The sequence below is a fragment of the Chelon labrosus genome, assembly GCF_963514085.1.
Source record: "Chelon labrosus genome assembly, chromosome: 17".
Classification (NCBI taxonomy): Eukaryota; Metazoa; Chordata; class Actinopteri; order Mugiliformes; family Mugilidae; genus Chelon; species Chelon labrosus.
This window is the reverse complement of record NC_140350.1, coordinates 5550513-5622601: the sequence shown is the minus strand read 5'-3', so window position 1 is coordinate 5622601 and position 72089 is coordinate 5550513. Positions and strand designations below refer to the sequence as shown.

At 39.9% G+C, this 72089-nt stretch overlaps 4 protein-coding genes across 5 annotated transcripts; 1 reads left to right on the top strand and 3 right to left on the bottom strand.

Annotated features, from left to right (window-relative positions):
* Positions 1-12265: 12265 nt before the first annotated feature.
* cldn7b (claudin 7b) lies at positions 12266-16349 on the top strand. Its single transcript, XM_084564407.1, has 4 exons — positions 12266-12774; positions 14741-14905; positions 15000-15084; positions 15314-16349. The coding sequence occupies exons 1-4, from the start codon at positions 12552-12554 to the stop codon at positions 15468-15470; spliced, it is 630 nt and encodes a 209-aa protein (XP_084420533.1). The 5' UTR covers positions 12266-12551; the 3' UTR covers positions 15471-16349.
* Positions 16350-19611: 3262 nt separating this feature from the next.
* Positions 19612-26124, bottom strand: npm1a (nucleophosmin 1a). The gene is made up of 11 exons (XM_084564775.1): positions 25969-26124; positions 24547-24626; positions 23666-23785; positions 23325-23418; positions 23064-23179; positions 22925-22980; positions 21833-21890; positions 21659-21739; positions 21443-21547; positions 21249-21323; positions 19612-20682 (listed from the first exon to the last, which is right to left on the bottom strand). The coding sequence occupies exons 1-11, from the start codon at positions 26015-26017 to the stop codon at positions 20632-20634; spliced, it is 885 nt and encodes a 294-aa protein (XP_084420901.1). The 5' UTR covers positions 26018-26124; the 3' UTR covers positions 19612-20631.
* A 2717-nt stretch (positions 26125-28841) lies between these two features.
* kcnip1b (Kv channel interacting protein 1 b) lies at positions 28842-47833 on the bottom strand (the record flags this gene model as incomplete). Of its 2 annotated transcripts, none has more annotated exons than XM_084564066.1 (8): positions 47647-47833; positions 32112-32236; positions 31262-31331; positions 31099-31169; positions 30892-30999; positions 30698-30802; positions 29171-29233; positions 28842-28889 (listed from the first exon to the last, which is right to left on the bottom strand). In XM_084564066.1, exons 1-8 carry the CDS (start codon positions 47732-47734, stop codon positions 28842-28844), a joined length of 678 nt encoding a protein of 225 aa, XP_084420192.1. In that variant the 5' UTR covers positions 47735-47833. The 2 variants fall into 2 exon arrangements, with proteins under 2 accessions (XP_084420192.1, XP_084420193.1); XM_084564067.1 differs by lacking the exon at positions 47647-47833 and adding an exon at positions 37481-37565.
* A 13127-nt stretch (positions 47834-60960) lies between these two features.
* hrh2b (histamine receptor H2b) lies at positions 60961-62351 on the bottom strand (the record flags this gene model as incomplete). The annotated part of the gene is made up of 2 exons (XM_084564267.1): positions 61632-62351; positions 60961-61434 (listed from the first exon to the last, which is right to left on the bottom strand). The coding sequence occupies exons 1-2, from the start codon at positions 62250-62252 to the stop codon at positions 60961-60963; spliced, it is 1095 nt and encodes a 364-aa protein (XP_084420393.1). The 5' UTR covers positions 62253-62351.
* Positions 62352-72089: the final 9738 nt, after the last annotated feature.

Here is a 72089-nt window from a genome sequence, read left to right as displayed (position 1 = left end):
GAGGCAAATGCAGTCAAGCTGGTCATGCTTTTGAATGTAAAAGTTAAGTAACAAAAAGGAGCTAGAGCTCCGCAGAGAATGTTAGCTGTAGAGTAGAAAAGGTTTTAAGAGGATCTTTGTTATTGTAGTTTGAAGAAGTGGGAAAGTGCTTGGTTTTGCCAGTGTGAGATTATATTCACGATATGTAGGGTCTTGCAAAGCTAAAAGCGTGATGGCAACAATGAAAGTTAAAACAATGACAGAGTTTGCACGCCCACGCATGAGAGCTTCAAAGCCCTAATCCCTGTCCTACAAAGATCACCTTAACCACAGTGTCCACAGCCCATTAACTTTCTTTTTAACATTATGCTGCCTGCGCAGGAGTACACTTGCAGTGTCTTTATAAGGTCTGTGAGTGTGTGTGTGTGTGTGTGTGTGTGTGTGTGTGTGTGCATCTATGACTAAGAGAAAGGTAAGACAAGACGGAGGAGAAGAAGAAAGGGCATGAGATTGAAACAATGATCGATACACTCAATAAAACACAAACGAGAGAACCGCCACCCTGCCATGGGTGCAGAAATTTCCCCAAGGTTAGCCAAAGACAGCAAAATCCATTTGTTCATGATGAACTCAGAACTTTGATTTCTGCCTGTAAACTTGACAAAGAGGCCAAATGGACAATGCCTCCGGGCCTCAAAATAGTTGTGTAAAACAGCGTAAGCATCAGCAGCCATAGTGTCCTCTAAGACACATATCTGATAAAAGTTCAGGAGCATAACATACACTAAACCACCTCTCTACACCTAAAACTATATAAATGGAAGCACGCTGCGCCTTAAAAAGCTTTGGGCATTGCCTAAAACGTCTGAAAATGAACAAGCTGTGCTGGAAGGCTCTTGAAAGATTATGACAAACAGGGAATCCCCATACTTTTTCAGAGCTACCGGGTCTCACAGGCAATAAAGGATATTACACAGCGGCTAGTTCATCACAAACGTTTCAGAATCAAAAGTTTTATTGCACTGTACAACAACTACCCACATCCAGGGAAAACTTTGGGACAAAGCCAGGTAAACCTTTATGTGAAGTGTATTTCAAGGCATTTTTATCACACTGAACTGTGTATAGCATTGGAATAGATGGGTGCATTTAACATTTTACTAAATCTGCATGTACGCCTATGTTGTCTTTCCCATTTGTGAATTATCCCCAAAAAATGAATAAATAAATCCAACTGCAGCTCATATCAGTCCAGAAACAGTATGTATTGTGTACCATGCAGGTTGTCAGATTATAGGGAACAGCTACGTATAACTAGCACCCTCTAATGGAAGCAGTTGGTTGCTAAAAGGCAGGAATGTCAACAAGAGGGCATGAAGACACACCGTTTGGTTTGAAGCCACGGCTTCTAATTGTAATTCCAGTTCATCCACTGCAGTGAAATATTCCAGTGTTCACGTTTTTACACCAGATTTTAAGAAAACAGTGCTTTATTCCTGATTTTCTACAATCTGTGATGAGATTTTGCCATTTACACCGCGCTGTAATGTGATGATATCGAGCTGAGCTTGCTTTTGATTTGTTTACTTATTGCAACTCATACTACTTTTTTATTGCTAAACCTATGTGGGCTTAAAATCCAAGGAGCTAATTGTTTGGGGCATGTTTGTGAAAACTGAGCAACTGAAGACCCGTGAAAAATAAATATAAATCAGCCCTTGAATTACAATAGATGTCTGCCACTGTTAGTTATACTAACAATATTCAAAACAAGACAGACGTTGGCTGCAGCGCTGAATATTTGTAATTAAGTCAACATCCATTTAAAGTGCAGAATACGGAATTTTGTTGCTGATTGGACCCCTACACAACATAGCAGTATGTTTCCAGTCAACAAAACCTGCCTGGAGACCTAAATGTATGGAATGCTTCCAGTTTACATGTATGTTTTGTCAGTGCTACAGTTATTGTGTATCTGATGAACTATATCAGGTCTTGTTTCCTCAGAAATGTACTGAAGTGATCTGTGTTGATGTATTTTATTTACCTTTGCTCGTAGTTGTTCTGCCTTGTCATGTTTCCTTTCTAATGCACACCCATCAGGCGGAGGCACAAAAGTTATTCCTATTTGTTGTGGTTTTGTCAGCACTGTTGTATCCGCATTGATATGCACCCTGAGTGAAATTCGCCCACGATGAATCCTCCGTCCGGAATGTTTTTGTAAAAAAAAAAAAGAAACGCATTCAAGTGAAAACAGCAGGAGAAAAACTCCTCAGGCAGGGTTACAACAGACTGGGCGGTCACAGAGTTAGGTTCACGCCTTCCAGAAAGTCTTCCAGAGAGCCCCCATGATCGCTTTCTCCTACTCTTACAGACTCCTGACTTCTCTCTCCCAAACAAATCCCCTTGTCTTCCTATGAACTGTCACTTAAAAATTTAAAAAGGACAAAAAAAAAGCCATAAATAAAAACGGGCCTTGGCACTGATTAGTCACAGAGAGCAGGCCTGACTCCTCAGGCACCTCCTGAGTGTTACCAGGGATTTAGACTCATGTTGGACTCCTTACAATAAGAGCCAAAAGCAGCAGCAGGAACATACTGGCTTTTCTGAACACTCAGAGAAGCAGCGGAGCAGCAGCGAAGACCAGCAATATGCAACGAGAACTACCAGCCTGCACTCAAGGAGGGGAAGCAAATCAAACAGGCTAACTGGATTCAGGATTTGCAGGCTACAATGGCTGTGATCTGCAAAAATAACTACTAATTGCCCTGACTAAGATGGGATTTTTTTTTTCTTTCAAAGCATGTATACATCTGTGTTCTTTGGCTCTCTAGGGATGACTCCCTCTCAGTATCTACAGACACAAGCCCTCGATTCACCCTCTCTCCATGTTCGCCATCAGACCTGTGTACATTTCTACAATTACTCCTACATGAATTGAAAGGAGATGTCTTATTCTGGAATATTACTCAATAAAATAACATATATTTGTATGATTGTAAGTGGTGCCGATTGATGTTTTGTCTTTTTCCCAATTTCCTTTTAAGTCCTTCTAAAATTCCACTCAAGAGGCTGTAGGACATCTGCATTTTTGTCTTCCCTCTAATTGTCCTTGCACTCACGTACTGGGCTGCACACTTTTATAATTCAATAATCCAGTCCATGTAACATCACTAAAATATATATATTCAAGCAGAGAAAGATATTCTGACTATAAAGTTATGATAGCAGTGGGGAACTACGTAAAAATAAGTGACCGAGTGTCTCAGGAGAGCCAAGAGAGCCGGGTGACAGAGGTTGGCGGCTCAGGCTGAGTCAGCTGACCTGCCCCGATACTCTCTTTTCTTCCTCTGTCTTTAAAGGCAGAGCAGAGTTGTACTTTGCCCCTGATTTCCCTGAGTCAAACAAAATGAACCTTTTCATGTCTGCGTGAGCAATTTTAAAGAAGGTTAAATGGTAATGTTAGCAGCGCTGGTTTCAGGACGTACTGACTGCAGCAGCTGTGAGACAGCTTATTTGAAGGAATGTCTTGAAGGATGAGGTTATAATTTACCATTTTACATCTGTATAATGTACTTCAACTAAATACAACAGTTCCGCCATGAATTCAACTTGTATGAAGTTTACACACAGTAAGACACACATTATTCCAGAGATGTAAGAGGTGGACTGCAGTGCATCAGTTTACATCTCAGCACAAGGTGTTGACCTGGCCTCCAAATTCACTAGATCCCAAACTGATCAAGTATCTGTGGGATGATCCACAGAGGCCCCTTCCCTCAACCCATAGGACCCAAAGACCCCCAATAACAACATTCTGTTGCCAGACACCACAGGACACCCTCAGATGACCCATGTCCATTCTCTGATGAGTCACAACCAATTTGGAGGCCCAAGGGAGCCCTACACAATACTAGGAAGGTGGTCTTAATGATATGCCTGATCGGTGTAAAAGTGATGCCAGTGGTTAAAAAAAAAAAAAAAAAAAAGCTAGTGAGTGTAGATGTTTCGATTATGAAAAAGGCTCAGTAATTCCCTAAAACAGCTGGGCACTGCAAATTCCAGCAAACATCACTTAAACATGAGTAAACAGTGCATTTGTCTGAGATTATTTCAGCTCTAGTGAATATTCCCGGCGGCAGAGGATATATTTGAGATTTACTCCGAGCTGCTGTCTTTGATTCCACCAGGCTAAACGTGGGTGTTTTCACTCACAGCTATAAACAGAAGCACACAAACTTCAGCTTCTCTAATATCCACTATAAGAGATTGCGATTAGCAACAGATTGACGCTACATAGGCCTGCTTGGTTTAGTAGATGCCCTACAGTACTTGGCACTAGAAGCCTCCATGACAGTCATGCTATTTTCCTACAAAAACACACTTTATGTATCTATGTCTAATCAAATAAAGCAGTGTTAGATGATTAACTTGCACGTGATTAATCAGTATACATTCTCACGTAACTTTTAAGATTTGGTATTTATCATCCAAATCAAACCACATCTTTTAAAATAAATTACACTTACTAGCCTTATACTTGCAAATCACTATTAAACAATTAATTTGACAAAGCACCAGCTACGGATTCTTGTTGCACTGCTAATAAACCCGCTCTAGCCTGCAGTAGTGTTAAAAGATAGTTCATGTTAGCAGAACATGTGTCTTACCTTATTACAGGTGCTTTTGTATTTTACTCTGCAGAGGCATTCGCCACCTTGATACAACATGTCCAAAATAAATGCTTAAAAGGGGTGTAAGCTACTTGTTAAAGTCAAGTTAGCTTGTTAGCTAGCCCGTCACTGGAAATCCGTTTTACACGGTACAAGTGGAGTCGAGTTTTGACTGTATGTAAACGTGGTCGTATTGTACATAATGGCACCCTCCTGAAAAGTGGTTCGGAAGCTCAGTGTGTCGGCACAAGACGTCGCCATCTTGCCGGTGCCTGACCCTCCTAACTCTGGGCGAAATCAAAAAGGGGCAAACGGGTTTAGCGCTTTATTTTTTTCAACAAACTTTATTGAAACAAAATAACATACACATGAAAGATGCAAAATAAATAAAAACGAAAAAGTGGAGAGAAAAAATGCAACATGTCAAGTATAATAAGACATAACAAACAATAACTATACAAAATGAGTGGCTAAATATATCGGCTTCAAAAAGTAGTTTAATATAATATAAATTTTTCATTAAAACTAACATATTAAATTGTAGGAAAAATAGTAATAATTATCACAAATGAGTTAAATCAAAAGTCATTCCGGTACAGTTGTCATGAATGGAGAAATTACTATAAAGACTAAAACTGTTTTATTACTGTGTTTGTTTGTTTTTATCGAGCTGGAAACATTTTAACATAGAGGTCTATGGGAATTGACTTCATTTTGGGGGCAGCCCTAGTGGCCATTTAGGGAACAGCACTTACAAGTTGGCTTACTTTTTCAGCCCCGGGGTTTTCCATTTGCGGTTTGCACAGGCAGACAGGACAGCTGATGGTATACCACAGATCTCTTTATAGTAGGTTTCTGGGAAGCATTAGTAGATGACTCAAGAAGCCTCATTATGAAATAGGCCCCAGCACATGCAAAGAAGCATTTATTCCATTTATCCAAGGTTGAATGACTGGCAGTCATGATGCCAATACAGCTGTCATTCAAAATGAGCACAACTGTTCTCAGTTCGCCCATGAAGCAGGAAAAAACATCTGTCAAGACAGACTGAGGGAGAATTATCTAACCCTGATTTTAATTGCTCCTCACTGCCCATTCATGCTCTGGCTGGTGGAAGTGCGTGTGAGTGATATTTTCCCCTTGTGCATCCTGATTGTACACGATTAATCCATGCTCAGTTGTTTGGCATTTTTACCGACGATGTAGAGGGAACAGGAAAGGAGAGGAGCTACAAAGTTTCCAAGGCTTGCCATAACCGAGCTGAGGATATTGCAGTCAGAGGACAGACCTTGACCTTCAGCTTTCAAGGTGCCACTATACCTTGCAACTTTAGAGTCTCAGACATTCAGAACAGAAATTGTTGCATATGTTGTGCCTTCTTCACCCTTTGCATGCATATATGGTAAGAACCACTTGTTTGTATTGAAACATATTGAGAGAACAAGAGCCTGACAGAATCTGCCCATAAACCAATGGGGAACTTGGAGGCAAAGTATGAGGCCTCGACCATATAGTTGACAACTATATGGACACACAGGCCTGTTCACATCATGTGGGATGAAAGATACTAATGGTTAAGATTTTCAAATTTGCAATTTGCAAATAAGAAAAGGAAAGGAGACAAGAAAAGGAAACAAGAAAAATACTGACAGAAAACAAACAGAAATACAACAATGTTAGCGACATTTATATGTACTTCCTAGTGAGCACATAGTTTGTTAAAAGCAATTTCTACTATCCAGGAGGTTAATTTAACTAAAGTGGTAGTTAAGTGAGGCTTGTTTTACTGCAGCACTTGGAAAATGGAAAAAAGTCTGGCTAATGAAACAATATGCAACTGCCATTCCACATTTCACTCCTTTTTGCCGGCAGTCAAACCTGACATTAAATATTTAAAATTAGTAATAAAAGTCCCAGAACATAAATCATATCTGATGAGATAACTCCAGGATTAGCAGACAGAGTGAAAGTGAAAGCTCCACTTGTATGTTTTATATTTGGCAACACACTGTACACAGTATATACACAATTTAGTTTTCCTGATGTTCTACATATACATTTGTATTTGTCTGTAAAACTGAACAAACAAAAACCTAAATGTCCATCCTCCCAAAAAAAAAAATTTTATATTGTGTGAGAATAAAACTACAAACTATGTCTGATTTGCTGAAGAGTCATCTGCCTTTTAATCAAATGTATCAGATGGATGAATAGCTGCAATTACATCTCTAGTTCACAACTCAGCAGTCAATTATACATTTCATTCTCTCTGTGCTGACTGTGTTAAACGGATGTCTCACAGACTTTGATCATTAAGCTACGAGTCGAACTCCAGAACAAGCTCAAGTTGAGCAGCATCTGATCTGTTAGATTATTGTGTGCTCTGGGCTGTCACTGGCTTTCACAACAAGTTCCCCTTTGAGACGTGACCTCAGTCAGGGTCAGACAGCCCTCTTTCCTCTTCTGATCCTCCTACTGCTTTACTGGGGCATCTCAAATCTCATGGAAGCATGACTTCTGCATTTATAAAAGATTATTCTCAGTAAACCCACACAGAGTGGAGCAGTCTGCACTCAGACAGAATGGAGCTTTATATTTCTTAATGCAGCAAATAAGGATTAAGGCATTAAACCAAATATAGTTCTCATGATTGCTGGAGGAACCAATTACCCTCAGCATGCGCATGTTTCCATTACAGGAATCTGCATGCTAAATTTGAACAAACGTGGGAAAATCGCAACCTTGTGTTGCATTTAATCATGTTTTTCCAAGCACCGAATGCCAATGTTCTTCTGACTACTCACAGTTCAGCTCTCATTGATATTAATAACAACAATATAGCATCAAATGGATGGAAAGCAATCATGGGATGATTAACAAAGTCACCAGAAGTGCATGTAGACGAGGGAAACAAACATCCCAAACATAAATTCTCTTTATGCGTCAATGATTACTGTCAAGAAGAACATGTAATTAGAACATTTGGTATTTCAGTGATAAGAGAAATTACAGGAGCAAAGGTTCACTGGAGATGTCACATATATATTGTACAGTCTGACACATTTTCTTTTATTTTAGCCATTAACCAAAACATACTGGAGTTAAAGTTATATAATGAATATGGGCTTCAAGTGCCAACACTCAGCTTCAGCTTAAAAGTATTCACATCTAAACTGGAGGAAAGGATCAGTGATTACAATAATTTTTATAGACAGGCACCATTTTGGGGGTGGGTATTTGGACATTTGACTTGAGGGGTACACCCTCATTATTTCGTCAACAATAAAGCAGGCTGAACATTTGGAGCTGTCTCCAAGTTTGGCACTGGCATTTTGAAACCATTGCCGTGGACCCACAACATGTGTTCAACAATCTCTCAGTGTAAATGGAATATTTTGCAATGGTAAATTGAGCAACCAGATTTTGACAACAATCAAAAAGGAAAGTGAAAATAACAATACTGAATACTGTCAGTATTCAAACATATGTGAACCTAACACTGTTTATAGACTATACTGTGTGCGGTCTTCTTTGTCTTCCTTTTCAGTCGGGCAGTTGACAATACTTACCCACATTTGCTTTGATTTTAACTTTTGAACAATTGAACCGTGCCTTTTTAAATATTATTTTGGAAGGTGAGGAATGAGATCTGCGCCATCACAGCCGTCTTAGCCACATTAAGAGGAAATCCATTTAATTTAGCAGTTTAAAAAAAAACTATTCATCAAATTCATAACTATGTTAAACACATGCTTGTTTGAATTTCATAGGATATGACACTAACAGTATGATCACTGCTGATAATGTCAGCTATTATAGTATGTGACAGTTGCCACTGCCGTGTGAAATGTGGGTGTGCGATGAGAACGAATGCTCATTAGAGGGAAGTATTTAGTTGGCAAACAAGATCGTAATGGCACAAGAAAGAACATGAATGCGCAGTTAAACTGAAGGAAGAAGCTCCATTAATTTGTATGAGGTCCTTTTGTTTGTTTTGAAAAGACGCACATATGCCGCTTTATTTGCATAGCTGGAGTAAATGGCTGTTTATGGCTTGGTTTTATATGCATGACAGCCAATAGATGGCAACATTGAGCTAGTTGTGTTTGTGATATCAAGTCTTGCCTAACCATACGTCCACTTTCCTGAGCCTTAAAATGAATGCAACATTCACACTCGGAGTTAAAGGATTACAGAGAGTCACAAATCAGTGCCAGGTGCAATCCCACCAGCCACCTGGGATCAGAGTATAAGAAGCAATTAACTAGACAAAATTCACGACTCAAAATATCAAAGGTGTGTCATAGGAAAGCATTTCAGGTAATTGCTATTTTGTTCCATAAAATTAATGTTAAAAGTAACTTTTAGAGAGGAAACTTGTTAATATGTTAAAGGTATGAATCATTTTATGAAGTTTCACTGCAGTTAAAGTAGCTGCAGTGCCCTAAAACGAAAGAGGAATATTAATAATAAAAGATGTAACTTCCCCTTTGTTTTGGTGGTTAGATCCGTATCAGAGTCACTAACATAGTAGAAAACGTATGAAATCCATCTTCAGTTAACGCTGTTAAACTGCTTGGAGTTACCTTTAAGATCAGTGTAAATAAAAATGTTGACACAGATAGAACGGACACGCCCTGTAAGGCAGAACAAACACCTTTAAATAGTTCCTTTTGATGTTGTCTATTTCTCTTCAGATGACTCATTGGACTGGTCAAGAAACTTGTGACAAATCAAAAGTATTTACTAGAGACTTGCATGTCTCATCTCTGTGATGACTCAGAGAGCGACGGTTGGTATCAATCTGAAATGTCCCAGTATTGCACAAGTATCATAGCACTTTTCAAACATACTTTACATGTGGTTAAAGTGCAATCTAGTAACAGTGAAAATTAGATATTCACACGCTTGTGCCTGTTAGAGCTGATTCTACGTGTCAGTGTTTTATTTGGGCATATCTGATGTTTTCTAAGAACTACTTTGACACCAGGAGGTGCATAAAAAAAACCTGTCGGACCGGTAGGTGACAGAAGCAACTCCCACTGTAACTTTGAAGTTGCATTGTTATTTACCATGGTATAAATTCAAAATAGAAACAGACTGTTTTTACACTAACTACTCACCCAGATAAATTCTCCAGCAAAACAAACAGAGCCAATCTGCTGTGAAGTTAAAGACTTTATGCCTGTGAATTCATATCCTACTCTCATGTCGTCATAATAAATTGGGCAGAGCAAAGTGTCATCTAAAAACAGTCTTTCCCTTGGAGCGAATAACACTCTCAAGTCTCAGCTTCCTGGATTACCTCTTGGATCTTTAGCCGTTTGCCAGTGTGTCAGGAGGAAGGCGGATTCTGATATGAAATTCTCAGAACTGTTATGTTGCATTGGGAGTGGACGTTGTGGTTATGCCTTTACACGCTCACACATGAAAACAGAATAGATACACACACAAAAGACAGTCTATTAAACTGATAAACAACACATAAAATATATCTCTACAATATATCTCTCTCTGTATATATATATCAATAAAAACATTGTTATTTACAGAAAGGGAAGCTCTGTTTTCTTTCCATTTGTTTTCCGTAACACTCCAGAAGAACAGCGCAAAGGGAAGTGACATTAAACACGGTATTAAGTGGAAAGAGAGCGTTAAAAGACTTTTATTGATCAGTGAGTCTAATACGATGTAGTATCAGGCATCATCCAACTCACAACAAACGGCAAAACCAGACGCTGCTGAGTTCAGGAAACCCTGACTCATATCTGATTTCCCAGAAGATAACAAGTAACAGTTTTGCTGAAAGTAGTACTGTATATGCTTATTATTAAATGGATGCGTGGCATGCTATAAAAACATACTAAATCATTACACAATACTCATATCTACGACTGCTGATTTAACTGATTCATCTGGGATTAGATTCATTCAGTAAAACTATCTGTCAGAGGCCACGAGCCACTCCTGCTGCCACTTGTTGACCTTCCTGGTTTTAAATCCTCAACTGCAGTCAGTTACGTGTTCCTGCCAGTAGATTAAAGCACATGCAGTGTCCACAGACCCATTTAATGTGTCCTATACCTCATCTCGAATGATAATTCGTTTTTTTGTGTGTGTTTTTTGCAAACCTACGAGTACACTGTGTGATTTTAGCTTTAAATAGCAATAAGACAAAACTAACGTGGCAGGAGCTTCCTGGATTACTTATTAGACCTTCGCCGTGTGTCAAAAGGAAGGCGTGAACTGATAAGAGATTCTTGGAAATTATATTATGGTTAAGGATATGTCCATATATGTACACATAAATATGAATAAACAAGGACAGAGTACAAACTAACACTAAAGGCTGGCTACAAAACAAACAAGCCTCAGCCCAGAAGCTCAAAGGGAAGTGACAGTTTGACAGTAAGAAGTGGGAACAGACTGTTGAACGTTATCTGTTGACCAGTGAGGCTAACACTCAGGCATCATCTGACTTAAACAACAACTGAACCAAACCCTTCAGAATTTCAGGAAACCCTGACGCATACACTCTAAAACTGTGTGTGGAATGTGTTCAGTCTTAAGACATACAATAACATTTGAGCAAAACATGACCTAATATATGTAAGTTCCAACAAGACAGTAACGTGTACATTTGTTAAGGTTAATTGATTACCTTATTGTTATTATTGACATTTTAGGCTTCCACTTTAATATAAAAAACCTTATTACATCACAGTGCCAGATTGCAAATCACTGCAACTTCACAAAACACTCTAATTTTTTATAGAGTGTATGCGTCAGGGTTTCCTGAAATTCTGAAGGGTTTGGTTCATCTGTCGACCCCCCACATGTCATGACAAGTTTTGTTTTAGGAAATTCAACATCATTATCACGAATCCCAAAATAGATTCATCTGTTTCCGAGATATCTGACTCTGTTGGGTTTAAAATTCTGTTTGCTATACGCACCTTTTGACAAATAAGTAAAACACCTGGGGACCCAAATATAGTGTGTGTTTTTGGGCCACATTACATAAATAGCCAAAAAAAGGAAATGGTCAAGCCAGAGGGAACTGAAAGTCTCTTTTTCTTTTATTCAATAGTTTATTTATTATTAAGCCTATATATACAATGTATTATGAGGCTGACATTTCGATTCCAGCTGATCATATGCATTAGCGTAATCCATGTATCATGGGAGCCATATTTCTGCAAGGTACATTATTCACATATTAATTGTAAAATATTATCACATCATTGCAAAATACTGACCAAGCAGTCTGTGTAGAATGATTATGACTAGTTCTGCTTCCTCAAAAATGAGAAATCGCTCTAAATCAAAAGTGTTGGTAATCACGCAGGTTGGTGGTGTTATCATTTTTGTTTTGTTTTACCGATTTCCCTACTCTAACATATGAGAAGCAGAAAGTTGTTGTGGTTTCTATCAATGTAAATACAAATATTTCCACCGCGTCTGACCCGCAGCAAATTATCTGTTACAGGAAGTACTGACATCATGAAACTTCACGCGTACGCCGCGACGGCAGATGAGTCGAAACTGCGTGCGCGTCCCCGCCCACCTGCCACAGAAACCGCCTAAAAAAGCTCGCTCCCGCTATCCCCTCCCCATTCAAGGTGCGGCAGAGGAACAGGTGCGCGAGAAGTCCCCCAGAGACTGCATAAATTCAAACGGAACCACTGTCGGCTTAGTTATCAGCAGAAAGCTAAGGAATACCTATAGCTATAGTTAATAAAAGAGGAACTAACTTTTGTAAAGCAAACTTTTTTTTAAAGACAAATCAGCTTGTAAGGTGAGTGGGGGATCCGTACCTTCACAGCAGGTGGACGTCGTCTTTTGTTGATTCGAAGTCAGCTCGTCGAAGAAGAAGAAGAAGAAGGACAAGAAATAGAAATGGCCAACTCGGGTCTTCAGATTTTGGGGTTCGCCCTGGCTCTTCTGGGCGTAATTGGATTGGTAGTTGGTACCATTTTGCCCCAGTGGAAGATGTCTGCTTATGTTGGGGACAACATCATCACAGCGGTGGCCATGTATGAAGGACTGTGGATGTCCTGTGCGTTCCAGAGCACAGGCCAGATCCAGTGCAAGGTGTACGACTCAATCCTGCAGCTCAACAGTAAGTGGCAGTTAATTTGTGTGCAGTTTAAGTAACTGTTATTTTGAACACAAGAGTATACATTTTTAAAAGCTTAATATTGGCATGTTGGCTTGAAAGTCCTTGAATGTTACCTTTAATTTTCTCGCCAAAAGGGTTAAACTCGGACCTATTATTTATTTTAACGCTACCTTTAATATCAATACTTGTCTTAAAGTCAATCTATATAATTTCGATGAATATAAATAAAGTATACAGTTATGTGTGGCCGGAAATTATGTAACACTACCATGGCATCTGTTAGAATACAAAAGCTTGTCCTTCGGCCATTTTTTACAGGTAGATTTGAGCCAACGTCTCTTAGATTCCTGTGACCTGGGCTAACCGGTTTTTATCAACTCCCATTTTGCCATCTCCAGTTTGAAGCACACTGTGTGGCCTCATACACTCTTTGCAGCTTAAGATAACTGTTTGAAATTCAAATGTTTGAAATTCTTACACTTTTGCCTCTCTATAGACGGGTGTGTGTGTGTTTAACTCCCACATCTAGGCAATGATTAGCCTTCAGCCATTGTCCAGTAAAGCTTCCTCCCCCTCCTCCCCGTCCTCCATGAGTGGAAATCTCCATAGTGTTGGACTTGCTTTACACAGCAGGTGTAGTTACAGGATAAACAACACCTGTATCAGCGACTGTTTAGTCAACAGATCCAAATACCAACCCCACAAACCCCCATTCCTTTCTATGGTTTGGGCCCAAAAATGCATTTAACTAACACTCTAAACAATACTGCTTTACACTTTTTCACTTCTTTACTGCAGAATAGTAGAGGAAGTTCAGCAAAATAATAAAATTGGTATAATAATAAAATTGTCATCCTTTATCAAGAAAAAAACAAATTGAGGAACCTGGGTCATCGGTCTAAAATCATATCGACCAAGGTGCTTTTACTCTTCTGTGTTTATGAGTCTTATCTGTTGTCATAAATCAGTGGCTAAATGGGTCAATGGTAGCATTGCCGTTCCAAATTCAACTCGCTGATCCAGCGCCCTCAAACGTAATCCGCCTGAATATCAAAATGAGGGAACCTTTCTGCACATAAGTTCCTTTTTGTGCGTTAATCTCGATTTACATCCACTAACGCGCACTTTACAGCCTTAGGTTACTCGCTGACTAGTTTGCCTAAAAGTTCAGGAGCCGGCTCTTATTTTCAGTTTTGAAAACTTTTTTTTTTGTGTGTTTGTTTTACTTATCAAAACTTGATCAAATATCTGTAGCACAATGGGCTTTATCGCCTCTTCAAACACGAACACGAACCAACTTCGATAAACACTGTGTGATTAAAGCTGTGGTTAGATACGGAGCAAGTGAATAAATAAATGCTCATTATTCAGAAATACCTCCTCAAAAAAAAAAAAAAGTCTGACAACTAGACTCGGGGGTGGTGCTTTTATTTTTAGCCGCATTTCTTCAGTCTGATTTTTCAGTCAGCCGTTTCAAACGATTAGATATCCACCTGTTGAAAAGCGGACTGAGAGTGCCTGGGATTGGGAGTGTCTTGTGCATAATGAAACCTGAAACCTGGTTAGACCTGTTTGAGGCTTGCATGCATGCACACCCACTCACTTACTCCCCCAACCCCCTCCAGAGTTTCTTTGGTCTTCCGGTTAGAGCCAGTTTCTGTAGAACGTTGTTACAGGGAGCGGCAGTGACACACAAGAGACAGAGGCCGCTCTGTTGCTCATGAACAGTTTTTATTGTTTTCTTTCCCCTCTGTATCCTAGCTTGTAAACATGTAAAAGCAACTCTGCAAAAATGAGTTCAATCTTTAATAGAAGTGAACTACTTTTTAGATGTTTCTGTCCTTTCGTTTTACGCCCTGTAAAGCCTGTACTTTCTTGCCACACCTTATTCGTATATTCCGACCGTTGATAAATAACACTTGTCACAATGACTGATAGATTAACCCTGTCCTTTTCTCTTATCCAGGTGCTCTCCAGGCAACTCGCGCCCTCATGATTGTCAGCATCATCGTAACGTTGGCTGGCCTGGGTGTAGCCTGCATGGGAATGAAGTGCACCAACTGTGGAGGAGATGACAAAGTGCGCAAAAGCCGCATTGCTATGACTGGTGGAATTATCATCTTGATTGGAGGTAAGAGGCCAATTAATCATATAATTTTTGTATTAGTAATAGTTTTCTCATTTTCATAACAGTTTAAGTGATGGTGGTGTTTACTCTCCCACAGCTTTGTGTTCCGTTGTTGCCTGCTCTTGGTACGCTCACGACATCATCCAGGCCTTCTACAACCCCTTCACCCCTGTCAACACCAAGTAAGTACAAGAGAACTGAAGCTCAAAACTATAAGCACTGTTTTTCTTGTCAGCAGAGGCAGAAAGCCAAGTGAAAATGTAAAAAAGTTTCTGCTACTTAAAGTGTGCAGGTTGTAGTGCTTTTGACATTGCATGAAATTTGCATTGTCAACCAGTACGGGGGTTATTAATATGCTTTTCCCTTGATAACATTTACTCTTTTGACTGACTGTACCATCTCTTTCTAAAGGTATGAGTTCGGTTCTGCCATCTTCATTGCCTGGGCTGGAGCGTTCCTGGCTGTAGTCGGAGGTGCCATGCTGGCAGCATCTTGCCCAAGAGGCAAACCATCACCAAAGTATCCCATCTCCAACAGACCCCCAAGCAGCACCAAGGAATACGTTTGAACAGGGCAGCATTCGGTTTGAGGCTGAAGGAACACTTTGACATTGTGCTAGTCCATCTCAGAGATTGAAACATTGGAGAGAAAAAAAAAATGTATCCCAGGAGATGATCAGTACCTGTGTATTTTTATTTTTTGTTTCTATGGGGATACCCAGTCATGTTACTGTAATATTATTTTAACAAACTCATTAAAGTTTTAAATAACAGTTGTTTACTTCTAAGAAAGACCTAACTGACCCTGCCATATCTATAACTGAAGCCAGTGCTTGCTTATGCAATGTATAATATTCTATCCACATAGCTGACACCTGTAAAGCACTAAGTTAAATTAAGGTGACGTTTCGTGTGTTTCAACATGGTACATGGTACATGGTACAGTCCATTCGAATGTACAGTGTGTTTTGGAGCATTATTTGAATGCACTGAATAGAACTAAGATATGGCAATGGGTAAGTCTTGAACCATTTTACAACTGTGTAGGCGGAACACTGAACAGTTAACTTCAGAAGCAGTTTGCTACCATTGTGTCCACGTATTCATGCCTTTATATATGATTTTTTTTGTGTTCTAAACAAACACAAAAAAAAATCATTCAGTAGCCCTGCAGAATTTTTTTCAGTTGCCAGAGTTAAACTGTAACTGCAAATGAAAATATACTGATTTCTTTAACTTGGATTGCCAATATTTTTTTTGCTAACAGACATATGTTGTGACCCGTTTGTTGGCTTGTTCTGTAATGGCTGTTTGTGTGAATGGGCCTGGCTTATACATGTTGTTTTTCTAGTCACAATAGCTGTTGCACTCATCAAATATTCAGTTTTTTTAAACTTTTTAAATTGTGATTTGTTTGTGTTGTACATAACATAAATGTGGAAAATCTACTGCGTCTGGCTTGTGGAAGTACTATGAATAAAAATGATTCACATCGCACCTTTTTCACACAAAGTACAGCTTAAAGTGCCTTATGAAGTGTAAAATAAACAGTATTTTAATGTTTAAACAGGGAAGTAAATAAGATAATCCTTTAAAGAGACTTTTATATTTTTCTTTAGGTAAGTGCAGGGCATTATAGAGAATCCTTTAGATTTAAGTCATGCTTTCTGTCCTTCAAGTGGTGCACAAATGTATCAGCAACATGTAGATAAATATAATTATGAAGCCTTTAATATACACTATATCCTGTTCACAGTTAGAGATGTTGCTGCACAAACATGACAGACTCAGGCTGCAGATTATTTTCATACTGAGCCTGGAATTGAAAATCACCAGCGCCACACTCCTCTCTCTCTCTCTGGCTAGAAGCCATCTTCCTTCAGGTGAAGGAGTACACACATCATAATGGCCAACAAAATGAAAGTTGCTTTGCTTTTATTGCCACCTTGTGGTGTATGCAGAACCCTACTTTGAGGCTGAATATCTGCACACACTATTTGCTATAAAAAAAATAATCTAAGCTGCCGTGGCTGTGCTTTCTGCATATATTTTAAGCAGTTACACTATATGTGAAAATAGCATTTTCACCTGAATTCCCTTTAATTCTCCTCTCTCTTTTTATAATGTCTCACCTCCCTTCACTTTGTCATGATGTCCTCTGAGCTTATGATTCTTGTAATTTATAAAAGCCTGCAGTGTCTTGCTCTAGTTCTCTTTTTTCATCTGTTCTCATTCTGCCTGCCATTCTCTGATCCTTTCTCTTTCCTCCCTGCAGGCCAAATCATAAAACTAACAATCATTTCACTTCCACAGTGAGTGGCCAAACCTTCTGACTCCAGCCTGCTCCTGTCCTATAAACTCACTGAGGGGAAATCTGACAGAATGACAATTATCTTCTACCTCAAGATTTCATATACACATTAATGTTCAATGAATATAGATCGTAAAACTCTTTCCCTCTTTGTCTGTGCTGGGGTTTTTTGGGGTAAAACATTTGCCACCCAGCAGAAATTCTGGCCACAACACAATGCTGGGTTCTAATCCTAATCAGCAGGATAAGGCTGTTTATAACCACGTCAGCTGATCACAATATACACCTCTGAGCTACTGAAATATGATAATGCTTCATAATGCTTTATCACCTTGACTGCATGCACTGCTCTGATTAAACTCATTTAATAGATTTTAAAAGAAAAATGAGCAAAGCAGGATTTATGTACCCAGATAGTTGTTGCATAGACGTGCACCTACACTGGTTCTTGAATGACTGTGATTCCTAAGCAAAAGACTTTGGTCTTCTTGCGCTAAAGTTGCTCACAAAGTACACACAGCACATATCACAAAGCATGGTTGCAATGGGAAACTATGCCGTCTTACAATAGCTGAACCTCTTGAGGCTACATCGTCACAAAATTGTTCAAATAAATGATTCATTCAAGAACGTTCATGTGAATGAAAAACACACAGGCTCACCCTGAATGTTGAGTCTGAAAACTTATTCGAGAGAACGAGAGCAAGGGGAGCTCGATGAAGCAAAATGCAACAGAGCCTGCTTACAAACATGGCTAAAAAAAAAAAAAAAATTCCATACAAGAGAACAAAAGTGGCCTCACCAGTGGCTAGAGTTAAAAAGACAACTCATGATTATTTCGTCAGATGACTTCCTAAGAAAAAATGCATTTGATCAAGGGTCACAAAATATGACCCTTGCTCTACTCAAGTAATTCTGCAGTAAACCGGCATCACTAAAGTCTCTGTGTAACATTCAGAAACGCAAAGTAGTAGCAGAGATCACAGTGGTGATTTCTTTTGGTGGCAAAGCACATCATGTGTATGCTGATAATTGTAATAGAATGTTATAGAGAGATGAGCACAACACCTGAAGAAACAGATGTGCCTACAGCAAAAGGGAGCCAGGGCTGACCCACGTAGTACGATCCAACAAGTTGATGATGGTTCTAATACACTGCCTGAGAAAAAAAAAAAAAAGGCAGACACTTGGATTTAACTAAGCAAATAGGTACAAGCCTCCTTTTGGATAACTGGTTGTGGAAAAGATGTTAGTCTGTTTGATAAGAGTCAAATCATTGGCATGCATCAAGAAAACATCTAGGGAGATTGCAGAAACTACTAAAATTGGGTTAAGAACTGTTCAACGTATCATTAAAAACTGGAAGGATAGTGGGGAACCATCGCATCAGGGGAAGAAGAGAGGCAGATGAAGTGATGCACCCATCATGCCTAGTGTCTACTGTACAAGCCTGTGGGGGCAGTGTTATGATCTGGGGTTGCTGCAGTTGCTCAGGTCTCGGTTCAGCAACATTATGTATCCAAAGAATGAGGTCAGCTGACTACCTTAATATACTGAATGACCAGGTTATTCCATCAATGGATTTTTTCTTCCCTGATGGCACGGGCATATTCCAAGATGACAATGCCAGGATTCATGGGGCTCAGATTGTGAAAGAGTGTTTCAGACATGGATTGGCCACCACAGAGTCCAGACCTTAACTCCCATCATCAATACAAGATCTTGGTGAAAAAATAATGCAACACTGGATGGAAATAAATGGTGACATTGCAGAAGTTTATCGTAATAATCCCACAGCGAGCTATAATCAAAGCTAAAGGCGGTCCAACAAACTTTTTTTTTTTTTTCGGTGAGGGAGTGTAGAAAGGCATCAGAACGCACAGTGCATCAGTCCGTTTTGTACGAGGCCATGTAGTCGCAGATTAGTTAGGGTGCCCATGCTGACCCCTGTCCACTAGTGAGAGATGAGGCACTGATCCATGGAGTACTCACCTCACAGCTTGCAGGACTTAAAAACTGCCAACATCTTGGTGCTGGATTCCACAGGAGTTGGTTACTTTGGCAGCAAAAAGGGGACCTGCACAGTATCATATTGTTATGGCAGGTCCCAAATATGACCTTTCGCTTCTTAAATGATTTGAAGGAATAACATTTTTATGCATACAGTTCAGGAGTGACAGTTGGTTTATTATTGAAAGCTGTTGACAAAATCTATGACTTCCTTTTGCCTTCTACCTCAAATTATTAGGAAATGGCTGCCAGCAGACACTGCAGTGCTGCAAACTCAACACATCTGTCACTGAAAATGTTTCATAGAAAACAAAAGTTTAAATGAGACAACATATGGCATTTACCGTCAGCTATTCTAACTGCAGAGAACTGAAACAATGACAAACAGATTCACATCTTTGTTTTTATTTAATCATTTTTGGGTAGTCCATTCAAACCCACAGCATATTTAAAGTCTTAAAAACTGACGAGATGTTTCTAGACAACATGGAATGCTCTTCTGCTTGAACAGGCCTTGTGCACCGACATTTACATTTTTAATACAGCTTGAACTACTCTAATGAGAATTTGCGGCTTCTCTAAAACTGAAAACAGATTGGAATTTTAAGAAACATTCACAAAACTCATTCGCAAATTCCTTCATGCGTGCGGTCACTCGCGACGTTCGTAACCTCAGGACTATCAGTAGTCATGGCAACACAAGGCAAACAGATCCCCCAATAGAGTTAAATGCGTCAGGTGCTTCACTTCAAGGTTAATGCAGCGTTTGCTTGACACCCAATGGTTGATTTTTGTTCTTTCCCGGACGGTAAAACACAAGAAAATCTTGAATTCTGAGAGATTACAAACAAAAAGTTTGGTGGGATTATGATATCTGTAATCTCACATTAGCATGAACATTCAAACAAAACACCACACAAGTTGTGTTTTCAAAAAAAAGTGCCAAGTGTATGTTCTTGATGGTACCAGGCAAATCTAGATCAGAATCATTATGGATGGCAAAAATGCGTTAGCAAAACTGGACTAATTGGAAATTGATCTGTAGTTAAAGTTTTATGTCTTAATTGTGGGTGTATACATTGTTTATATGGGACCAAATAAGATTTTACAGTTGAAGTAAAAAAAACAAATAAATCGGCTGCTGCTAACAAGCTAGCGAGAATTTTATTTACAGTGAGACCATTTTGTTAGGGTTTATTCAACAAACCAAATCATTTCTCTGCACTAATGAGGAGGTGATGCAGGGTTACCATCCATCACCACCTCTCCAGTCTCCTCACTGAGGAGAGCAGGCCGAGTTGGACTAGACTTAAGGGATTTCATGACAAGTATGAGGCACTGAGTTTGGGTTTGAGAGGTGCTATGGGCAAAAACAAGCCATAAAAAGAGATAAAACTACAGAGTCAGAGTTATTTAGAATCCTTCAGAGTCTGTCTCCACTTCCACAGCTCTGCAATCACCTAAAGAACAAAAAAAAAATAAAGAGGGAGCTGGCTGTTAATACTGCAGGATCAAAAACATTTCAAATGTATTATCAGAAAACATTAGCTTATAATCTTTTCAGTCCTTCCTGTGCGAGTTTCTGTTTCATTTTTTCCAAACAAACCTAGGTAGTCACTATTTGAAAACTATCGGACTCTGCTGCCCTCTAGTGGTAGTATCAAAGCCTAACAGCTTCATAGAAGTCAGGTTTATGTCTTATGCTTAGATTTATCATCTAGTCAGACTCCTGACACATCCGTTTTCAGTACAGCACATGCAACTTGAGGACACTTGAAAGCTGTTAAAAAACTTTAATAACACATCTCGTTTCAGTAGTTGTCAAATAAATTTCTGATAGGTGCCTACTGAGGCTTTAAAAGCATCATCAACTTTAGCAATAGCTGTATCTCTTCCAATTTGTTCAAGCTTTAAAACTTTTATTGCCAATAAATTGCCAAAACTAAGTAGATTACATGTCCCAAGATCATTTAAAATGGCAGCGAGTGTCTGATTAATGAGCAAAAGCTCTAAACGAGTACTGTACCTTGACGTCTGAGACTTTATGACCATGCTTCACAAAGTTCTCAAACTTGGGCTGGGCTTTGGGTAATGTTACTCCCTGCAAAAACAAAACGGCCATAATGAAAACTTCCATTTTTAAGTCATGTGATGCATTAATTCTTCAAAGGAAGAAGAAACAGTAATGACAAAAATTGATTTTAAGAGAAGGACACCAACCTTGTTCACTGCCTCCATCATCTTGGCTTTGATCTCAGGAAGCGTCAAGTTTCCTTTGGGTGTTGGTGGGGTTTTAGGTGACTTCTCACCCTTACCTTTAGGGGTCTTTTGCAAACAAAGCATTGATATTAGGAGCAGCAAAACTTTCAAATAGTAATGTGCTGCCTATATTTAATAATGGTTGTGCAGGGTAGGGTTCTGAAACCCAGTGTTTACCTGGTTTGTGGCTGGAGGGGTGGGTTTAGAACTCTTGCCATTCTGAGCAGGGGCCTTCTGTTTGGATGGCGTTGGTTTGGCCTGTAGCAAACGGGCAGATGTTAGTCACATAACATCTGTCACCTAAAATGTATATTCATTCAGGTCACATCACAGTGCACAATATTTGCTTGCCTTAGGAGGGGTTTTTTCTTCCTCGCTCTCCTCGTCCTCATCATCATCCTCATCATCACTGAAAGAAAGAGCTTCATTAATATGGTCATCTGTGTTCTTCCTACTGCTTTTTCTTTTTTTAAATGGCTTAAAATAAACATCCTTGTTATCTGTAATTATGCCAGAAGTATAACCAAAAAGCCGAGATTCAAATTGTTGCCTTAAGGGCTGAAACACCACTTCAGTGCCAGAGCAAAACACAGCTGTTGGGGTACAACTCAGATACACCAAGTCTCTTCAATAACTGCACACTCATTCCCAAACTAATGAAAGCATGTTGATCTTTTGGTTGCAGTGGAAAAATGTCACACTGGATTTCTGAAAATTAAATTGAATGCAGTAAATGGTGAATGGTATCAATCTTAAAATCTTTGACCGATTCTACTTGTACTCCACTGCTGCACAGAGAACTTCCTGATTTTCCAAACTACGCTGTAGGCCAAGGTCATGAGAGAATGTGCGTGCATGTGCTAAAAATAATTTCTAGTATTTAAAGAAAAAGCTTCGCCAGGGTCTGCTATACAATGTTAATACAACGGTGGCCCGCCAAGGTCTAATCTACTCCACCATGGTCTCATAACGAATCGGAAATATTTTTGCACACTGTGTTTGAGTTGTTTTTCCTATTGCTCCTGAAAGCATCTCTCCCTCCCCTCCCTGAAGCCATCTCCCCCCAGCTGATTTTTTAGACCATGGACATTTACATTTAAGGAAAGTTGGTCAAAACCGAAGGAAATGAATCCAGATGTGGCGCGAACTTTCTTAAATTTGTAAGCGCTACCTTGCAAAGTTAGATCAAAATTCTTAAAATATGTTTTATTTGCTGATACTTTATTTAATCTTACATACAGTTGTGCACAGAATGCCACGTCTCAACAGCTTATCTTTAGTATTCATGTACATGAACCGCACAGACTGCTGCTATTTGTTGCCAAATCCAATATCCGCGTTTATTACAGTAATTTAAAAACTGACTGATACAAAACGCTCAACTCTTAATTCTCAGCTCTTCCTCACTGCACTGTAGGTAAATGAGAAAAGTCTGACACTTACTCATCATCCTCCTCGTCATCTTCATCATCATCCTCTGTTTCCATTTTCATTTTTTTCTAAATGGGAGATTGAAAATAGGTTACGTTGATTTAATCTGTGTCACATTTCTGCTTCAAATTGAACAGGATATATAACAAACCTGAGCCTTGACGGATGGAGAGGAAGCAGGTCTTTTCTTTGATGTTTTGATGTCTTCCTCCTCCTCTTCTTCATCGTCATCATCCTCCTCATCAAAGGACTGGTCAGCTTCCATCACTTCAAGAACAATTTATAAATGTCAGTCAAGGCTCTAATGCAAGAACGGTCGTACTGAAATGTGAAAATGTGTAGGTGCTTTCCGAGGCTCAATCAGCAACTGAAAAGACAAAACTTTTTTTATTTTCTTTGGCTGAATACTCACTGACGAGGTGCTGTCCACTGATATGGATGGGGCCCTGCCCGGCCTTCAGGCGGAAAACGGCAGGAGGTGTGATGGTGAAACCACCGAGACACACCTGCAATGAAGACACTCACATTATCCAACCATCTCATCGCTGGTTGTTAATGTTATACAGAGCAGCATTTTGTAAAAAATGACAGACATGAATTATCTGAGCCAAAGAGCTGAGTGTCAATGAGTAACAATGCCAGACGGCAGTGTCAGAAAAAAAAAAAGCAGAATGAACAAATTCAGCCTTTGACTGTGTAAGAAACACTACAAACACTTTGTGTGTTTGCAAAGACACGAAGTAGTCTACTTACACATGGCAGTGTAGAGGGCTTAAGTGTAACTAGTGCTGCCTTGATTTTCTGACCCTCTGTGTCCTGTCCTTCCACCTCCACCATGTTAAGCTCATCCTTTGTGCTGGGGTCCACACAAGCCTAAAGGGACAAGAGAACAATTTACCATATTTCGACACTGACTTTAAAGGCGGTTTCACAGCTGACATTTCTGTTCAAATTAATCTGGCGCATTGGTGTGTTTGTTCCATTTGTTTAAGTTTGTGTAAAATCAGTCAAACTCAAGAGCAGATTGTGATAGATGAAAACAAAATAGGTGAACCTTTAGCTAGCTATCTCAGAGTTGGGTGGATATTAAACTGGGATTTCCAAACGCCAATACAGGCCAGCAGTGACAGACAGCAAAAGCAGCTGCATTCACCACCGCTACTACGGTTCAGGAGCAGGACGACTCCAGTTACATGCATCCAACAGCAGTGTTTGTGGACATCTGTTGCAGCTGAGCAGCTGTTTCCAGCAGCTGGACTACCTTCAGCGACCAAGGTATATTTTATATAAAACTAATATACTGTATTACAGTATCCAGTCCTTTAAACTTTGTATGGGTGATCGTTAATCCGGGAACCGGATCCTCCAAATGCTGAGTGAAGCACTATTTACGCATTTCCCATCACTTCAGTCAAGTATTTAGGTTCATCCATATACCTATCAAACACTGAGCAACGGTCATGAAATGTGGGGCGATTTCATTTCATGACTGTACTGCATGGTCCATAACTTGCTCCCATATATTTGTCCAACATTAAAAGAAGCTTATAGAGAGTAGGACCTGTTGCTAAGGTGCCAGTAGTATAAGGAATATAAAACAATATAAAATGACATATGTTCCTAATTGTACTCACCATCCTCAGATCTAGCTGATGCTCCAACTCGTCATCCTCAGGATTGAACGTCACCTCCTTTCCAGCTTCCAGCACGCAGCCTGTTGACAGGATTGGAATCAATAAATAAAAAAAAATATATACATGCAAGGTGATACCAGGATATGGACAATAATCTGAGTTTAAAGTGCTATATTTAAACTACGCACAAGAGGGAGACATACAGGTTACTGACACTATGGCTCCACATGGTACTGGCAGGAATTCCCCTCAAATGAGAGGGTGGGGGGTGTAAATGAAGTAGAAAACCCTGTCTAAAATGAAAGTTGAGAACCAAGCCAGATAAATGTATTATAATGTAGTATGTGTCTTCCATAGTTAATAATATCACATTCTAATGAACCCAGAATCAAAAGCATCATGCAGTGATTTAAAGTATGCTATAGATATTTGATCATATCCGTCATTAAATAGCTAGAACATATTCAAAACGCGTTATTCCTCATTTTAAATTGCCTGACTAAACACATCTTAAAGGACTGACACACTAAAGGAAACATTTTCACAGATCACATGTATGAAATGGCTTCTATTGTGTGAATCAATTCAAAATGTGTGGCTCACACACAGAGTCACATGTGTGGCTCACATTTCTTATGCGGCTCACATTTCTTATGCGAGTCAAATTGATCTATCCGCTTTTTTTTGCATTATGACATCCCAGCCATGTTTAACTCGACTTCAGTAATTGGTGAAATTACACTGGGTGATGGGACGCAGGAATACGCATGATCTAAGGGTGATGGAAAAATGTATAAATATACAATGTGGTTTAAAATACACTCACGTTACAGCACGTGCATATTTTAGATCGCGCCACCAAAATTAATTAAATAATAATAAAAAAATAAAAATAAAAAAAAAAATCCTAAATCTAAGACAAAGCTAAGTCAGGACTGGACGTGTGCGTGGTGCACATGTGTTTGAAGCCACGTTGAGGTGAACGTTAGCAGCCAGCTGAAAACAGTCACCTCAAACTTAAACCTCAAATCTGTCAGTTCTTCGGAATATGGTGTGAATTAAACCACGCCACAGTCTCAGTCTATAGTTGAAAGAAAATGACTTAAATATCATGGCTGTTCTTAAAACACGGGCGCCGCCATGTTGATAGTCAAACACGTGTATGGCAGAGTGCTCTGAAACTGCGCAGCTCACCAGGACTCTTTAATGCTCCTTTCTGGAACAACGTTACTACAAAGAATAACGACAGACAATGTATTTTAAATGCCCTTTACCTTCAATTATCTGCAAAGCAGAGGGCATTACCTTCCATTACAGAGGGCCACATGCAGCTGAGCAGCCGAATGTAATGATTCTCTTGCTCTGACACCAGCAAAGAGGGAACGAACGCGCTTAACACATGAAATGAAAAAGTTATCTCACCGTAAAGAAAGGTTTGCGGTGCCATTGGTTCCTCGTTTAAACCGTTCATTTTGGAGAGAAAGTCGCTGACAACCTGCTGTTTGCCTGCGGTGGAAGAAGAACTAAGACTGACCCACTAACTAACTAACGTGCTACTTCGCCTCTTCTCTTCTTCTACGGTGGGTAGGAAAGCAAAAAGGAAAGACCGCCACCTACAGGAATGCGGCGTGTGTAACACTTCGGAACTCATTTAAGGAACTCAGTTTTACACAGAATTTTGTTTATATAGAGGGCCACAACTTTTCTATAGATTATACCCGCATGGGGTAGACACAGTGGTACGAATGAGACGGGGTTTAACTAGTAAATATCCCCATGAAACTTACTTACTGAAATTATTTACATTAAGACAATTCTTTTTTGAACTTTGAATCTCATGTTGCAGGGAACTTTACCCACTACAAAACTGTAGGGTAATTTATACTCAATATCAAAAATAATCTGAATAGAAACCTTTGCATTGCAATGACTCGGATTGCTGGGAGTTTTATGTTTTGTTTTATTTCTTTATTTTATGGTATTCATTTATTTTTAAAAAAAAAGCAAATTGTGTATTTTCTGGTTAGATATATATTAACATTTTCAGGCTCAGAATTGTTCTTTCATCTGTAGGAGTACCGACGGGATTGGATATCTCCTTTTGATCAAGATGAATAAATAATCAAATGTTGCCATATTTGATATATGTGAGTGATACATGGATATAGAAAGGAAAACCTTTTGAAGAGTTTTGTGATACTGCGCATATTTTTTGAATCAGTAGTCAGGAATTACTGGTAAAAATAGTTTGCATACAATACAAAATACAATTAAGTGTGTACTTTGACGGTAGTCCATCCAATAATCTGAAAAAAGGCATGTTATGGAAGCAATATGGCCCAATATCTCAAAGTTAACCAGTGCTAGACATGTCTAGCTTTAATTCATCCATCCAATACAGCAGCATTTCAGAACTATAAGAATAAACTCATAGTCTCTTGTATCATCAAAAAGTTGTATTCATAAAGATTAAGATGATTATGATGATAAATATAATAAGATCTCATAGACGGCTAATTGCTTCATTCTATTAAGATTTCTGTTTGTAGGCTAAATGAATTTGGAGTCTGTATTTTCAGTGATTTCTTATTTCTTAAAACAAATGTAGTAACCAACTTAATGTGTCTAGATCTGGGGATTCTAAAGGCCATGGCATTTGATTCACACCGTTTTCATCAAACCACTCAGTGACTCCTAACAGTGTGCTCTGTACTGTACCTGTGTTTCCCTGTCAGTGTCTCCTCCCTCTGAAAGGCAGCTAAATTATACATTTTCCTGAGAGCATACGCAGAATAAGAGCAAAAACACATGTAAAGTAAAACACCCCTCAGTTTAAGAATTTACACGTTTATTCCTATGGCTTAGAATTAATCTTCTGTTTGTGAAATTGAACAACTCTGATCCAAACCAAGCTTTCCGAGACCTGGTGTCACACACGTGTACCATACAGCAAAGAGCTGCTGCACTGACGGCAGTACGAACGGCAATTAATATTTCAGTGCTTCAGCTACTATAGCCTGGTGAGTTTTCTATTATGGTGGTGCTTTCAAACGCACTCTGACTCACAGATAGGTAACTGCAGGTGTTACTGTTTGTCTTGTGTACGTCAGTGTGACATCAGAGTCCTGGTTTGGATGGGGGAGGTAGTGCCACATTTTCATAATGGAGCCGTCCTCAGTGCTAATCAGACTATCGCATTTCAAAGCTGACATTCAGCTGTATGTCCCTGGAAGAATATTTGAAACTTTCTCATACCAGGGTTTCATTAGAACAGCCCGGCAGCCAGGATCTGACTGTTCAGGGCACACACAAAGATGGCTGTAGGTCGCCACTGTCACCATCTTCAAATCACAGCTTCATTACCTCAAACCTGTGCAAATAATCATACTTTTTTATGACCTCCCTGTTTATACAACATCATAGTTTTGCTGGCACTTCATAATTAGATTTAAGCATTTTTTCCCCACGCTTTAGTTTTTTTTTTTTTTTTTTTTTACATTTTATGACAACACATCAATTTGACCACAAGAAGCAGAGCAGCAAGTGAAAATAGAAGAGAATGAACACATTTCTTTTTCTTTACTAAGCTCCAACATAGACAAAAAGACAGACAGACACACGGCCATCACATAAAATCCACAAATTGTAGTATTCAACTCTCTAAGGTAAAGACAGACGAACAACAAGCATATGATGGACTCAGCACACAAGCAACAGCCAGGTCAGCACAAAAGTACTTGTCACTGGATCACTGCAAAAACAAAAAAGCAAAATAAACAACACATGACATTTGAAATATCTCATATTTTTCAGTCACTGTATGCCTGAGATAAATATAGATAAGTCCTCATGGCCAAAATCCCATAACAAATGTTTAGAGATAAATTTTGCAAACACATGCAATTATATTTTGGCATAAAAAGAACATCCTTTGGCAAAAAAAAAAAAAAAAAAAAAGTTCAGCTTGTTGGACACATAGCTTTTCACTGGTCAGGAGCCGCCTTGTATTGGGAGAGCATCTTTATCTTAAACTGGCCGATCTGAGAGCGTTGTGTTGAAGTCCGAGTCTGTCACATCAGTCGCTCTGTGTTGTGCAGCAGAACCCGGCAGGAAGGCTAAAAACATGTCTGATTCCTTCCAACAAGCCACTGTGGGGGATTCTGTTTGCATTCAGACCGCAGCTGGATAAAAATGAGAAGAGGAATAGAAGAGACCGGATGTATTGCACATATGCAGCCACACAGACGCACTCACACCGAGCCCTCTCATTTTCCCCGTCTTAGTCGTCACTCGTCCTACATCACATTCTCAAAGAGCTGCATGGATCTCATCATGGTTTCATCCTGGGGAGAGAGAGAAGAGGAGAAGAGGAGTAAACATGGAAGAACTATGCATTTATCTGTCACTATACATAATGTAATGCACGTCAAGTCCTGCTGTAGCAACTGCATAAAGACTGGCACTCAAGTGAGTAACTTTTTCCTGGTATGTATTAATAAATACCAGTCAGACGTTCTGCAAATAGAAACAATAAGAAAGATGTAGGCAAATTCATGCAACATTCACGACTTATTTCTTTATATATCCTCTCCACTCTGACGCACAGATGCAGGCCCATTCATACCTCCTGGCAGGCTATGATGAACTCCTCCAAAGTCACCACTCCATCCTTATTCTTATCCATTTTCTGTGGGAAAACAAAAAGCGAAGACTGCCATTGTGTTCTGAAGACACTGGGACTCATTCAGCTCTGTGTGTGTAGAAAACTATGCACATTTGCAAAAGTTATTGATGTATTTGTGACATTTGTGACATATAAAATAATCTGCAACGCTGCTCCCCCTCCATTGAAAAACTCAGACCCTGTTCTGAGCTGAGTACGAGGCCTCTTGGATCTGTGAAGAGAGGGGACTGCAGTGTTCCACAACGAAGCTCTGCTTTTGCTCAATCTGCCTTTTCCTTTAACGGCAGCAAAGAATGGAATAGGCTCCCTAGTGACATGAAAAACAATACAAATTATAACAACTTCTGTCATGTCACTAAAAAATGGCTTCTGGGTAGTGAATGCTGTCCGCACTGATTTACCATAGGGTGGCGCTGTCTTGGACTGCTGTCTGCTGTGCATGCGGGACTGTGTGGATAGTCTTTCCTGTCGCGAGTGTTTTTTTTGCGAATTCTGGGATTGTTGCTGCTGGTTGTGTACTGCATTTTGCACAACCACTTTTTTTTATGTGGCGTTTATTTTATGTTTTATGTAGGACTACAGATGGATATTAGCTTCTGCTCAATCTGACGAGCCCATCTTTTCTTTAAAAGGATTAATGTAAGCGCATGCTGTCCTTAAACTGAATAAAATCAAATAAAAATGTAACTTAACATATGTTAGTGACAGGGAAGAACAAGCATTTATCCTGGGAAATTGTTCTAGGAGAAAAGAGTGGCTCTGAAGTAAAGTAGGAGAAGAATTTTACTTTGGAAGAAACCAAAGTAACACAGTTCCAAAGTGCTTTTGAAAGGTGGTGAATACTGTATCTTAGCAAAAATAAAAACTATCTGGAAAAAAAGAGGAAAAAGAAGGAAAGAACAGAACCACCTGATCTGAGACTTGCTTCAGTTAATGGACAAACAGATTGAAAGTGGAAACATCCAGAGAGGATTCCAGCTGCTTGTGCTTTTTTATTTAATGATCACAATTTTAATCAGAACGGCATTCAGATTAAAATAGCAACTCACGGAACACATTTTAAACTTGTATTGTCCTATTTTAATTAGGACAATGAAATCATGAGCAAATGAATGGCTTTAAATATTTGCATCTATTAAATCTGTTTGCATTTTCTAATCCAGCCGTAAAAAAAAATGTTCCCAAAGTAGGGACAAGTTCAGATAAGAAATTATCAATGAATCCTGCATCCACAGACTTATGGTGTGAATGAAGAATGCACAGCAAGGACTGGGATTGCTATTACTTTAAAACGTTACAAACGATATAAAAAAACGGATACATGCAAAGTCTCAATGCAAACAGGATGGTTAATTTGGGAAGCTAATGAGATCATTAAAAGTAAAGACGGTTTCTCCTCATGCTGTGTAAACACAATGGCTTTAAGATCCTTATGTTCATTATACATGTTAGAAATTAGAAATGAACCTGAAAAAAGGCATCCACATGCTGCTGCGGGACGTCGCCCTTTAGTGCAGGGTAGGTGTACTTGCCCATCATGTCGTAAATCGCCCTCACGATCTCGGTCATTTCCTGTAAGAACAGGGGATTCACAGCGTAATGCGACAGAGACTTGAGATAAGGCACAAAACACCATTAAAGCCGCAGCAGCATGTTCCCACCTCTCTGTTTATGTATCCGTCTCTGTTGATGTCGTAAAGGTGAAACGTCCACTCCAGCTTTTCCCTCAGTGTTCCCCTCAGCAGAGTAGACAACCCCATTACAAAGTCCTGTCAAAAAAACACAACAGGAAACGGTGACGGGATAGATTCGGCATAAAACAGCAAGAGACAGCAAAGAAAATGATATTTCTACGTGTTTTATTTTACCTTAAACTTGATGGAGCCATTGTTTGTAGTGTCAAACGCATTGAAAAGATAATGTGCGTACATGCTTGCATCTGCAAAACACAAGAAGTGAAGGACATGTAAGGAGTACTGTTCAGAAATCTTCAAAGGGCTCTGAAAGAGATGAGAAAACAGTGCACTTTACCTCCGTGAGGGAAGAACTGTGCATAAATGTGTTTAAATGTCTCCTCATTTACGACTCCGCTTGGACATTCCTGAGGGGGGAAATGATTCATTACTAACTTACAAATAAAGATTACACCGGGACTGTGCTTTCTCCCTTATTTCACCCTTTTTACACCAGTCAGTTATGACGTTATGGCCACTGAGCAGTGACACTGATTATCTCCACGTCATGGCACCGCTCAGTTGATGGGATATCTCAGTCCAGCGTCTTGGTGCACAATATTATAATACACAATATCTACAAAAAATACACAATATTAGGCATACGGTCATAATGTTATGGTGGATCGTTGTATATTGTGGTGCCATTGGATGAGGTCAAGGAGAGTCCACATAACTGACCTCACTTTTTTTGTAAGTACAACCTCAAACGTGGACATCTTGTGTTAAAATACACTTTGTCTGGGGAAAATGTTGATACTCCCAACAGCCTCGACCTTTCATTGTGCCTCTGCATTACCTGGATTACATTACACAGTTGTTAGATTGCTAAGTTGTTTCCTCAGAAGCTTCTAGGCCCCAGCCGTTGCCTCGCAGCGGTGTTCTCACGAAAGGTGAAAAAAGAACCAGGCTCTACAAAGCTGTGCTGGCTTCAGCGTTTCTCAGCGCTCCAGCGAAACGGTGACTCGTCACTTATACAAGTTTGTTTCTCTAGTTCATTTTTGAACAAGTGACGACATCCAACATCAATAAGCGCTTGAGCTTATGACTTCCCATGAACTCAACAAAGAGTTCCATCTGAAGGCAGCATTTGCCCCATGACATCTCAACACAAGCAGTAATAGGGAAATCAGAGAGTGCGTGCTTACATTCTTAAAACCACGATATAGGATCTGCAGCTCCTGTTTGGTGAAGTTAGTTTGGGCTTCCAGCTGCTCAAGACCTTCCGGTCTGTGACACACCATCGTCATCTCAAGCTCGTCGTCTGTTTTGTCTGCAGGGAGTGAAACAGCAAAAGATACATGCATCATACTCAAGACTTTTGGAGTGACTGTTTTAACATATGTTCGTCAGAGTCTTTTGTGGAGTCACGGAGACTGCAACACGCAGGAAAGAGACAACTCAGCGAAGCTTGAGACTGTAAAGTCGGCAGAAAACATCAAAAATCTGATCAGACAGCAGAAAAGTAAGCTCGCAGAGTTGAAGCAGAATAAGAATAGGCAGGATAAGAAGGTTAAAGGAGAGAAGGATCTGAGAGAAACTACATCTATGCCTACTTGACAAATTGCGTGGCCCTGAAGCATTTTATTAACGGAAACATGGCTGGTGCTGTGGAGATGGATGGCGGCTAATGAAGTGTGGCGACGCTTCTGCTGTGGCTATCTCAGACTACACTACCAGTACTTACAACCCTTAACCTGGCGGCGGGCACAATCCACACACCAATAAGTTCGCAAACATGAACAAATATCCAGGAGAAAACACCCACTGGCAGCTGCAAATAGATTAAATCTGAAGTCTGAAGCCTTGCTGTGGCACAACTGGATATTTACAGAGGGCGGTCTGTAACTTGCACTATTTCTTTAATATCTCAACTGGGCCTAAGATATAAGCAACAAATCTTTGGAGACCAAGCAACATTAGGACCTTTACTCTTGAATGAACCCAAAAGATTACACAAAACCCCTTAAATCTCTTTTAATCCACTATGGGCAATACATTAATTACATGTGAGAAGCACACAGTCGAGTCCAGACGAGCTCTATAACCGTGCCAGAATCAGTTGGCACAGTCAAACTCTGAAGAAAAGGAGATTTCAATTATTATAATATTCGCGCTTTTCGGCTCGGCGGTGATGACTCACTCATTTCAACCCATTCATCGGCTTTGTCAAGATTAATCTCCGACACTGAAACTGTGTCTAGAATTATGCATCAGCTGCCGGATAGATTATGTTTAATTTTATATCAAACATCGCTTTTAGCAATTTCCAGAAGCAGAAACCATTTGAAAAGATACATTCTAACGATAAAATCTAGTTGTGTCTTTATGCAAGAATAAATGCTTCTGTTTCAGACTTATACTTTATTTTTTTTATTCACTGGGTCCTTGCGTGGTCTGTCAAACACCCCTCGCAGCTGAGATCTAAGATTCTCAAGGTGACAGTGTGGTGTCATTTATCAGCTCAACACACATTACTTTCTCTCAATCTTCCCTCCATCTTCCTCTGAGCCCCAGCTGCCATCCCACCGACTCCTGTTGTCATGGAGATAGACAGCCATGAAAAATATGAGCTGTGGTGGATACACTGGATGAACAGATAAATAAAAAAAAGAAAAAAAATGAAGAAGGCGTCAAAGACATTTTGTGCATTTATTTACCCAGTTACTAAAAGTCCCGCTTCAGGTGAGAGCGAGACAGCAAAGGTCTCCACCTACGGTATGTTCATTAAGGCTTTCTGTGAAGGGTGCTTCAGCTTCCGGCTAATGCGAAGGTGTGATTATAAACAGATGAAATGAAATGAGGGTGCGAAAAGGAAACAGGCGAGAGGTGTTGATTAGAGGGGGGCTGAGAAGAGAGGAAGAGGAAGGTGGCTGAGTGTGAAGAAACACAGAGAGGCGAGAAGGAAAGGCAACTGAAAAGGCAAGCACAAAGTGATTGATAGGCAAAGGGACATGCTTGTATTGATGAAGCGCTAAGATTTAACCGCGCGGGGGTTTAAATATTGACAATAACAATCTGAGCGGATGACAAGATGATCTAAGTGCCAATTTTCTTAATAGATGGAGGGAAAGAAACGTTGGAGACCTTTTTAGTTCTGATTTGCGAGGAAGGAGTTCTTAACACAACGACATAAATATTCTAAAGCATGTACCAGGCGGCCAGTGTTACATGATGAAATTGAGATAATTAAAAGTGTGCGTCTGTTGCAGCTGCTGTGGCAGCTTCAGGGCAACAGGGCATGTTTCTTCAGAATGTTCTCACATTTGTTTTTAAATGTAATCACCATCTCGCTGTCAGAACAGCGGCAAACATTTTCAAACAAGTGAGCAACGATGATGAATGACATGTTGGCGAGTACAAGTGCTTAAAAAACTCTCAATGCTTTGGCTTGAACACGATCTTTCAGTCTCTCTCAGGGTAGTGTTCGCCTGGAGTTAGATGAGAAGATTGATGCCACTCTCACATGCGCTCAATAAATAAGAAGCCAGTGCAAGCAGGAGATTACCTCAGTAGATTACCTCAGCTTCACAAATGGCTCTGTGTGAAGTTAAAATATTCTGCCCACCAGCTTCTCCAAAGCTCACTGCTTAGTAGATTGTTGACCCATCATCCACAACATTAAAACCACATTGACTATCTTGTTACTATATAATGTCTTCTGTAAGACCTTTAGCGATGGTATCCATATCACCCACCTAAACAGATGCCATGTTACACCCTTTGACACTATTATTATGCTCAGAATAATAATAGAGGTCTGCCTCTTATAACCACCTTAATTGGAACAGACCGGTCAATTCGTCCCGATCGAAGGGTACTCTCAACTAGATTGAGAAGGGCGGTGTAACCTGTTGATCATTCTGTAAATTAGGAAGTATTAGACCCAGAAATCCATGTAAATGCTTGATCTGACTGTTTCTCTCTAGGATGAATACATTCTTTTTGAGTATGTTATGGGGCAAGTTTCCGGGTGGGACAGAAACATCAACAGGTTGTTCAAACAAGTTGAAAATATGAACAAAGCCGGAATCGATTAGGGCAACACTTAGGCAACATGTGTGTCTGAATTCCGTCTTTTTTGCATTGATGGAATTCAGTGTTTTCATTTAAGTTGGGGAAAAAATCTTATTCTGGCAGATTGGATGCTCCACAGCGTGCAGGACCACTTTGCGCATGTCAAAAAATTTATATTCTGATGTATGTTATGGGGCATGAATACACACAATATACAGTACCATATCGGATCATTGTATTTACTGTTCATGTAAATAGTTAAGTTAGAATTTCTAATCAGAATGGTTTTAGTTATGGAAAATTATGGAAGACCCATGGCGAGCATGCTCCCTTATGGAAGGGGAGGGGCAGATCTCACTCATATTGTGCATCCATAAGATGTACTGGGACAAGCCAGAGGTCACACCCTACAACTCAGGATCCATTGTTAAAATGCCAATGCCGGACTCCACAGGACACCCCGAATTGACCAATGTCCGTGCCCCAACCTGTTTTGGCAGTGCGAGGAGGTGCCTACACAGTATAAGCCACAAGATTTTACCATACAACACAATGATCAGGCATAACATTATGACCACCTTCCTAATATTGTGTAGGTCTCCCCTGTGCCTCCGAAACAGTTGTGACTCATCAGAGAATGGACATGGGCCTTCTGAGGGTGTCCTGTGGTGTCTGGCAACAGAATGTTGGTAGGTGGGTACATAGCAAGTAGTAACATCCACATGAATGCCAGGTCCAAAAGTGTCCCAGCAGAACATTTAATTGTCACAAGATGGTCAATGTTACTTCTCCTGTCAGTGGTTTAAATTTTATGCCTGATCGGTGTATGTGACTAATTACTGTGTCGTGATCCAGTAACTTTCAGGAGTCTCTGCTGGAATGAGAAGTCACTGTGCAAGATCATAAAAATAGTTGATAACTCCCTGTAAAATGACAGCATGACCATACAAGTTCAACAAACAAGATATAACATGTTACTTTAGAAGCTCAACATACTGAGTTTCGTTTTCTTGCAGAAAAGGGCAGGCTTGCAGTTTCCACTCTTTTGCGCTACGCTAAGCTAATGTGTCACTGGCAGTGGCATGACACTAACTGAATGGACGCGAGAACGTTGTTTCTCAAAGTATTACTTTAATTCTAAGAACACAACATGCTCATAATGTTGCTATTTTCGTGTGCTCATTTCCGCCAGGCTGCTCTTTTAAAATCTTCAGTTCATGCAGACTGTGTTGGCATTCTTTTCATTGATTTAATTCCTGGCAGACCAGATAGCACAGATGTACCCACCATACTGGCGAAATATAGCATGACTGTACTGGTGGCCAGTGATACAAACAGCAGGACTGCTTGTTCTTAAGAAGAAAAATATATAAATATGATAATAACATGGTATTTTATGCATGTTACATCCTACTTTGACCTGCCTATGAGCCCTGTCTCTTATGCAGCTGTAATACTTACTTTCCCTCTCTGGTATTAAGTGATATCTTATCTTACATACTTCCGCACAGCTGGCACCACATCGCACTTTTAATAGACAATGGAGCTAAAAAAAGAAAGAAAAAAAAAACCCACGATGACCTGTTTTGCCAAAAGCCTTTTATCAAAAACAAGGACAAACGGTTTAATCTCATCCACAAATGCACGGCTCTACCCTCGTCTTGTAAGGTGTTACATCTCTGTCAGAGAGTAATGGCTTTGTTTACGGCTTTCTACATTTTTTTTCCCCCCTTCATCTCCATCATGCTGTTACAAATTCACCCTGGTAGAGTGTGTGTTCACACTCTCCTTTTATGCCCCTACAACCCAGTCTCCATGACAACAGGCTTCTCAAGCATAAGGCCAGGGAGAGGTATGATATGTGAGCTGCGTGTTAATCACATGCTTTTCCACCCTGAACCCTGGCTCGCTCCGTGTCTCCCCTTCACTAACGCACACAAAGAGCCTTATCATAGAGTCGGGGGCAGTGATTTTGCTCTGTGGTTGTTTTCAAGGACATTCTGATTTATAGCATCCTATAGTCTCTCCATGATTAGCATATGTTATACCTCGCAGCCCAACAAGACTGAAATCGGTGGCCCCACCACTATTCTGCAGCTACTTCCTTGAGTGACTGTTTGTCCATCGGCTATTCTTCTTCTATGTTTTTCCAGAATAAATTTTAGAAGTTTGGCATCACTGCTAATGTTTGATGTACTTTACACATATATGGATTGCCATTCAATACCGTTTGCTTACATATTTGTAACATTTGGTACAAATCCCTTTTGCTGTTCTTTTCCTAGTTCAGTCCTTTAAATCACTTTGTAAAAATATGCCAAAAATATAAATGTGTTTCCTTATGTTGCTTGTGCAACATAAAAACAAACACATTATGAATTACACCAGGTCTCTGGAAGTTGAAGGTTATTTCTCTCTCCTCTCTCTCTCTCTGTTAAAACAAGCTTTCTGTTGCTCTTTTTTTTTATTTTTTATCTTTTTCTCACTAATGTTGCCGTACCTCTGGATGGTCTCCTCTGTTTGGTCTGCATGGTCAAAGTGCCCACCACTGCACCCATCTTGTCACCGTGGAAACCAGCCCGGTCAAACAACCCAGAGAGAGTAATAGTCCTCTGTTTATTCCCGGATTGTGTCAGCCCGCCGTCCCGTCTTTATCTCCCTCCACGGCTCAGCGCCTTAAAAGGGTTTTGCCCTCTGTCTGTGTCTTCTCGCTGGTTTCAGATCTGTCACCAGAGGACGTCCCCTCTTCTTTGAGCTCACTCTCTTGAATTTCTGATCCCCTTCTCCAAACACACAGGCTGCTCCTGCCTTTCTGCGCCACTCCCTCTGTTCTATTGCTCACTCTACTCATCTGTCAGCCTCTCTCCCCCCTCTATCGAGATCCCTGCCTCCTCGTGCCCCCGTCTTATTGTGGAGCAGTGTTTGCTCCGATGACATTTACTGACAAGTGAGTGGCATCAAGTGAAGAAAAATTCATTTCAAGCTGAGACACATATCTTTTCTTTTCTTCTTCTTCTTTGTTTTTTTTTTTTTTACATCCTATCCATTTATTCTCATTGTCTTGTCTTAACCATTACTTATTTTCCTCTCTATTGCACTGAACAGAAACTCGCAGACACACAGCTCAACACCCTGGTTAATGATGGCAGCTGTTCAATACTACTTCAAATTAGCACTCTGCTCCCTGAAGTGTGCACCATAATGAGTGTGTGGATATACGTTAGCTGTGAGGGCTGCCCACTTACGTGTGTTTGCGCTCATGTTAGCTCGCCACAGCATTACCGGCTTTTTTCACATCCCTGTAAAGATATTAGACTTTATATTTCTCTGCCGTGGCACAGACAAGGACATTAGTGCTTAATAGTGCCAATGAATATTCATTGAGCAGACTGTGTGCATTGGGGGAAGGAGTGAGTAATGCTTATTTTCCTCTAAGCACTGAGCATTAAAGGTCTGACAGGGTAGCTGGATGAAGAGTTAAGCATTTCATCTACTAGACAGTATCATTCACTGTGATAAAAACAAAACAAAAAACTGTTGAGTAAAATACACATCACTGTAGGATATCTTGATGTCTTCTTGACATGCAATAATTTCTATAGATTAGAATTCCCATTGTTTAATCTGAAAGATTGTTGATTCTGTGTATGCACCGTGTTGCATATGGCCCATGTAAAGGCACGAAGTGGAACAGAAAATATCTTATTTTAATATTCCGCTGGCTCAGAACCAGAAATGCAATGCTTCTATCTCACTCTTTCCTTATGTGTGAGCATATAAGTGTGTGTGGCAGCTTCAGAAAACCTCTCTAAGTTTTTAAAAATTCATGGATTGCCATTTTTTTGCAGCTTTCTTTTTTCTTGAAAGTTGCGCTGAGGAATGTGAAAAAAAAAAAAAACTCATGTGAAAGGAGTGGGGTGTCAGTAACTGGAAAGACACTCGGAGTTTCTGGAGTCATTCATAAATTCAGTATTTGTCAGCATTGTCCCTGATATTCAAACAAAGTGTGTGTGAGTTTGTGGTTTGCTGAGGCCAGTCCAGTGATTGCTCAGGTAGGGCCGAGGTAAGAACATGACATGCCTCAATTAATTAAACATAAAGTCATGGATAATTCAGATAAATTTACACTCCTCTCACACTAGCTCCTCTACATTTTCTTTACAGTCCTTTACCTTTTTCCCTATAGCTATAGAAGAACAACATACTTTCACCTTTACGGATCTCTTAACGGTTACAATTTCAAATTTCTTTTCCTTTTAATTCTTAGAAAATTCAGGAAGCATATTTAAAGACCGTAAGTGATAACACTTGGAAACACTTGCAGATTACTTAAAGTAACATGATGTAATCCTCATGACAGATGTTTGCCATCTGGAACTGTCCTTCTGCAACATATCACTTAGTGCAGAGACAAGAAGCGAGGGCACTGCGCTGCAATCTGACTTGTCAAATCTCTTCAAGTTTTTTTTTGCATGCATGCATGAGCTTCCTATTCCACAAGATCTAGCAGAAAGAACTCACAGCATCAAAAAAAAAAATATCAGTATCAGATTCATCATTGTTCATGGCGCTTGATATATAGTAATTTGCACTAATAATAGATACATGACTTCCCTTGTCGCTGACATGATTTTGAAGATGTCTAACTCATTCATCACTGCACTGTTCTCTCGGTGGGCGAAAACAACGTATATTCCAAAGCTCAATAAATTTAACTTTAGAAGAGTTAAAAAAACAAACAAAAAAAAAACTCTTCTGATCCCAGGGAAAATCTGTTTCCCTCCTGATGAAGTTCCAGATCTGATGAAGTAGCCCGGGGTTATGCAAGAGCTTGCATCATTAAATGCGTTCGTCTCTACTTCTGTCTTCTTCAACCTTAACCACCACCGCTGACTCACTCCATATTGAAGCCAGCTCTAATGTGGCTGCAGGGGGAAAGAGCTTCGTGAGATTTCTGAAAGTGTAGAACATTTCCAGATCAGTTTTAGCATTTTTTTTGTCAAACGTTTGAAATATATTTATCATTTTCCCATAAGGTTTTCTGTGAAATTCTGATGTATTAATCACTTGTGGTGCTGCTTCGGTTGCATATTTCTATAAATTCACATCTTTCTGAACACTTGAGCATTTGGACTCATCCCTAATCAACTGTCAGTGAGGGTTTTGCATAGAAAACGACAATAAGCAAGTTCCTTTTGAGAGGAGGAAACCCCAAAAACACATAATATTGAAAAATGCATGAGGGAAAGTGTGCAGCCTGGAGTAAACATCTAGTTGTTCACTCGCACAAGACAAATATTCTTCGGAAGAAGATATCACTTGCAATATTTAAGAAGATTAAAGGCAAAAAAAAAAAAAAAGAAGTAAACCGAGCCTTCATCTTGGCTGACTGAGTAAACAGACTCAAGCGGTTGTCAGCACTAAGCAGCTTAAGAATATCTTTTCGAATGTGTTTCATAGAGAGCAGCCTGATTGATGGAAGCTGGCACAGTCACAGAGCGACAAATGGAGCAGAAAAGTAAAGCTAACATTTCTTGTGTTCCTGGTGAGGGTGGCGGTTGTTTCTGAGAGGGGAGCTCTCATCAGAGCGGCTTTGCAATGTTGTAGTTTTGATGGTTGAACTACAGGTGGCAGCAGAGTATAGTGATTCCTGATACAGCCAGCAGATTGTGTCACCTACTCAGCACAACAAGCAAATTCCTACAATAAAGTATGCCTATGGAAGCAGAAGCTAGCAGTAGTGCTCTGCTTCACCATCATCACACTGTTTACAGCATCAAATACTTACTAGAGTTTGTAAATGTCAAGTAGTAAAACAATGCGACTGGGCTGAATTAATGGGCTGCATGAAACAGACAGAGGAGGCCAGAGCTGGGGATAAAAATAAACCTAAAAGACGACAGTTACATAAAAGTATGTAGTGGGGTGATGTAAAAAATTAAAAACACACACACACACACACACACACACACTGTCAGCTCCCATCCATGGCTTCAACAGCCACAGGACAAGAGAGCGAGGCTGAGAGGAGGACGAAGAGAGAGAGAGAGAATGTTCGGGGAGTTCACATATGCGCCGCAACGCTGGCTAATTTTGCCGTAGTCTTGGGTCCAAACAGATGCTGTGTTAGACCTGAATCTACATCTGAATCTGTCTCCGCAGTGTGGGGCGACGAGGCTCTTGCTGCAAGGTTATGCACTTAGAGGACACATGTGACTTGTAATGGAGAGAGACAGGTGCAGCATGAGGAGGGCTGAGTGGGTTCCTGCCTTCACCTACACTCCTATTGTTTCCAAGTGGAACTTATCTATACAAAAAAATACCTTTCACAGGAAAATACATATGCCAAGTACACTATAAAAATTATTTTTAATATCGTTCCCATGCTGTCTCTTTGCAGTTATTCAAGCAAAGATTAGAAGAAAAAAGTCAAATCCCTGTGGTCAATTTTTTTTGGATAGTTCACCGTGTGAGTGTTGGTAACCAATAGCAACAAGTGTTAGTTTGGCATACGTCTTTATTGGTGAGACGTGGTCTTGGTATCACTTTCAAAACCTCATAGTAAGCTCACTGATAAAGCAAATGCTGTGTCTGAATGACATGACTGGCCTTTTCATCAAACAGAAAACACTCGTTCAGACTGAATTTTTCAAGCCAACTTAGTTAACCTGATGGCAATGAGTAAAGTGGAGCAAGAAGCTTTATTTTACCAGCAACATTTCAGCTTGCAATCCCAATACAATCATCTTTTACAGTTAACTATCTTTTCCATCCAACGACTCCATCTGGACTCCTAATTCCTTGTGGGTTGCGGCGGTGTAGTTCAGTGCACTTGGTAATTGAATACTTTAAATCTGCCAAATGAATGCATTAATGCAAAATGGACTAAAGGGGGATCTGAATCTGAATATTTTGTATCATATAAGGCCCACAACATTTATTTGAATGCCCAAATAAGTAAGTATTCAACTGTATCCAAATTGAAGCACTCAATCAGAAAGTCACACTTCCACAAAAACAGGTGTTTATGTTTATGTTAGCTTTTATTGTTGGCGCAATAAAAAGAGATTTACCTCCAAATGACCCAATGTAATATTTGTCTTTCTCCTGTTAAAACACCCTACAAGAAAGGAGATAACGTGTTTTCACCCAGATGCCTAGAAAACTATTTGATTCAAGGGCAAACCTTTAGAACAATGGGTGGCCTTTAAATAATATAATTTTTTTTAAGAAAAAATGGATGTTTAGCTGTGTGTCTCAGATGTAAAGGCACTGTACACTTACTTTCCAGTTCATTAAGTAGCTGACTGAAAAATGAATACCACCTGACATAACAGTCCTGCACTAACTCTTAGGTTAATGAAAGTTATCGTATTCAGCATTTGTCTCAAATAACTGAGAGAGCTGCTGATTCAACTGTGTTTTCATTTTGGAGGCTGTGGTTTGTTCATGAACTTTAATGATGTGGCCGGTGAGTGTATGTGAGTCATTAATATCTGTCTGAACAAGCGATGTACAGAACTGTGCAGAATTATCATAGCTCATCACATGTTCCAGTATTCCCGTTATGGTGCTTAATCCATCCCAAAATATTTAAAATGATCAAATTAGCGTTGGTCTGGTATTGATGTAAAACATTTCTGTGTGCACATTTTCACATTTGCAATTTAAAAGGATTCATGGATCTTGAATCTGATACCTGAATTAACCAAGTACTGGAGACTCAGAGTCTCCTTTGCTTTAGTCCTGCCATTCTGTTGAAGTCTTCTAATGTGCAATTCAAACATTGTACACCTCCACACTGATATGTCGGAAACATTATCAGTCCAGTACCGCGGGAAGTAGGGGTGCTGGTGGGGCTGCTGCACCCCAAAAATGTATTTACCCAAAGATAAATACACGAAATAAAGTGAAAAAAGTGGGGGAAAAAAAGAAAATGCTAAAAGTTAAAACTGGAAACACTAATAACTATAAATTGTCGCGGTCTGGCTTAATATTCACTATACAATTTGTGTCTTGCTAGTCACATGACCACACGTAAGGTCAAGCGAGTTGCAGCGCAGAGCTTTTTTTTTCTCAGCACCCCCTGCTGAGAATATGTTCCCGCGGCTATGTATCAGTCACATCCCCGAATAATTCCTGGAGCTTTGAGCACTGCCTTAACAGTCTTGTTCAATTATCGAGATAAAAAAAACTTGAGCCACAGTTGGTCAGTCGTTCCAGCCTACTGTTCCCACTTCTCCTTAACTTTATCTCAGATAACACAAATCTCGTAAAGTTTAAATTATTTGCAGCTGTATAGAGTAGTAAAACAATGTGAAACAAGGGCGTAAAGTACAGTATCAGTGATGCAAGACATCAAAGAGTGTAGACTGCAGCTTCAGGCCTGAGGCAGAGCAGTGAGCCTGCCGTGTTTAAAGGTCTGGAGATGAATATAGATGTCGCTGAACTTCTAAGTAGAGCATTTTAAAGGTGAACAGGTTGAGCTTTACAGCTCATTTCACTATGTATATAGGAGTATGCAGGCAAATAGGCATAGTAAATCAAACCAGCGGTGATATGTGTGCTGGAGTCGAGGGGCCTACATTTTTTTCAGTCTAAATGGCATGCTTGCGTGTTTGAATGTGTGTGCGTGCGCATATTTTCATGTCTTCTTCCATGCATATAATAGCATGTGCTTCTGCTCTGCTGCAGTATGCACAAGTTATACCATGAGACACGACCAGGAGTAAATTGTGCAGAGAAAGGTTTAAATCTGGAACGTAAGCACAGCCACAGAGAAAGAACAGAGACTTCCTTGCGTGCTAGAACCCTCTCTCCATGTGATGTGACCACACAATTTCAAGACCAACCCTGACAAGCCAAGCTTTGACGGTGATTTTACTGTTCCAATTACTTATGATTAGAAGCACCCTCAGACACTCCCTGAGTGAAGGTTTTGCAAACATTTCTAGCAGCATTGAACTCATTTTGTGTTGGAAGTGTGTTAGAAAACAAATAAAATTGCACTGCACTGGAAAATCAAGGCACAAAGCATAAACAAACTGGACAAATAGTGTTTGGTCACCAAATCCATGTGTAGCAAAAGCCTGTAATTTTTTTTTTATTTGTTGTTAGATAAAAATAATAAATTAAATTTATTTGTTCTTCTATTGATTGTGAAAACTTGCAATAAAAGACAAAATAGAGTCATCAAGTGGTTAGATTTGATTGATTTTGGCATCCTCTCAGTTCTTCAATGTAACAATAGTAAAGGAAATTTTCTTCACTGCTTCACCTATGAGATAAGTTTCATCAGAGGATATTCTGGAAAACAATGGTGGCTCTGAGTGGTAAACCATATGATGATAAGAGACATCTTAGCGCACTGCAACTTAATAAAATATATATAATACTCATAACGCTGGCATAAACGACAACAGAATTGTTTCCAGTGGACCCCAAAAGGTGATGAACAGGGTCGGAACAAACGTTAAAATATTATTGATGCTGTCAGTCTGCACATGAACTGTGCATGTCATCAGATTATTTGAATTGAGAAGCTAATACAAAACTATAAGAGCTTAAAGGGAATCATGTGATCAGGATGTTAGAATAAAAAAGAATAACTAACAAACAAACAAAAAAATGCATTTCCAATACCACAGGAGAGTAGCAAACAATGGAAAAAAAGTAACCTTTACTCACTTATATGATTATTATGAGTTACATAATTTACATAACATGACTTTAACATGTTCAAGTTGGAGTTTTTTTCTTGTACTAGAAATATTTCAGATTTATTTTTTCCAGCTTTTTATTTCTCCATTTCATTGTGTGTTGCAGGTGTGACCAGCCCTTCTAAGCCTGCAAGCAAAAGCTTGGGTACGTTCAGCTCGACCAATCCCATCAAGACTTTTTCCCACTTTTAAACACACATACTTTAAATTAAAATAAAATATAAAATCTCACTGTGGGATAAAATTATGACGCGTTTTAGACAACTTATGAATGAGTATTTTGAATAGGTCGAGGCTCTTAATTAACTCAGTGACATTTAATTATAACACTGAATGTAGACAGGTCCCCTGCGCTGCCCAGTGCATGCACGCATCTCACCCTTAAGTCTGAAAAGGTCAGAACCGCGTGCTGCAGTCCGCGAAGCACAAAAGTATATTTATGTGGAAGCAGCATACATGTGCAGGGGCGCAGTATGAAGGGACTGCGTGTTGAATAGAATTCACACTCCTTTCATCGACTGCTCATCCGCTAAGGACGCGGAGAGGAGAGATTACTGACGTCTACAAATAATGAAAACTGTTTTCTTGTTTGCTCTTCCAACAGCATTACACTACATGACATCAGTTTACTTTGTTTTTTGTCCAAGCCGTTAAAGATAAGCTTCTTAGTGCAAGTAATACTGATATGCTGTGTCGCATGACCTAGATTGTCAGCCCATGCAGCCATGAGTAGGCTGTATTATTTCTAGAATAGCACAGGAGCTGACTAAGCCACGAGGTAAACATATAGTCTCACTCTCAGCAGTTTTTTTTTACTGCATTTCACTACAGTTTTTTTTTTTATTGCATTCCAGATGCAAAAACCTTTCCTTGCTCTACTGTACGATCACATCACAGGTAACAAGGCGCGTGTTTGTGAGTTTGGCTGCTGATTTGTGAAGTAGAATGGAAGTACAACTGGATGGGTTTCTGCTTTGTGTGTGGAACGGTGATATTTTTGCTCTTGTAAACTGCACATTGTGTAACCGAAAATGCATGATTAGCATCATGAGTCATTCCGCCATCTATCAGATATTTAAGTATGATGACTACTTAGTGGCTTGCTACTTTTTAAAATAATAATAATAAAAAAAACTATTTTAAAAAAATAGTGTAAAAAAAATCAGTGTTAAGAGCAAGTGATTTTGGTGACAGTTCTGCCTTCCTTGAGTGTTTCCTTTGTCAAGTTTGCTCCTTTGCCACTGTAAGAAATCAATTCCTGGCAGTGAGCATGCTTGCAAATAATTTAGAGGTAGATAGTAAAAGCGTCTGGATGGAAAAGGGCAAGCAGTGCAGAATTAAAAACACCCAAATTTATGTCTCACGAGGCTCACATGACGCAATGACTGCACCTGCATACACATTTAACGTGGTAAGTCAAACATCTGCGTGGGTTTCGTTTTGAATTCCTATCCGAACGCGAGTTTTCCTGAAAGCGAGAACAGAGCCGTGCGTTTTGTCAGCCATGACTGACTTGCAGCTGCACTCCGACTTGGTGACTCAGCACTTGGTTTTTGCTGCTGAGGTGAAAAGTAACTTTCAACTTTAAGATGAGAGGTCGTGAGAAGGAACAGAGCTTTAAGCACAAAGATGATGGAAACACAGACGATGCACATTCAGTAGTAGATGACCTCACCATTCAGCTCTTGAAGGTGTACACAGGATATCCAAGTGAGGTCTAGACAAAGCCACACAACATCCAGATTATCCATGTGATTGACATTTGTGTCTGGGCTTTCACACACCAAGCTGACGGTCGATGCCTGGCTAGTGTTGCCCCCTCTGTGAGTGCCTGCGACCCTGGTGTGTCACAAACCACTGACTCTAGCCGGACCCTTGTTGGCAGATTTCCAGTTGATTGAACATATTGAATCAGTGTGAGAGAGTAGTTTGTTAAGCTGAACTGCTTGGCACTGCACAAGAGGAAAAACAGAAGTACGTACCACCGCCGTCAAGAAAGCTTATCTGAGGGCTTCTCATTTTCTATCTTCACCTCATCTGAATATACAAATATGCATATATTTTCTCAGCGACATTGGCCATCTGGAATGATTAAACTGTAGGCCAGCTGATCTGCATGATGCAGGAGAGGCCAGCTGTGTGCCACAGTTTATAGCTCTTCCCAGCTACTCCCAGCTCTTCCTGTTTCCAATGAACACAGACTACTGCCACCTGATAGCTGGAAAGTTATTTCCTCTGATGCAGGTTCATAACGCATGTGGTAGGTGAATGTCGGCAGCAGTCTTTGACGTGGATTCAAGCACAATATTTTGGCCCAGGCGCAAGCAACATGAGTCAATGAGTTTTTGTTGCAGGGAGAAAATCAAGGCTAAATCATGCGCAATGGATCCATCTTCTCTGGAATTCTGAGTGATTCCATAAACGATCTTGACCCCACAAGTTGGGTACCAATGGATTCTCTATTACCAACCACAAATCCTGAAACTATAGCTGCCTCAATAGAGCTTGCACAGTACCATTCCGCCAGAATCGGCACAGAATAATAACCAGTGTTTATTTGCGTGACCTGGAACCTTTATAAAGCAAAGGATTGGTGTTTTGGTCAAGGACACTCTGACACATGGTTGTTGATGAACATACTACACTGTGGATGGTGTTGGAACTGACATTGGCCACATGGCTGTATGAACGACATCAGGCCTCAGTGGTGCAATGTAAAAGGAATTATTGCTTAAAAAAAAACAAATAAATTAGAATTTCATTGAGAAAAGTTATGAGTTTTAATGTGAAGGATGGGCCGCTAGTGGCTTTTGACATGTGTAAAAACACATTCAGGTCATCTCAACATTTTACTCACTCTGATATTAAGGACAGTCAACATTAATCATAATGGTCCACAAGAAAGAGTTATGAATTATGCAAGTACATCAGTAAAAATTCACTGTACCTTTTGTGAGGGTTCCCGACACCAGTCTCTGCAGGGACTGGATTAACTTGAGCACCCCCTGCCTGCAGCGGCTGGTACAGCCAGCCATCCTGAGATAGAGGCAGGGGCAGATGGAGCACGCTTCCTCTAATATATGTCAAAAAAAATCTTTCTACAACGTGGGATGAAATCCGTATCGCAACAACGACTCCACCTCAGTAGTTTCTGCGGTGCGGCATCATGAAGTTGTTCAAGGGGGGTCCTTGTGGAGAAAAAATGGAAGTCAGTAAAATGAATAATAAATCACAGAATTTAAGAGTTTGTACTACAGCTTCAAAACAAAACAATGTATCTCTTTCACAGTCCCATTACGATTCCAGGCAGTTACACTTGAGTGCTCGTTAACTCATTCAGGTACATTTAACTTTCTCATTCAGAAACACCTGCTCACACACACACAGAGATACAAACACATACACACACTGCTGTGAAGTCAGAGGAAGGTACTGAAAAGGTACCAGAAAGAGATAAAAAGGCATAAAATGTTGATAGGAAAAGAATAAAATAAAAATCCGGACCTGTATGTCAAACTTTTTCAAAAAGCAAATGTGTTCCCCAGACCAGAATGAGTGAGAAGATAAATTATTGAACAGACTCCAAAAGTAGAACATGAAGAGCCTTGTTCCCACTGGAAGTTCTGCTCATCTGAGAAACAGCAGAGAACCTCGTCTAGTTCTCACCTCCTCGCCTGTGTCTCTCTGATCTTTCTTTGTGTTGTCTTCTGTCGTGAAGTCCTGCGAGGTAGATGCTCCTCCTGGAGTATATATATTTCTGCGCGAGGTTGTCCTCTGAACTGCAGTGGGAGCCCTGCGGCTGTGGTCTGTTGAGGAGCTCAGCTCTGGTGCTCTCAGCAGCTCTGTACTGCAGAGAGAGCCAGCAGCCGCCACTGTACCCGCCCTCCCTCTCCTCCTCTGCTCCCTCCTCCTGTCTTGCATTTGTGCTTCCTCACTTTCAGTCGTATTCTACCTTTTTTCAGACAGCCTGCACAGTGATCCAGTAAATATCAGGGTAATAAAAGAGGGCTTAAACTTGATGGGTTATGGGATAAAGCTGGAGCTCAGATGCTCTCCACATTCGAATGTCAAGTGTTTTATAGTAAATGGACCCTTTTAAACAGCACCGGTTCTTCACATTAACAGTAGAATTACCTCAGTGATCTGTCACATCTAAATGTCTGCCTGATTAACTGGGGATTTAAGACATTGCCATATTATCTGTATCACATTCCCCACTATGGAATCAATTAAAGGATTATCTTATTTTATCTTAAAGCATATTTTATGTTTAATTTGAAATACTACAAAGTTCTTGTAAGGTTATCTTTAACTAGTTCATTTTTTGTTAGTATAACATAGTGTTTAGGTATTCTTCTCATGATGTAACAGAGTGTGGTTTTTGGATAAAGGAATTCAGTACAATGCTGTGCAGTGTACAGTGTATCCAGTGAAACGCTGTAAAAAAACACGCTGCGAAACAAAACTGTATAACTGTAAAAAGAGTGATCTGTAAGAATACATTGTGGAACAGAGTCTATCCTGGACGGCTGGGAGTCTGTCTACGGGTATATTAAGCAGCATCTGTAGCGATGCAGACGGAAAGTGCATCTTGGGGATGAGACACCCATCAGGAACTGAGGAGCTATCTTCGTTGAACAACACTCAAATTGACAAACTGTATAAGCAAGCAATCGACCATAAACGCAGCAGTCTATTCTGTCTCAAAATGACTGAAGCAGGTTATGTAAGCCTGCAATTTGCTTGTGGAGACAGAGCTTTTTGTCTCTCACTCCACTGAACTGGGGAAACGCGCAGGGAGAGCATGACGCAGTGCTTCCTCGGTCTATTTTAACCCCCCCCCCCCATCCACTCTTGTCTATATTTAATGGTTATAGATTCTATTTATCTTCTCACGGGGGCATTTTAGCAGGTATCTGGCCTTCAGCGTCTCTTTCCCGAACACCTGAAAGAAACAGAAAACGACAGAAGGGAAAACCACAGCTTTTGTGAGCGGAGGTGGTCCCATTTAGAACCCAGGAGGGAAGCACTTTACTCGAAGAATGGCGTGGTAAAAAATAAAATAAGCTGCTAAACACGCTGTCAAAAAAGCGTGTGTGCAAGATACCGGAAATTAGAAGTGAATTGTGAACACCGACTTTATTATTATAATACAACGTCAACCCAAAAAATGAGTGGGACAGTTCGTGTTTTGGTGCAGGCCTTCACCTGGAGACTTTTGGAAACAGCATTTGTTCATGACATTAATGTGAGGAATGTGTGTTTTGTTTTACTGCGTAAAATGCATGCAAAAATACGACAAAATACAAAACAAAGATGATAATTAGCTCCCTTTGCCACTAATAGATGTGAGGACAACAACAAAAGAGGACCAATCTCAACAAAACCTATCACAAAAGAGGTGAATAATAATTAACTACAAATGAACACCAGACCAACATGTTTTAAAGAAAAAAAAAATTATTAAAATGAGTTGTTGAACAAGCTAGACTCTTCTCTTACCCTCCCTCTTTAGCAGGGTCTTGGTACAGTCTAGCTGAACAACTTAAAGATAACATAAATTAATTATTTACTTTACAAAATTAGCGAGTGCGGTTGTTGAATAAGTTATATGAATCTCCCTTGTAAATTATAAACCTAAAGTAAGTGCGTGATAAGTATTAGGGTTAAAGAGAGGGTGAGGGATAATTATCAGAGGCGGTTCTAGAGTCTGTTGGGGCCCTGGTCACCGCATAGAAGACAGAGGGGGGCATTCTTCTCTGCTAGCTAAGTTAATTACTGTTAATCTTAAAAGAAAGAACAAACGATAGAATGGGATGCCAGTAGAAGTCAAATATCTCTCTCTCATTGTTAAGGCTAGACTAGCGGCATTCACTTAGCTATTTAATCTTAATACTTACCATCATTATCTACTCGACTTCACTGTCTTGCTTTCTCTTTCCTCTTGTTTTTCATTCCCAGAGGGATTGCTTCTTCTCACACGCACAGCATGCAGTGGGATTAAGTTTACAGAGTTGTGTCAGCTGGGTGCTCCTCAAGCACAACCTCACTGCTTCAGTTTAAAGTGTGTCGCCCCTTGGGGGCCCCCTGCTGGCACCAGGCCTTAAGCAGTTGACTTCCCCCTCCAGTTGAGCTGCTGCGCCACGGCTAATTATGTCACATACAATGTTTGCATGCAGATGTGGCTGAGGCCATCATACATACTCTTTGCATTGTCGAGTACTTTTACATTAGACTCGGACTGACAAAAGAGGAGTCACAGTTCCTAGCAGAGTGGAACCCGGACTTTAATGCTTAAGATGCGATTGTGCTGATATGCGGACCCCTCAGATCGACCTAAACTGACTAAGAACAGGTCGTTGGAGTCAATTGACTGAAGCTTGGCTTCACAACTGTCTCACATCAATGTGCCAGTTCCAGGTGAGAGTAACACTAGTGTTACCCTGATCAGGCATAACATTATGACCACTGTACCACCCACCAAGACCAGACCAGGCACCCCTTTAAATTTAAGATGGAAAATGATCACACGCGGCTTTTTTGTATGTCAGCACCTGAAAATTAGAAACCACAAGTTTGATTACATTTTATTAGCTGGGAAAACTGCTAGATAAGCATTGTGCTATGTATCCCTCTGCAGTGTGTCTGACTTTAAGTGTAAACATGTACCTTTGAACTGCACAAGAGCAGTGTTTGAGTACCGTTTACCACACAACAAAGCACCTTGTGAGCCTGGAGAGTAATTGGTGGGCATTCTCATCTGCTCCTTCATCCACATACTCATTACAATCATGTCTGCCCTATGGAGACCATTAGCAGCCATGGCAATGTCAGCACACACAGAATCTGGATAATTCACCTGTCTCATTTCTGCCTCACTTCTGGGGTCTGGGGTCTAGCACTGTCAGGTTATTTATGTAGCCACTCATCACTAGTATGAGCCAGAGCTGTTGTGGTAAAATATGCTGCATGATATATTTACATATGCAGTGCACTGTATGATGCAACGCAACAAACTAACTGAAACAAGTAATGGATGCAAAGTGCCACCAACAAGCATGAATTATGCACTTAAATTATGCACTCCAAGATGAAAAAAATAAATCTTTCACGGCATTAAATTTAACAGTTTTATTTATTTTTTTTAATCCTGTTGGCAGCAATTTCCTATCGCATTCTTGGCCAACATCAGTAGAAAAGCCAAAAGAGGCTGATGCGGAGGAAAAGTGTGGTTCATAGTGTCCATGGTGATATGGAGATATTAATAAACAGAAATTACTTTGGCACTTTGTTTGAGGAAAATATTGTTGCCATAGTGAAGTTCATTCCCTAAGCAATTGAAGGAAGAAGATATTAAGAGTGTATTAAATAAAAATAAAAAAACACAGATGCAAATATTGATACTGACTAGCTTTGCTCTTAGGGTCAAACCCCCCTTCCTTGTTCATCTGCATTTTGCTGGTGAGGGAGGTCTCAGATTTTCCATTTCCTCAGGGTTATCTGTTCTGTGTAAAAGAAACACAACTGCTGTTGAGTGCAGGCAGCCACACAGCTGACCCCTGCAGCAGTAGCAGCACTGCGTTGCCTCCCACACTCAGATGTTAAGCCTTCCATGCCCCCGCACTGAGCATGCTCAGATGAACCTTCTTCTGGATCTCAAGACAGGAGTTTAGCAGTCATCCTCACATGGAACGATAAGAAGTGACAAGAATAGTGGGATGCCATGGAGCTAAGATATCTGGCTGCATGAGGCAAAAACAAAAATATACAGGCCCGCACACACTCGTACAGTTCACACAAAAACATGGTTTGGCTCAGCGGCCAGTCAGATTCTTGGGTATGTTTAATGTGGAAAAAAAGACTATGTTTGTTGATGAAAGCCGGTCAGGTTTAGCATAGCATAGCATAGCATAGCATAGCATAGCATAGCGACACACTATAGTGTAGCATAATCAGTATAACATAACCTAATATAACATAATTGCATTGTGTAGCATAATGTAGCAAAACAAAAGATTAAATAGCATAGCATAGCATAGCATACTGGGTTTTATTCAATTTTTACAAATTTTACTTTTAAACTTCTACATGTTGCAAATGTTAAGTTTTGTAAAATGTAACTTAATCTTCGTACAACATAGAACTGCCGCCCCTGCAGCTGGCTCTCATGCAGACGTAATAATGAAGTAGTGAGAAAGCTGACAAAGAAGACCTTGTTGCAGCAGAGATGAAGGTTTATGTGTTTCTGCCTTTTGTGTAAAACACACAAAATCTGTATATTAGAAATAAAACTAAATATGGAGCTCCTTTTTTAGAAGTTTATTTTTAAACTAGTTGCTTCAATTTTAATCTGTCCAGTCAACAGACCTCGACGAAATCTTCTCCAAGTGCAGCCTGCGGAATAAATTTGTTTAATTATCCATGGCAACTGCTGTCCTGTTCAAATCTACTGGGGACAATTAGGACGTGTGACTTAACAAACACCAGCCAGCACTCCAATCAAGTGCAGAGGCAGTATTCACAGGCTCACAATGCAGCAGCCTTACACGGCTGTGGAGAAACCAGAAAATGAATCTTATTTTAAGTGTTACACCTAGCTGCCCACCTTCCCTCCTACACAGTTGCATAATGTAGGAGATTATTTAAACACTCTTATTACATCTCCACGACAATTAACTGACAGAATGCTGGCACATACTCAGATTCCAAAAATCCAAAAGCCTTTCTCTTTCTCCTACGTTCATTTCTTCTACACTGCTGAATTTTGCACTGAGGAAAATCACTGTGGACTGAAACATCACCTACACTATGCACCTTAATTAAATTATTGTTTGTTGTAGCTGATTCTCTCTTTTCAGCAGTTTTAGTCTTGTCTGAAGGGTTTTTAGTTTTAATAACCATAGTTGTCTGGAATCCTCTTATACTGTGACTGCTGTCTTCCAAAACCTGATGTTGTCAGTGTGCCTTTTAGGGTCTTTGCAGTGTCCTTTTCCTCTCATCTGGAATGAGACAATGCAAAGCAGCAGGGAGAAAAAAAATAAGGCTTCGCGTGGGGTTCATTTCACAGTGAAAACTGGTTTATGCTGCCATCTGGTGGATATCAAGTCAAGTCACTTTATTTCGTCTCCCCAGGGAGAAATTTGTATCGGGTATAAGGGAAGTTACTGCATCAACTAACAATACATACACATACCACAGACAGCAAACATTGTAAAAAAATATACCTTGTTTGCCAAGAAGATGCGTTCTGTGATTTCTCACTGAAACATATTGAAAAATGTGGGAGTTTAACGATTAAAAAGGATTAAAAAGTGCTGCCATTACAAAAAGACAGCAGATGCATAACAACCTGGGCAAGCCATTAGGGGGCTTGATTTAAGAAATTACAGTGGGCCATGCAGACTATGTAATCTTTGACGGCTTCTTGTGCCACTGCTACGATGTGTGTTGCCACCAGTGACCATCACTGTTTTTTCTGCCTAGTGGACAGGGGACCACTCCATGTTGACTGAAGGCAGGAAATAATTCAACACCCAGGGAAAGGACCTTACCTGATGGACTGCAAGTATTCCCCAAGAATGTAATTCCAGTACAATAGCAAAAGTTCCCATTTTCTAATAGGTTGAAGAAATATAATAGAAAGAAAGATAGTTGATCAGTTTGGGATCTAGTGAATTTGAGGCCAGGTCAACACCTTGTGCTGTTCTTCATGTTTTTTGAGTTCCTAAAGCGTTTTTGTGTGTGTGTCTGTGTCAGGCTGCATCCTGCTGGGGATGGCTGCTGCCATCAAGGAGTGTCATTGCTATGGGGTGGGGGTGTCTGGTCTTGTCTAGGTGGGTGCTACATGTCTAAGTAACATCCACATGAATGCCAGGTCCAAAGGTTTCCAAGCAGAACATTGAATTATCACAAGATGGCCAGTGTTATTCATATCACCTGTCAGTAGTCACAGTGTTATGCCTGATCAGTGTATACTTTATATACTATACTATACCTATTTATTGTAGGTTTTAAAGGTAGCTAGACAAAATCGAATCAATATTGTACCGTTTATATTTAAACGATATGGAGTAAACCTGGGGATTTTGTGCCTCTTTAGGGTCTGATGTTGCCTGGTCTGAACCAACACCTAATCCAGTCTTGACTGGCCGTCCAATAGTAACAAAATCAACAATCCCTGACCAGACATGACAACCCATAAAACTGCTCTTTGCACTGATTAAACACTTAAGACGTAATGGGAAGTTGAAATATGAGACTGCTGCACGGCACACTGTGTTCTGCAGTATTATGATACTGCTCCTGCTGTGCAGTTTTAGTTAGTAGTCACACTAGTTACATTAAAAATACTTACTACAAGAGTCCCTATCTTAAACACACACAAAGATGATGAAAGAGAATCTTTGTTGCTAAGTCAAATGATGCTGTTGAATTGTTTTGGACCGCATGGGAAAAATTAGAAAGCAGGTGTCCAGATGGCTACGTTATTTAGCAATGAATAACCATAAACCTATGAAGGCCTTACACGGCCCACTTCGGGGGCTACTTTCTATCTACCCTATGACAGAGTTCTCTAGTTTGGATTCGGGGGACAGTACACATATGTCTTTATCTGGGGCCCTCCAGAACCTAGGCTCACCACTGGATAGGTCATATCCTAAACCACTGTACACTCTGTATCTATTATCTCTGTTATATTAGCACAAATAAATAATTGTTCACACACAGATACACACCAAAACAATAATAATACAATTATTGATTCTGTGAAAAAAATGCTTTAGTTTGTACAGCAGTTGGCAGTTTATTTATCTTTGTGCAAAAGAGATCTAAGAGGAACGGATAAGGTACAAGCAAACAGAGATAGCCACAACGAAAATAAGAGTCAACACCGGAGAGTACAGAACGTATCTTCACATCAGGCCCCCATATAAATAGTCAGATAATCACAATGTTGGATTAGTGAAGCGATACATTTTCATAAAGCATCATGACGCACTGTGGGACCGTGAGTTTCTTAACTCTGTTTAAACATGAGCGAAAAGCACATTGTAACAATTGCAGACAGCTCTCATGTGGCTCAGGAGTCTGATAATGAGTTGTAAAAGCATTGGTTTTTATTCTTTTTTTTTTGCATTGCTCTCTTTGATCTCTGTTTTCTGACGTTTAAACCAGCACACCATTCATCAAACATTTACAGTAGCACAAAACCCAGACTGATAAGGTTTAAATACGTATTGCCTATTAATGAAAGTTACATGCCGTTGTGAACGCATTTCACACCACAACTAGTGCATCTTTATAACTACCGTAATTTCCGGACTATAAGGCGCACCTGAATATAAGCCGCACCAGCTAAATTTTGGGGAAAATACAGATTGTTCCATATATAAGCCACACCCGACTATAAGCCGCTGGTGTTTTAATGTTTAATTACTGTAAGGGTTTCTTCTACCACGGAGGGGATTGTCGGGACAGAAATGACTGTTTGGAAACACAAAGCGTCCCATTTATTTACATTTGAGAAACACAATAAATCTTTCAATAAATCAATCAAACAATCAATCAATCGATCAAACTTTCACGTCTTTGACATTACAAACAGCATCCGTGCAGTGCACAAATAATACAACGACAACGACAATACGCATTACATACATTTCAGAGACTAAAGACAGAGATCAACTGTTTCTTTTTTTGGCAACCAAGGAATGACAATTTGAACAATCATTTCAAATGGGCTTGCAATTAAAAAAACAGAATAGCAAGCGGTATAATTTACCATCACATAAACAAACGCAAACTTGAATTTCTCTTTGACTATAGTGTAGGATTTAGAACCTGAGAGCGTGAGTTCATAGAGTTCAAGAGTTCATTTATGTCATGTTAAACAGAGTGCTGGAACTCAAATCAGGACTCAGAAACATAGACGGTTTCTCAAAAAAACGCAGGTTTTATTAGTATCAAAAACTCTCAAAGGAGATCTAGAAAACAAAACACAAAACAATTCCAAATAGGAGTCAGACTTCACACAACGGTGGTAAATAACTAACTGAGAATTTGAGGATCACAAAACAAAAAAAACACTCCCAAGGAGGCAAAAGAATCAATAAAGAATCTCAATGAATTCAGTTAGCTATGGCTTGGTCAAGATATCTGGCTGGTGTGCACAATAGAACGAAACACTCTGGCACAAGACAGGGGAAGACACAGACCATATATACATGAGGGTAATGGGAAACAGGTGGAAACAATCAGGAATCAGGGAAGACAATCAGACCAGTGACACATGAGGGAAGGGCAAGTGACCTGAAACGAGAGGAGAGTTACTTTTCAAAATACAACAGGAAGTCACAAGACAACAGAAACAAGACATAAACTGACACAGAGTAAAGTAAATACTCGTCTTCGACAGTTTTCTATTGTCTGGGGAATTCCCCAATAAAATACTGTAGCCCCCAACCACAAACAACTAAACGAGGTGTTAATGTTCAGGAAAAATAAAAATAGTTAAATGTTCTACAACAGTTGCTAAGTGATTGTATCTGTTAAGTTAATAGTGGTGACAGATTGATCAGACTCTGATGGTTGGAGCATTTGTTGGCATCCAGGCCATGTTGATGATGTTGTGGAAAATAAAGAAGTATATCTGTATAACTCTCAAAGAGACGCGACAAGTACAACTGGATCACGGTCCTCAGTCACAGCCATAGTCTCAACTGCTGGTGACTGTTCTTACTGAAGGTGGTCTTCACCGTGGTCCAGTTAATATTGGAGCCATCTATATTTTTAATTGCAATATCCCACTGGTTTACTGTTCACTTCTGACCTGTTGTGTTTCAAATATTTAAGGAAAGTAAATGTGTCAGAGTATTGTTTTCAGAGAATTGTGTATATTCAACCATTTGTTGGGTGAGTATAATTGAATCTGAAGTTAATAGTTGATTTGAGAAGGGAGCAATCTGTGTCAAGTAGTGAACACTAAATTAAATATAACAAACTCAAAAAATTCTTGTCAGTATTACTATATATCCAAGTGGTAGTAATTAAGTAGCACTTAAACTGCACAACTCTAGTTCATTATGTTTGTTTACTAGATTTTTAGAGGCAATGAGCTAGAGTATGATTAATTAAAAATGCCTCAGCAACGGGGGAGACACATTTGAGTAGAGTAACTTTCACAAGCATCCTATTATTTCATTTGTTCTTTCTTTGAAGGTTACACATGTGTTAACTTAGCTAGCAGAGCAGTGTGTCCAGTAGTGCATTCATGCAAAGACAGACATGTGAAAACCTTTTGACATGGTGAAACCAGCGATGAGGTTGCTAGGCAATCCGGGAAATAATTTTACCAGTTGAGACATAGTTTTTAAGCGGAATGTAAACATCCCATTTCTTTTACGGTTTTCCATGTCTGCACAAAGTCACACATGTCGAATGTAAATTATATAAACAGACCTACATCTGATGGATTCCAGCAAGTTTTATAGGGTAGCTGTTTAACCCTCAAGTGGCTGCACATGCAACGCTTAAACTCTGACAGTCTTACACTGTGCTTTGGATGTACCGAACACGTTTGGGTGCAGTATTGCAAGTCCATCCTCTGCAGTTTGATCCACAGCAGCATCCAATCATCTACAAGTTGTAGGCAAGTGTATTTCATTCCCTCTCCCTACTTCAGCTTACACTGACATGAACCTTTAATTGGATTCACACTCAGTTTGCACTGTTACTGAAAATTCTTGAAAACCACATCCATTTATGTGTTACCACTGATGTTCATACAAAAGTTTGGTTTCAGAAAGTTTAGAATGTTAGCGTGGAATGTTTTACAAATCATTCATTCATTCATTAATCTTCTGCAACTGCTTGTCCGGTGAAGGGTCGCAGGGGGGCCGGAGCCTATCCCAGCTGTCATTGGGCGAGAGGTGGGGTACACCCTGAACAGGTCGCCAGTCTATGGCAGGGCTGGTTTACAAATCAGTTATATTTTATTAAATAAGGTTAAAAAATTAATAATGACAAAAAAAAATAATTAAAGAATAAAAACATAATAAATACACACTGACTGTCCAAAAAAAAATAAAAAATGCTGCCACATGGATTTAACTAAGCAAATAGGTACAAGTCTCCTATTGGGTAATTACTGCACCAGAAAAAAAGGCTTCAATTTGCTGGGGCGCGTAAGGATTGGACTCTGGAGCAATGGAAGAAGGTCATGTGGTCTGATGAGTCCAGATTTTCCCTGTTCCAGAGTGATGGGGTCATCAGGGTAAGAAGAGAGGCAGATGAAGTGATGCACCCATCATGCCTAGTGTCTACTGTACAAGCCTGTGGGGGCAGTGCTATGATCTGGGGTTGCTGCAGTTGCTCAGGTCTAGGTTCAGCAACATTATGTGCCCAAAGAATGAGGTCAGCTGACTACCTTAATATACTGAATGACCAGGTTATTCCATCAATGGATTTTTTCTTCCCTGATGGTACGGGCATATTCCAAGATGACAATGCCAGGATTCATGGGGCTCAATTTGTGAAAGAGTGGTTCAGGGAGCATGAGACATCATTTTCACACATGGATTGGCCACCACAGAGTCCAGACCTTAACCCCATTGAGAATCTTTGGGATGTGCTGGAGAAGGCTTTGTGCAGTGATCAGACTGTCCCATCACCAATACAAGATCTTGGTGAAAAATGAATGCAACACTGGATGGAAATAAATCTGATGACATTGTAGAAGCTTATCAAAACATTCTTCAAATATTAGAGTGTGTGACAGTTTTTTTTCATGGCGACTTTTCTTTTTTTGGCCATGCAGTGTATGTTTGTTAAACAGACATAGAAATAGAAACAATGAAATTCCATTATTCCATCTATTTTTATTTATGTAACTTACATATGACATATATCAATGTGTTTAAAGCTAGAAGGTTTTGTCTCCCGTTCTGACATTGACAGTAATTAAACAGACTTTTAAGATATCTGTACAGTCCCTCAGTTCTTTTTTCAGCACTCTCCATAAAGCAAGAGCAACACCAGTAGTAACCTAAAAGTATTTGGTCTTGTGCTTGATCTTTCTTTTTTTTAGGCTGTGATCCTAAAAACTCCTTTTTAAATGTTTTTCTTGGACGCTTACTTAATACCGTTTCATTCTTCTATACTGACTTTAGAATATTTGTAACACTTGTTTTCAGAGCATTGTCTCCACCATACTCCCAGTTGCTGTCGGCTATTCTGTCTCCGTTGCTAAGATTTTTCCTTGTCTTCAGCTCTGGCGAACCAGTCTTTGCTGGTGTTGATGCTAAAATGCATCACTACTTGTGAGCCAACAAGCCACAATAGACACCAGAGTAATTAAAACCTCCCGTATACTGGGAAATGCTGGGAGAAAGCCTGCTTTTGTGAATTTGTTTAGCAAGCGCTTGAACGTAAAGAGTGTTCATTTGTATGTAAATGTCCCTCACCATAACTTTAATTCTACTGTCATTTTTAACAGTTAGTCAAATAGACTACATCTGCATCACACATCCTCTTTCAGCATTATCTTATACCTCTGTATAAGAAATGTGAGTCAGTTACAATGTCAGGGTCTTTCATTTGTCAATGACTATGCATGAGAATAATACCAGCAACAAGTCAGAGAGAAGGGATCATCTTCATCATAACTGAATTCATAACTAAAAAATACACTTTTTACAGAACATCTTGTTCGGTAGCAGTTAATCTGTTTAAACATCCAGGAAGTCCTTCAGGCCATCCTGCTTGGGTCAGGTCAAACATACACATATTGTACATATCAAATGAACTTGCTGGTCATTTATTCACTTTCAGTGGCAGGGCTGAAGGGAGAGAAAATAAACATTTCGGAACAATGTTTAACCTCCTCTGTCTCCAAGCAGCATGCTGGAAAACTTACTAAGTCATTTATTTATTCAACTCAGATTTACACAGTTGTCTTTTACTTTTTTGCATTTCTAATAAACAGGCATTGAAATACTGCAAAGCTCAATGTGTACAAAATCTGTTATCTATAAAATAATAACCTGAACTTTGGATTTTGCTTCTTGTGCTGTCAAATACACCAACAAAACAGTTATGTAACGGTCTTAGTTTTGTGCCTTGAATTGTATAATCTTTGGCACTAATCATCTTAACTGGTGCTGTAAATTGTTAGCTAATCTGGTACTGTGAGTTGAGCAAGTTTCACAATCATCACACAGTAGCGTGCTAGCCTGCTACAGTCCATCTGTGAAACAGAATCCAGTCAACACAGCTCACCAGGGATGCCATTTCTCGCGTGAAGAGTGAGGTGCTTCCCCTCAGCCTCTTTCTGAACTGTGTTTTTATGTTTCTCAGACTGCTGAGGCAGCCGTCCATTAGTAAAGGTCAATCGTTTATGCACTGACACGGGGATAAGTTGCCGTTTTCTGCGAGACGGGCCTCTGCAGCGGAGAAGCTCTGCGTAGGCCTTGCGGAAATCCCTGTTGAAGGCTGGGTACAAGATGGGATTCAGGGCTGAGTTAAAATAGCCCAACCACAGGACCACAGAGTGAAGTGTGTTAGGGGGGGTTGCCTTTTCCTTCATGCCCATGCAGATGAAGAAGGTGAAGTAGGGGAACCAGCAGACGATGAAAGCCCCCAGTACAGCTGCCAGGGTCACCGTAGCTTTGTGCTCTCGGGCTATGGCTGCAGTGGCTGTGCGCGCAAACGATGGGGTTGCAGCACGAATACGGCGCACCTGAAAGGATTGGTTAAGAGAAGGACAGAGAGCCAGAGGACACAGAAAATTAGATCTTTGGATGATTTTGGATCACACATGACTGTCCCTTGGGAATGCAGATTGCAAATATGAAATCATATTTTGTCTCAACTAGGTGCAAAAAGCCTTTTATATGTGACCTCAGCAGGTTTTACTAAATCATAATAAACACTGACCTGTTCTCGTGCCACTCTGAATATGCAAAGATACATTCCACACATAAGCAGCAGCGGCAGGTAAAATGTGCCAAAGGCATAAATAAGAACATAGTTGTTATTCCATTCAAACTGGCAGTAGCGTCCCTCCATGTTCTCATCCCCCATGTCCCAGTCCAAGTGCTGCACTCTGTAGTCTGCCGTGTTCCAGCCCATGTGGATGGGCACAAAGGACACAGCTAGTGACAAGGCCCAGATGGCGGTGATGACCAGTGTTACCCTCAGAGGGGTAACTCTCCGGGAGTGACTAAGCGGAGCTGAAATGGCCAGGTACCGGTCCACGCTGATCGCCAGGAGGGTCAGGATAGAGGCCGTGCACAGCATGACATCCAGTGAGATGTAGATATTACACAGGGCTCCTCCGAGGGGCCACTTCCCACTGCGCAGCTCCAAGGTGGCAGAAAAGGGCAACACCAGCAGGCCCAGCAGGAGATCCGTCACTGCCAGCGACACCACGAAGCAGTTAGCAATGCGCCACAGTCGACGGCTGAGCCCCACAGCCAAGCACACCAGCACGTTACCACCAACGGTCAGAATGATGAAAGACACCAGGACCAGCCAACGGAAAGCTGTGGAGATCATGATGTCCTCCTCCTCAGGCACTGGGTCACTATAACAATACTGCTGCTGGTGTCTGAGTCAGTGTCTACTGCCAATTCACTATTCCCTTTTGACAATCCTTTTCATGGCGCTTAGATATGAAGGGAATCAGGTGGAGCGGACAGAACATCCTAGCCGTCTCTTTTTCCACAGTGCCTCTGCCACAGGTCGTGAAGTAGACATGTCCCTGGTGAGAACAAGTACAACAGTAATTACTTAAATGGATCACCATGTACATACATATGTAGTATTTGCACAATTTAAATATAAAGTACATTTAAAGAAATAGTCTAACTGCTACTGCCTATTAAGGGTCAAATTACCCAAAAACTGGTCACTGAGGAAATGTTTTACAGAAAACTATGTATAAGGGGTATACATTTTTCTGAGTCCCGGCATATGAGTGTAACTTTTGCTAAAATTACACTGGCAATTGGTTCTGGAAGTACACACATCTATGGAAAAAGAAATAAAAATACTGGACTTGGATGTGGTACAACACAAAGAGAGATAAAGTGCATGTGCCCCTGTGTACACATAGAGTATGTTGAGGTTAGAGAACTCCTCCCTGGAGACGGGAATATTTATTAGAGGGAAAAAGCGTGGGCCGCACCATATTCTGCAATCACTGTCAGGGTAATGCAAGACAAGATCTTAAAAACAACCATAAAACATTCTGTCGCAGTCTAAGGAGTCGTATAAACAAATCTGAGCTCTTTAAGTACACGACAATTTGACAAATTTAAGATATCTTGTGTATCCAACCACGTATACCTTCTAAATATATATTTCAAGAGATTGTAAAAGCTACTGTTAAAATGTTTAAGATACTCTATATATCAAAATTAAGTTTTCAGTTTGGTAAGTTGCCCTCACCTGACTGCTGTGCTTCCACAAATGTCACTTAACACTATTTTTTGCTTTTGCAGAAATATATGAATGAGTTGAGTGTGATCAGCCTCGATCGGCAGGTTCTTGCTCTGTTTTCTTTCAGGTGCTTGTTCAAAGCCCCAGCTGTCCTGCCGTAACACTGAGGCTGAGCTAACACTGACAAATGCAACTCTAATAGAGCTTGTTTGGTAATAAACAAGCGGAATCAGTTTCCAGTAACCGCTAATTTGATCTGAGGATGTCAGTCTGATGTGTTTTTGTATCTCCTGTGTTTCCCTGCATCACCCACAGCCTCTGTTATAAGTCTTTAGATGCACTCCAAACCGAAATGAGCCACATGACCATAGGCACAACTATACTGTGGTACTGAGCCTTTTATCAGCAAGTGGAGCTCAAACTGTTGTTGACAATGTGCGAGTGACTGCTGTTCAACAATGCTTAATATAAGGTATGTGATGCATGTTTTTAATAGCGTCACTTTATTCAGTATAGCTGCTTCTTTATTACAGTTTGATCCTCTGATGTCCTGCTAAGTAAATTCTTTCTCTAATTAAAGTTTGATGATCTAAAGCTGTGGTGATGTCCATAACAGCAAACTGACACTTAGGTTTAAGAGACTACATCAGGTAAAAGACACACGTTAATACCTTATATCTGCTATCTCTATGCTAAAGAATATTCCATTAAAAAATATTTCATATACTCTGAATACACACTTCAACAACCTATGAGTTAAAAGAAATATGCAAGTGCCAATCTCAAAGAGCATTGCTTTGTTCTTTTTGGTGGTCCCTATGGAAATACGCGGTAATTGCAGGTGGGTTTTTTGCGTTTAACTCACTAGAGATTCAGACAGTGGAAAACAATTCTTCAACCAGATTGAATTAGAGATTCTAACTGCTTTGATAAATAAACAAAACATCAGTCATAAAATAACTTTTTTCTTTTTATGCAGAAAGTGGTTTGGCACAAAGTGTAGTGGTGATAACTGCAGAGAAGAAGAAGAAGAAGAAGAAGAAGAATGATTCCAGCTTCATTCATCCATTCAAAGACTTGCATCATTTTCCTACTCATTACCTGATGTTTAGGTCAACTGGCAAAACGCACAGAAATAATTTATTTAATTCACAATGACTGAAACGATTGGATGGAAGGGTATGCATGATTAATTAATCTGATTCTCATATATTCCCACTGAATGGATTAGCAGAAGGTCTCAGTTTGATTGAAAATTCCTTCCAGTTGGGTCGTATGTATATGGCCTGATTGAAAGCAAATCATTATGAAATCATGGCCACCAGTTGCATTGTGACCCCTTCTGACTTCCTTCTGGGTGCTATACAGTTCTGACTAATCGATATAATCTCAAAAATATTACCCCCATTGACCCCGCTGGTGAGGCGTTTAATTTCAGCTCTAACACACTGCATCTTCATCACAGAAGTTACAAGCTGTGTATGTGGAAATGCCTTTTAAATGCGAAACACAAGCAAGCTCGGGTGCAAATGGTGTGCGAGAAGGGGAGAAAAGTGCACATGCTGATCACATGTGTTGTGTCTGCAAACAATATGATAAGGTATCAGCTCCTCCACCTTTATGAGTCATGTTAAACGGGACATACTGCACATTCATGTTTAGTTTAGCACATCAAATCTATAGTTACTACGAGAGCAGGAAGAATCAAAGGAAGAAGCTGGTTTCCCCGGGAACTGCTTCATCTTTTGTTTTGTAATAACTCTGAGCCTGCTCAGGGTTTTCCAATACAACGCAATGTGATGACTAACATGATAATGTGAAGTGACGAAAGTGACAACGATAAGAACAGAAGATGTAGGGTTATGGTCTTAATTACGTGGGTGGAAATGATGGTTGGTGTTCAAACAGCAATTTCTATAATGATGACTTTGATAGTATATAATTAAAAGACCCCCTCACATGTGTTGTCTCCTTCAAGATGGAATCAGATCATTGGATCATTTTATTGGATACTAAAAACACACATATACTCAAAAACATATATCCATCCTCACCACGTTCACATTCTTATCCACTTAAAGAGAGAAGATTCGATCTCATAAAGAAGTCCTGGCGCTCTCGACTGAGCATCCTTGAAGAAATAAGTCAGGACCAGAATGTGGCCATCTGACCTTTTATGCCCATACAGCTGCATACATGACCTGAGGTGAATAAAGTATGGTAACTATTGTTTTTAGTTCTACAGTCAATATTTTCCTCCAAGAACTGGAATTAAAAACTACACTGTTGCCCATGGAGTTGGAATAATTCTGTTTTCAGACATGTTGCTCTTTTTATTCCTATTTATTCCGTTATATGTATATAGAATATAAATAGTTTATAAAGTTTTGAGAAGATATACCCTTTAACTATCAAGAATACTATCAAGAAGAATAAATCACATTGTCACGTTCATTTTGTGAAAAGTAGTGAAAAGTATTTTATGTCAGCATTATGGGCAACAGTGTATAATGTCATAAAGTATGTTTATGACATGCTCTTACTTTACTGTTCTGTCATTTAATAAGAAAAAAAGAGATAATCTGTGCTTCTCAATTATTTAATCTGCTCATAGGACACCAAGTGCAAACATCCCGTGTTTAACTGACAGATATCCCCTGCCATGTCGCATCACATGAGACCTTGTTTCAGTGCAAGAAAAGGTTTTAATTAATTCAATATTGTGTAATAATTCACTCACAAAGACTGATAATTTCAACTGAGGATGTCTGGTTGGTTTTCTGAAGATAATTAAATTGAAGGAGCCTGTATTTCACCTGCGCCTGCCATTCAGAGAATCCAAGGCTTCAGTGTTTTTGATGATGTCAATAGATTTCCCTCAGGGATAAACACTTTGCGTTTCCATGGCGACTTTGCAGTTTAGATGGAGCCGTGACCCTTGTCGTCTGACTACATACGTTTAACGCCATAAGAACCGGGCTTTATCGGTTAAAAGTCCATGAAGAGTCAGAGGAGATTTAATGTAAAGCCCCGATAAAAGCGAGCCTCCGCTGTCATGTAGTCCTGGTGCTGACTTGATACAAGACAATGGAAGGACATGAAACACAACGCTACTGCACCATGAATGACCTAAGATCATTTTACCATACCTTGTATAATTTATTTGACTGCTTCTGACATGGTTTACTGGAAGTGGAAAAATAAGCTGTAATCGATTTAGAAAAAAAAATAAAACATATTCCCTAGACAAACAGATGTTTTGCCACATCATGGTCAGAGAAATTCAGAGGTTAGTTAGAAGCACAAAAAGGTTTCAAAGCTTAATTAAGTTTGTCATATGATACTTACAACAGACCTCTTTGATGTATAAATGGCACCTATTGTGTCCTGTAGGCTACTTATATCAGCTGTCGGCCAAGTCCTTTGGCCCCATGCAGCACTAACATAAGCGTGACTGCTTACTACATCGTCGTAGCAACTGTTTTAGAGATTCTTATCATGTCTCGGTGCTTATTTTATTGCTTATTCACAATTACCAGATGAAGGTTACAGATCAAAGCAATCTAACACAAAAAGTTGCTCTACGTTAAAAGTGTTATTAGCAGCTGTTGGCGTCTCTTCACAGCGGCCACAAAACCCCTGCATCACAAAGTAAATTAAGTAGGAAGAGATAACAATGCACCAAAACATCCGGGCGCAGGGCCAGCAACATTATCATCAATAATTTATCGTCTGAAAAGTGAAACCACGAACAGCTGGGAAATCATCTGGTAATCTGCCAAAGTGTCATCCAAGGAGGAGTTATATTTTCAGTGCACTTGTGTTCATTCCTCGTCTTCTCGAACCAAAGCTTCTTACTTTTATTTTTTATTTCTGCCTCACGAGCCTAACCAGGCTATATTGACTCCATTAGGTGGGTCTCTAATATCGCTTTAGAAACATGAACTTAATTGCTTTGCGGCTCTCTGTAACAACTCCCACATGGTTATAGTACTATAATATCAAGCATCCCAGCTGTCAGGTTATTTACACTGAGCTCAATGCAATAAATAAGCAAATCTAAATAGTTGTTAAAATACTTTTATCTCTATATTTTTATTCATATCAAACAGAAAGGAATGTGAATTGACTTTTAGAAAGAAACAAAACAAGCAATAGTACCTTATATGAAATATAGGGGGAACAACCTTGGTGTTCTTGAGACTTTACAGGACAAGACTGATTAAATCTAATCATCAAACACTACTGACCACATCCAGCTAAATAAAGCAGGAAAGTTCTAGTTAAATCACAAACACTCTCTCAATTGTACAAAGTACAAGGTTTGCCTTGGGAATTGTGTGTCTCAAGGCTTGATTAGTAGAATAGACCGGCAGCTCTACACTGCTGCTGCTTAATGAAGACTAAACCAGCCACCTACATGCTGTGAATGTGTAACCAAAGAAAATGAGACATAAATGAATCACCAAGCAACAAATGTATACATTCACTCTATGTATATCTGCACATGTCTTAAAAAATACCTGAATCTCCCTTTTTGCAGCTTATTTAACCCAACTATTATGTTTCCACATAAAGTCACACCCAAAAAAGATGTTGACTCACCTTCCATGGTTTATCTTATATCTCAGTCAGATCCTGTTTTTTTTTCCCTAGACCATGAATGTTCGCTTCTGGTTCCTTGATTCTGACTATATGTGAACTTATTCCTCTCTCTCCTCGCACTCTCTCCCTCCCTCCCTTTCTCTCTTGCCCTCCCTCCCTCCCTCTCTCTCACTCCCTCTCTCTCACTCCCTCTCTCTCTCTCTCCCTCCCTCTCTCTCTCTCTTCCCATAGAAGTGTAGACTGACACATGTTTCCAGCATGTGCATTTCTGACTCCCCCTGGCTAATCCATTCATCTTTTCATCATGAGAATTTTCTGTTTCAGAAGTTCTTTAAATCCACAAGATACAACTTCAGCCTACTGTAGAACTGGACAATGTGTCATATTGTATCTCGATAATGTAACAATAGGACAATAAGCGTGTCTTGTTGCACGTCGTTGCTTGCTGCAAAATGTATTCATGTTGACATTCACAATAATAGCATCAAGATCACTAGTCATCAGCATATTATAGTCTTTAGAATATATAGCTTTTCACGAATTGCCCCCCTGTTAGGTCCTGTGGAGAGGAAAAGCAGCGCTTGATTTGAAGTCATTATCTGAGAAGGAACACAAGCAATCAGAAATGAGAATGTCACCGGCAATGTGACTCAGTGAGCAGCTCTGTTTTTCAAAATAGCTTTGAGATATAAGCTAACCTGATTGCAACAACATGCTGATGTTTGGCAGGTTCATTGCAGGTTTACTGCATGCTAACATCGCTAAACAGGACAAAACACAAAGTGCAGTTTGACTCATTGGAATGTCGCCAGTTTTATTTAATCATAAAGCAAAGTACGGGAACTGATGGTGATGTTTTTGTTTTTTTACAATTCACCCAAATTTCACAGAAACCCATCAGACTGATGCTGGGATATTAAAGTCAGTAATCTTCTGTAAGTCCACAGCCTTGCATGACTACAAATGTGTAGAGCCTGTTTGATTCGATTTTTGCTATTTGCTGTTGACACATTTGAAGCTAAACCATATTTCATAGATGGTCTTGGATGATATTTCCCTTCAACACTTCATTATTTCAGTTCATGAAAAAAGTTTCCTTCTTCATCACGGTAACGTTAATGGCTTTTGCAGAGTTTATGGTCTCATGACAATAAAGGTCAATGTTTTTTTCTGAGGTACTGATGACCTTACCCCGCTTGCCCCAGAAAAAAACACAAGTTAACAATTAAAGAAATCTGGATAAACTTGCCGACTAAATAGATTAAACAATAACACGAGTAACTGGGAAACTTCGTCACCACGCTGTGGCAGAGAGACTTCATACTTCCAAAAACTGCATTCACTTGAATCTCAAACTCAAGTAAAATGCGTGTTATTTTTTTATTTTTTTCTATTAGTGATTGGAATAGGCGATAATAAGGGTTAAGAAAGATAACGGAGAGGAAAATCTGGGTTTGCTGGGAATGCTAATCCAAGAGGGAGCCATAAAATATTCGTGTTTTGGGAGGAGGAGAAGGCCTGAGAATAGAGGAGACTCATAACGATATTTGTTCAACTAGAAATAGCAGTGCGCTACGTTTCATAAAACTGAAATGGGTCAGCGGGGGTAACAGACATCTGTTTTTCGAGTGAACAGGAAGATTGTTTATTGTTTCCCTAAATAAATGAAGTAAATTTGGATGCACTGGTCCAGAAATGAACCACTAGCTATGAAAGTTAGTGTTTAGCATGTTATAACCACAATGACCACATACAAACACTTCTAATGAAGCCGTTCTCCAGCAGATAGTGTGAATATGTAGGGTGAGGAGATTGAAAACTGTTCAGTCCTGACACAACGTTTAAATTACTCATTGCTCCCACCTACTGGACATGAGTAGTTATTGACGTGAGGTCTCTAATGAACTACACGAGACAAGGGGAGACATAAGTACAGTAGCTTAAAGAATATTTAAATCTATATGATGTCCAAAACATACAGAAACCCCACTCTATGCAAATACTTAAATATGCATTCATTCATATGGTGTATTCTTGCCCTCTCTCTTTTTAAAATGATATTCAGTGCACTTTTATACAAACGTTTACTGGAACTGAAGCTTGAAATTTCAACTTGGACCATTGTTTAAAATGCTGTGGATTAATGTTGACCGATGAATGATACTTCATTAAATACTTTTTATTTAAGGTCTTTATGCAGCTTGCTGCTAAGTAATGTATTTGGAGTTGGAATAGGGCAAATATGGAGGTGAATAGAATCCAACATGTGGAAGTGTATGTACTGTGCAAACACCTACTCCAACATTATAACCTCAGATCAGGAACAAGACTACATCTTAAACCATTCAATAACCTATCCTTCCAATTAAACCTATAGTTATAGTTTATATTTGTATAATGGTGTGCTTTACACTCTAGTGATCAACATGTCTGTTATTCTCACTGTAGAGTAGTCTTCTTCTTTAGCAATAAGAGGAATTAAAAAGGTTTTCAAGCTGTATTAGCTGTGAATCATCATCCCTCACCGTGCTAACAAGATGAGAGTGAGCCTCGAGAGTTGTTTCTTACTAACAAGCTTTTTTTCCTCGCTGATTCAAGGCTGCTGGTCTGACCCGCTCAATGCTGCTGCGCTTCTTCTATCATCAAAGCTGCGTTTTAAAATGAAGAAATACCTATTGACGAGTAAAACTTTGCTCTCATGCTCTCATTATTTATTTGCCTTTCTATTAATAAGCCTGGGTCCCATAGTTTTTGTTTGATGGTAGTTGTGTGGTTTTTATTTATTTACATTATGCATTTGCACCTTTGAGGACTGAGGCAATACAGTTGAAATGACGCATTTGATGGTCGGGGAACAACTTGATGCAATCCAAAAGTCCGACTGTTTGGTTCAGCTGTGGTCTAGTGATTAGAGGTGCCGTTTGGGACTTTAAGGTCATTGGTTTGAATCCACTGTAGGTTCACGTATGAAGTGCATTGAGCAAGCGCCTGACTTCTCCAAACTGCTCCCGTGGCGCTGCACACATGGCTGCCCACTGCACTGACTCTACTCACCACTCTCTGTACAGTATGAGTATGAATAGATGAGTATGCAAAGTACGAATTGACTGGACTTTTCAGATTCGGTGGGTATGTCTCTTTTTCTGTGGCTTAACCTAAGCATAATAATGTGACAAAACCTCCTTAATGCACTTGCTGTTATTTCTTCATTCGTTTGTTTAGTAGGGGTAAATGTGTCACACGGTGAATATGTATTAATCATTCATTCATCTTCTGTGCAAACTCCACAAAGAAAGGCCCCAGTTGGCCTAGATTCAAACCCGGAACCTTCTTGCTGTGAGGCGTCAGTGCTGACCACCACGACACTGTGCCGCCTTGTATTAATCATTTGCCAGCATATTATGTACTTGCATTTGTGTGGAACCACTTCACAATATTTGTCAGTCAATCAAATCGCCCTCTTAGGGCCAATAAAGTATGTGGAATATTTTGTCTGGATGTCATTTATTACAGGAGATGGTCCACATTGATTAAGGAAAACAATCTGGTGACCGGGTATTTCACTGTACAAATACTGACGTAAGTGTGATAGGATGTGCCAGCATCACTGGTGTCGCACAATACTTACTCACCGTTATTAATCTGACCTCACACAATGCTGAAAATGATGGAGGGAAGTCAGGAAGTGGGGGAGACAGACTAGAGTGGAAATTGTCATGTTTGTCATGCAGGATTATCAAACCAAATTACATCGCATTTATGGCCATATAAAACCCTCAAGCAATCGCCTGGTCTCTTTCATGGAAATTCATTCAGCACTCCCTCCTTCCTCTTCCATTGTGCTCTGTCATATTACATTTCCATCCCAAGGGAAGCCAATCTCTCACATCTCAGTGGATTACTGCTTCACTAAAGCCTCTCTGGAGGACACTCGACCCCGAGAGGAGGAGTGAGAGTAAACCCTAATCTGCCCTTCTCTGCCCTGTACCACTCCTCGCTGTCCCGGAGGAGCACTGCCAGTGAGTCTCCACGTCAAAATGAGTCATTAGTTCTGTCTGTGAATCAAACCGGCAGCAGTGTTTCCATATATAGAGGAGAAACAGGGAAGAGACGTGTTTATATTTGGCGGCTATAGCAGGAAATAGGCTACATATTAATGAGCCAGGCTGATGCGGACAGACACATAAACACCGACATGGGAACTAAAATGAGCTTCATACTTATGACTGACTGGAAACTTGGCTTAGCTGGTGAATTTTAGGTCACATTTGGCACTTATCACCAGTGGCTATTTGTCCAGATAATGAGGTCAGAGTTACAGTCTGCCAATTTAGCCACCCTGACTTG

What these genes read in the sequence shown, in the direction of transcription:
- npm1a (XM_084564775.1), bottom strand. Translation starts at nt 26,017, where the DNA reads ATGAACGGTTTAAACGAGGAACCAATGGCACCGCAAACCTTTCTTTAC. An exon ending in CAGTGGACAGCACCTCGTCA is followed by an intron (nt 23,180 to 23,324) that starts GTGAGTATTCAG and finishes TTGTTCTTGAAG; the next exon opens with TGATGGAAGCTGACCAGTCC. An exon ending in GATGACGAGGAGGATGATGA is followed by an intron (nt 21,891 to 22,924) that starts GTAAGTGTCAGA and finishes TCTTTCTTTCAG; the next exon opens with TGATGATGAGGATGATGATG.
- cldn7b (XM_084564407.1), top strand. Translation starts at nt 12,552, where the DNA reads ATGGCCAACTCGGGTCTTCAGATTTTGGGGTTCGCCCTGGCTCTTCTG. An exon ending in CTCAATCCTGCAGCTCAACA is followed by an intron (nt 12,775 to 14,740) that starts GTAAGTGGCAGT and finishes TCTCTTATCCAG; the next exon opens with GTGCTCTCCAGGCAACTCGC. An exon ending in AATTATCATCTTGATTGGAG is followed by an intron (nt 14,906 to 14,999) that starts GTAAGAGGCCAA and finishes ACTCTCCCACAG; the next exon opens with CTTTGTGTTCCGTTGTTGCC.